General features: G+C 41.7%; 2 protein-coding genes across 2 annotated transcripts in view; both read left to right on the top strand.

The window, feature by feature from the left end:
* FAM167B (family with sequence similarity 167 member B) overlaps nucleotides 1-3,664 on the top strand; it is a 12,398-nt gene extending 8,734 nt beyond the window's left edge. The window contains exon 2 of the mRNA XM_040337043.1: nucleotides 2,980-3,664. Within this exon, the coding sequence (XP_040192977.1) occupies nucleotides 2,980-3,243 (264 nt within the window). The 3' untranslated portion in view covers nucleotides 3,244-3,664. The remainder of the gene's footprint in view (nucleotides 1-2,979) is intronic.
* Nucleotides 3,665-16,242: 12,578 nt separating this feature from the next.
* On the top strand, nucleotides 16,243-70,950 carry LCK (LCK proto-oncogene, Src family tyrosine kinase). Its single transcript, XM_040337042.1, has 13 exons — nucleotides 16,243-16,622; nucleotides 35,923-36,033; nucleotides 40,943-41,018; nucleotides 47,141-47,231; nucleotides 53,470-53,568; nucleotides 55,221-55,324; nucleotides 57,224-57,373; nucleotides 59,641-59,793; nucleotides 61,407-61,586; nucleotides 64,154-64,230; nucleotides 64,411-64,564; nucleotides 69,570-69,701; nucleotides 70,329-70,950. The coding sequence occupies exons 2-13, from the start codon at nucleotides 35,941-35,943 to the stop codon at nucleotides 70,529-70,531; spliced, it is 1,512 nt and encodes a 503-aa protein (XP_040192976.1). The 5' UTR covers nucleotides 16,243-16,622; nucleotides 35,923-35,940; the 3' UTR covers nucleotides 70,532-70,950.
* Nucleotides 70,951-72,089: the final 1,139 nt, after the last annotated feature.

Below are 72,089 nucleotides of genomic sequence, written 5' to 3'. Positions count from 1 at the left end.
TAATTGGGGAGAGGGAGCCAGGGAGATAGACTCACCAGAGTGAGTGAAGTTCTGCCTTAAATAGCAAGTACTTTTAGTTTTATACTTTTGGAGCTCACAGTTTGACAAACACTAACACAACCTACAAGCTTCAATATATTGAGTAAAATTCAGAAACGTCCAGTTTCTGGCTTTGCAACTAGTTTAAGACCCCTTCCTGCTGAATTGGTCAAAATTCCAGTCATGGGTGGTGCTGCAAGCACCACCTGGCTCTACAAAAGTGGATTTACCTGTAAAAATCGACTTAGTGGTATGGAAAATTATTATCCAAACAGATACAGAATTCTATCAGATGCAGGGATTCATACAACTGAAAGTGCCACAACTGCCTGACCACAATTAGTCAGCAGTGGAGATTCCTCCATCCAAGCTGTCTTAGTTTGGATGGGAGAATTGACTGTTTATCTTTTATTCAGTCCATGGGGCCGAACAAGAGAATATGAGCTGTGTATGGTCAGTATAATTCTGCTACCATCCGTTTTTTACCAGCAGTGTTACAAGCAATTGTAGCATCCTCTACTGTAGGGGTCAGCAACCTGTAGATCGCAATCTACCAGTAGATCGTTGACAGATGACTGGTAGAATTCGGTCTGGACTTGCTGACCTGCCATTCCAGAGCATCAAACAGAGTGCAATGCAGAGAGACTACTTATAAAGATGGAGTTGTAGAAGAGAGCAAGAGCTGCATAAGCCGATGCCTCCTCTGTAGTGCTGGCTCCTGTCCCATGCAGAGTGATACCAACTGCACTCCACCTCTTATCCTGGCTAGCAGTCTCCAGAGTGGTGCCAGCAGCAGGAAATAAGAGATCTTCAGGTCAGTGTGAAGCAATACGCTGGGCATAATAGTATAGGGCTGCTTTCACACTGATGTGCTGCGGTTTACCCACACCAGGGGTGCAGCCAGGGCTGTTTGAAGGAATTTGGGGGCCCCAAGCAAAATGGGGGCCCCCAACCCCCCCCCCCTGCATGTTAGCGCTACACTATTTTTTCTTCTATTCTTACCTCCCCTTCTTCCCTGTAGGCTGCCGCTGTAGCGTGGCCAAGCTCCTCTTCCCCCTGCCTCTTCCCCAGTCCCCTATCAGATAGTGCACTTCCTGTCAGTCCGGCCGGGAACAGGAAACTGAATCTCCTGTACCACGCGCGGTACCCGGCCGGACTGACTGGACTCCAGGTGGAAGGAAGAGGAGCTTGGCTACATCCTGGGAAGGGGAAGTTGGGGGCCCCAGGCCAGCTCGGCGCCCCAAGCAATTGTTTGTTTTGCCTGTCCTGTAGCGATGGGCCTGGGTGCAGCGCAGTGCATCTGCAACTTTCCTTAGCCATGGACTTCCATTCTATCCCCCTGTTTTACCACCTCCAACTTTACGTGTGAATGAGCCCTAAGGGTGCTGCTGCTGAATGCAACTAAGGGCTCATTCACAAGTGCAGCACAAGTGCTGCTCCTCTAAAAAGCAATTTGAGTGGGTGTTGATAGGTGGTGAGAAGGCAAGAGCCCCCAGATTTAAACCCATGATTGCCATGCCTCAATTAGAGGCCTTATGGTATGAGTTGTAACACCGGCGCAAAATGCAAAGTGAAAATTATATATATAAAGTGAAAAAATAATAGTGCTAAGTCTGCTGCAGTTATGGTTTTACCCCACCAGGTGGTGCAGTTATGTGAAATTTTATGAGTGTTCGTACATGCAACATTAAGTCAGCGCAGTAGTACATGTTGCATGTACGAACACTCATAAAATATTAGAGGCCTTAAATCAGGTGTGAGGAGGCGACACTGTGCCCGGTGATCTGTGACTTCTCCCGTGTTGTTCAGGTAGACCTTCACCTCTTTAAGATTGCCTACCCCTGCTCTAGTATGTGCTAGAAGTAGTTGTTTAGCTTTAGCTAAATTTAGCTTGGCTGAGTGCTGGGCTTGGGATGTGAGTCAAGGTTCAGTGACTCAGGGGCTGGATGACTCATCAGCAGGGCCGAAGATACCACTAAGCAAACTAAGCAGCCACCTAGGGCACACTGCTACCTAAGATGCCAGGCCACTGGTGTTTCTACTCTCTTCTCTCTGCAGCAAGCAACTATGTCTCAACATCAGCAGGCAGCCGCCGCTCTGTTCACACATAGTGTCAGAGGTGCAGCACTGTGTCTGTGTCCCAACTCCTGAATTAATTGAAACAAGCAATCATTCATTTATGGGCGCTGGTAGGCTGCATTGATGGGCGCTGGTAGGCTGCATTGATGGGCGCTGGTGAGGCTGCATTTGATGGGCACTGGTGAGGCTGCATTGATGGGCACTGGTAGGCTGCATTGATGGGCACTGGTAGGCTGCATTGATGGGCCCTGGTAGGCTGCATTGATGGGCGCTGGTAGGCTGCATTTGATGGGTGATGGTGAGGCTGCATTGATGGGCACTGGTAGGCTGCATTGATGGGCCCTGGTAGGCTGCATTGATGGGCGCTGGTAGGCTGCATTTGATGGGTGATGGTGAGGCTGCATTGATGGGTGCTTCATTAAAAAGGTGGGGTATACATGGGCAGGGCAAAGGGGAGTCAGGGGTGGAGCCGGGGGCAAAATGAGGTTTCGCCTAGGGTGTCAATAATCTTTACATCAGCCCTGTTCATCAGGCAGCTCTCTGGCACTTCTCCCTGGTTTGGAAGTTGGAAGACACTTTCAAAACTAGAGGATGGGAGTAAGGAGGGTTGTCCCTTAAGTTGTTGTTGAAGTAGATCCCATAATCTCCCATGCCTATTCAAGTTATTATCCCTCAATTAAAAACAAATATAAAAATCAGGCTGTTATCTGACTCTTGAGTGACTGTGAAAATTTGATGTGCCTGGCTGTGCAGGGTGGGGAAATCCCAGTTTACTTGCGGCTCCTTAGTGGGTGCCCTACACAATGTTATAGTAAAGACATTTGATATCATGCACTTACTGTGTTTTGTTTGTTTCAACAGCACGAAATGCAGGCAGTGGACCACCAATTAGCTCGCCAACTGATGCTGCTCAGGTCTCGAATGTCACAACTGAAAATAGAGCAAACCTGTGAGAGACATAAGGAGATGTTGGATGATGCCACATTTGACCTAGAGGGTTGTGATGAGGACTCTGACTTGCTCAGCGACATCCCTCCACGGGCTGCTTTTTCCCTTTCTACTCCCCTCAAGCACATTGGAGTCACTAAGATGAACATTAACTCTCGAAGATTCTCCCTGTGCTAAGACTGTAGAAGTTATATCTTTGGCAACCAGCAATATAGCAGCATCCTCACCAAATGAATGCCAGTAGGAATTAGCCTGCAAAACACATGCTTTTGAGCTGAGTTCCATCCCTGGGGGAGGTGGGGACAATCATGGAGCCCTTTGGATCATCCAACTGCTTTTAAATCTCTGGTTATAAGATCATTTAGTTCCATTCTTCAGCGGTAAATATAACACTACTATGTATATGTAATTTGGTGCATGATGCAAAGGTCGAAAGGCGTCGGGGCATCCACACAGCTAACATTATGTAATGTAATGCTGTATATACGGGTGTTTGCATTGTCCACTATGGAATATGTACTGTTTAACCAGAGCTCATATTTTAATTGCACATGACATTGGATATTTCTCAAAATAAAGAAATGTATATCTATATTCATCCCCTTCTCTCACTTTGTTACATTGCTGCTAAAAAAAAAACCTTGGGTGAACTTTACCATATTATTTTTTCTGGGGTGTGCAGCTTTAACATCTCTCTCATATGTGTCTTTTCACCGCTGCTACTCTCTATTCATGTGCCCGGCCCCTTGTCGGAGCACCGGGCATATGAATTACAGTGACGGGTGTGTTTTGGAAGCGCCTGATTAGAGCCATGAGCTCTAATAGGCTTCCAAAAGGGTAAACAGCGGGCACACTGCTGTCGGTTCGCTGATTACTCAGTGGTATGTTTGGGAACCGAATATATTGCTTCCCTAACACTGACCCGCCTCTCAGCCAAAAAGGTTGCTCTGGTTACCTGTGACCAGATTGGCTGAAACAACAGGAGTCGCTATTGGACGCCTGACTGGAGGAGAGGACGGGAGAAGAAGTGCAGGAGACATGAAGGACCCCGCTCGTCGTCGTCACCCGCTGCCCCACAAGACAGGGTAAGTGCCAGGCAGACGGCGAACAGGCAGGGGGCACACTCACACTGGCACACTGGCAGAATTTGGCACACTGGCAGCATTTGACACAGTGGCAGCATTTGATGGGCACACTGGCAGCGTTTGATGGGCACAGTCGCAGCATTTGATGGCGCAGTGGCAGCATTTGATGGCACAGTTGCAGCATTTGAAGGCACAGTGGCAGCATTTGATGGGCACAGTTGCAGCATTTGATGGCACAGTGGCAGTGTTTGATGGCACAGTGGCTGCAATTGATGGCACAGTGGCAGCGTTTGATGGCACAGTGGCAACATTTGATGGCACAGTGGCAACATTTGAAGGCACAGTGGCAGCATTTTATGGGCACAGTGGCTGCAATTGATGGCACAGTGGCTGCAATTGATGGCACAGTGGCAGCATTTGATGGCACAGTGGCAGCATTTGATGGCACAGTCGCTGCAATTGATGGCACAGTCGCTGCAATTGATGGCACAGTGGCTGCAATTGATGGCACAGTGGCAGCATTTGATGGCACAGTGGCTGCAATTGATGTTTTATTTTCATTTTTTTTTAGTTTGTTTGCAACCCCCCCCCCTCCCCAATTTTTTTAGCACCAGCCGCCGCTGTGTATGGGACCCCATGATTTCTAACAGCAGCCCTGGATTGCACTATACCCACTGGCTCCAAATTGTTCTTCAGTTAATGGCTGTGTCCCTCAATGAATGATAGAAAATAATCTACATCATAGCATAGCCCAGGGGTCTCCAAACATTCTAAACAAAGGGCCGGTTTATTGTCCTTCAGACTCTTGGAGGGCCGGACTTTGGCCAGCGGGAGTGGAAATTTACCTGGCATCATTGTTAGTAAACAGCTGGTATTAGGGGGAGAAATAGTGCCCCATTGCTGGTATCATAGGGGGGAATAGTGCTCTATTAGTTGTGTCAGTGGGAGAAATGGTGCTCCATTGTTGGTGTCAGATGGCAGAATAGTGTCTCGTATCAGTGGGAGGGATAGTGCCCCAAGGGCCAGATAAAGGCAAGCAAAGGGCCGCATCCGGCCCTCGGGCCGCAGTTTGGAGACCACTGGCATAGCCAGATCACCTTCCATATACTCCCTTCAGAAATCCAAGCTAAATGCAAGATTAGTATCCTCTTTCACATGTACAAAGGGGATTTAAAAAGGAATGATCACCACACCATGAATATATAAAGTTTAAGGCCCGGATTCAGAAAGGACTTATGACGACGTATCTCCAGATACGCCGTCGTAAGTCCAAATGTGCGCCGTCGTATCTATACGCTTATTCAGGAAAGCAGATACGCCTGAATTTTGGCAAGATACATCCGACGTAAGTCTCCTACGCCGTCGTATCTTGGGTGCATATTTACGCTGACCGCTAGGGGCGCTTCCGTTGATTTAGGCGTCAAATATGTAAATGAGCTAGATACGCCGATTCACGAACGTACTTGCGCCCGTCGCAGTAAGCTACGCCGTTTACGTAAGGCTTACGTCCGGCGTAAGTTTACCCCTCATAAAGCAGGGGTAAGTCATGTTAAGGTATGGACGTCGGAAACGTCGGAACAGCCGTCGTATTTTATGTCGTTTACGTAAGTCGTACGTGAATGGGGCTGGGCGTAGGTTACATTCACGTCGCATGAATGGACCCGGCGTATCTTAGGGAGTAAATTCGATGTGATTCTAAGCATGCGCGCGCATGCGCCGTTCGTTCGGCCATGCATTTACATGGGGTCACGCTTCATTATAATACAACACGCCCACTGCCTTGCTACTTTGAATTACGCGGGCTTACGCCAGCCCATTTACGTTACGCCGGCGTAAATATGAGAGCAAGTGCTTTGTGAATACTCAGCTTGCCTCTCAATGTTACGTCGGTGTAGCGCATATGAGATGCGATACGCCTATCTAAAGATGCGCCGATCTCTCTGAATCCCAGCCTAAGTGTTTATTCTATTTTTTCAAAATAAAGCATACTGGTGTAAGAAGACTGTTAATAGGAATGCAGTCTTCTGACACCAGTATGCTTTTGTTGCTTTTAAAAGATGGAATAAACATTTTGATTTTATTTATTCATGGTGTGCAGATCACCACCTTTTGAACAAATACTACATATGGACACGGGAAGGTATGATTTGTTGGAGCCACATTAAATAGTGGGTCAAGGTCTAATGCCGCGTACACACCATCACTTTATGTGATGAAAAAAAACGACACTTTCTGTGAAGTAAAAAATTACGTTTTTGAAAGTTCAATTTTCAAAGACGAAGTTGCCTACACACCATCGTTTTTCTCACAATGTTCTTGCAAAGTGAGGTTACGTTCACCACGTTTTTCCATTGAAGCTTGCTTCATAAGTAGCTTCTGGGCATGCGTGGATGAAAAAACGTCTTAGAAAACAAAGTTTTTTGCTACACACGGTCAATTTCTGTGAAGTAAAAAGTGCACTTTTGAAAAACGACACATAAAATTGAAGCATGCTTCAATTCTTTTTGGTCGTTTTTTACAAGACATAAAACGACGTTTTCCCCCACACACAGTCAATTAAAGTGACGTTTTTAAAAACGTCATTTTTTTTCATCACATAAAGTGATGGTGTGTACGCGGCATTAGGTGTAATAAATGGAGCAGTCACAGGACAAATCAAACTTAAAATTAAATGACTGAACTAAGCAAACTGTACTCAGTTATCACGCTGATAAAAGCAAGCTCAACAATAATAAAGCCATATATTATACTCGGCATCGGTAAAATAGAAATAATTTTTACAGTGGCATTATGTACAACTGCAATATTTATTAAATAATGGCCTGGATTCAAGAAGCAATTGCGCCTGTGTAACCATAGTTACACAGCACAATTGCTTACTTGCCCCGGTGGAACGAATGCTCCTGATTCAGGAACCTCGTTACGCCGACTGCAGCCTAAGATATGTGCGGCATAAGGCTCTTATGCCCGCATATCTTAGGCTGCATTCTTGCGATGGCCGCTAGGTGGCGTTCCCGTTGTGCTCAGCGTATAGTATGCAAATTGCATACTAACGCCGATTCACAACGTTACGCGAGCCCTGCGTACGCAGTTTACGTTGTTTCCGTACAGCGTTTTTCGCGTAAGGCTGCCCCTGCTATTAGCAGGGGCAGCCAATGTTACGTATACCCGTCGTTCCCGCGTCGCAAAATTTCAAATTTACGTAGTTTGCGTAAGTGATTCGTGAATGGCGCCATTCACGTTCACTTTGACGCAAATGACGTCCTTGCGACGTCATTTGCCGCAATGCACGTCGGGAAAGTTTCCCGATGGAGCATGCGCTCTACGATCGGCGCGGGAACGCGCCTAATTTAAATGTTTCCTGCCCCCTACGGGATCATTTAAATTGCGCGCGCTTACGCCGGGCATTTTGCCGGCACGCCCACGCAATTTACGGAGCTACTGCTCCGTGAATCAAGGGCAGCGCAGTAAATTTGCGGGGGCGCAGGGCAAAAACGTTGCCCTGCGCCTCCGTAAAAAAAGCGCAATTGTACCTGAATCTAGCCCAATGTTTATAACAGAAAATGTTTTAACACATTGGGCCAGATCCACGAAGCAGTTACGCTGGCGTATCTATTGATACGCCGCGTAACTTCTAGGTTGCTCTAGGTTGTATCCACAAAACAAGATACGCCTGAAGCTGGGCTAGATCTGACTGGCGTACGTCTTAGTACGCCGTCGGATCTAAGGTGCATATTTACGCTGGCCACTAGGTGGCGCTTCCGTCGATTTCCGTGTCGAGTATGCAAATTAGCTAGATACGCCAATCCACAAACGTACGTCCGGCCGGCGCATTTTTTTACGTCGTTTCCGTAAAGGCTTTTTCCGGCGTAAAGTTACCCCTGCTATATTAGGCGTAGCCAATGTTAAGTATGGACGTTGGGCCAGCGTAGAATTTTTCGTTGTTTACGTAAAACGTTCGCGAATAGGGCTTTGCGTAGAATTACGTTCACGTCGAAAGCACTGGCTTGTTGCGGGTTAATTTAGAGCATGCGCACTGGGATACCCCCACGGACGGCGCATGCGCCGTTAAAAAAAACTTCATTTCCGTGGAGTCAAGACGTATTAACATAAAACACGCCCACAACTTAGTGATTTGAATTGCGCGCCCTTACGCCGACACGTTTACACTACGCCGCCGTAACTTACGGCGCAAATTCTTTGTGGATACGGAAAATATGATGTAAGTTACGGCGGCGTAGTGTATCTGAGATACACTACGCCGGACTTACAAATGCGCCGCGCTACGTGGATCTGGGCCATTGTTTTTTAATAGAACGTCCTAGTCAGCATAAATATTTTTTCATATTTTTATTTAGCTAATGAGAATGCATTGACATTCATATAGTCACAAGTCACAACAAATGAACAAAAGAAACAACATAAATGTATAATCACAAGGCAAATGACATAGAAAGTACCACAATATTTGACCATAAGAACAGGCAACTTCTGTCCCCTGACTATATAGTAAAATCCTAGAAAGGAGCATCCAGTAGCTAGGATATCTTTTTACTGTGGGAAAACTATCCCAATAGACTTGTATGTCATCCACATACCTCTTTTCCTCACTGCGGCAAAGGGCCTCAAACAGGAGATTCATAGATGATTTGAAGTGTGAGTTACTTTTTTATATAGTTTTATATTAGCTACTCAGGCTTTGAATGTGTTAGCCTAAATCTTCCTTACAACAAGATACATATTGGGGCTGATTCATTAAAACTGTAGCAAAGAAAATTTGCCGAAAAAACTGAGTATTTACCCGTAAGGGCCAATCAGAACTGTGTCTTATACGTCCTAAAAATAAAAGAAGAAACTTTATAGGCTGTTGAAAACATCTATACCTTGGTACAATTTGTATAAGTGACCACCACCTCAAAATTTGCAGCAATTCACCAGCCCCATTGACCTCACTGCCTTAAAAGATTAAAAAGTGCTTAAGGTTTTGCTCTTCTCCCAAACCAGGGTGTCCGCACTGCCTTCGAATTAGATCAGATTTTCATCCATAAGGTCTGCAGTGTGTTCTGGACCAGTCCACCTTGCTCTCCTGCACTCCATGTCCTAGCTGTGCTTTCTGCCAACTGACTGAACAATATGGGGCAGATCCACAAAGATCTGCCCCGTGGCATCGTATCCGAGATACGCTACGCCGCCGTACCTTACCTGGCTTTAAATCGAATCCATAAAGAATTTGCGCCGTAAGTTACGGCGGCATAGTGTATCTCAAGCGGCGTAACGGCGCGGAATTCAAATCGGCGATTAGGGGGCGTGTTTCGTTCGTGGATCGTCGGAAATAGCTAATTTGCATACTCGACGCGGAAAACGACGAGAACTCCACCCAGCGGATGCCGAAGTATTGCATCTAAGATCCGAAGGCGTACGAAGCCATACGCCTGCCGGATATAACCCAGATGCCGTCGTATCTTGGTTTGAGGATTCAAACTAAAGATACGTCGCAGGAAATTTGAAAGTACGCCGGCGTATCAGTAGATACGCCGGCGTACTCGCTCTGTGGATCTGCCCCTATGTACAGTATTTCAACTTGGTATTCATTGGTTTACCTGGAGTTTGGCTTTTAAACTCTTTGTACTACGGATATGACTTCACATACAAAAGCATAAGCTTGTGTTTGTGGTTGCACCGTAAAGTGTGAAGAGCTCCACATAGCCAGGAAGTTAGGTAGCAGCGAGAAAGAGAGAAACACATAAGGGTGTAAGGATGAAAGAGACAATACATAAATAAAAAGAATACAATAAACAAACTATATTAGGGCAAAAGGTTTGTATTTATTTCCCTTTTGAGTAAACTCAGAGAACGGTGGAACATTTTCGCGGGTGCTCCACTGTTCCAGAACTGTGGATGTCCAGATTGCTTTTGTCATGTCTGACCTCTTTTCTCCACCTACCCTAAAGTGTCAAGGCAATGTTAAAGAGAAACTGCTGTCTGCTCACATAATTTGTAATAAAAACATTTTTGCCATTCTGAAGCATCCCTCCCTCCTTGCATATTATTTTATATATACTGTGATTCTTTACTTGCCAAATACGCTGCAGAAATCTCTCTCCACTGAGTCTGGCTGCATCCATTTTAACTGTGGGAAGCTGAAGCTGCTGCCTGTTCACTTCCTGGATTTACACAGACACACACCTCCAGCTCTGCAGCTATCATTGGCCCACTTATGACTCATCCCCCCTCCCTTCCAGGCAAACTCTCAGGAGAGTGAGAGAGAGTGAGCCTAGGCTTTTATCAGGCAAGAAACAGGAAGGGGGCTGTAAAAGGTATTTGCTGGCAGAAAAAAAAAAGTTTTACTATCCATCGTTTAAACAACAAGGGGACAGGAGTTAATAGATGGAAAGATGAAAAAATGACTGAAGTTCTGCTTTAAATACCACTAAAAGAAAGCTCTATTTGTGTGGGGAAAAGGGACACAAATGTCATATGGGTACACTGTAAAAAATATTGTGCTAGGTCTACTCAAAAAAATTGGGGCAACTATTTGCATCAGCTTTTTAAGTACTCTCAACTAAACTTATTTTTGTCTGACTCATTAGACTTTTCATGTTTTCAACTTTGTTGTTTTAAGTAAAGCCAACGATTTTTCTTTCAATTTATAGACCATAGTGTTTTAAGTTATGCCGCGTACACACGATCGGATTTTCCGTCGGAAAAAACTTGTACGTTTTTTCCAATGGAATTCCGCTCAAGCTTGGCTTGCATACACACAAAGGTTCTCTGAACTTTCATCCGTCAAGACGCGGTGATGTACAACACTACGACGAGCTGATTAAATGAAGTTCAATGCTTCTGAGCATGCGTCGAATTGTTTCCAAGCATGCGTCGAAATTTTGCGTGTCGGAATTGCTACAGACGATCAGATTTTCCAATAGAATTTTTTTTCGGCTGAAAATTTGAGAACCAGCTCTCAATCTTTTGTTGGCGGAAATTCCAACAGCAAAAGTCCGATGGAGCATACACACAGTCAGAATTTCCGTTCAAAAGCTCACATCGGACTTTTGCTGTCGGAATTTTATATTGTGTGTACGGGGCATTATTAATACATACCTTAACTTGTCTGGAACTATATTTTTAAAGCGGGGGTTCACCCTTAGAGGGCACTTTTCCCCCTTAGATTCCTGCTCGTTTTCTTTAGGGGAATCGGCTATTTGTTTTAAAATATGTGCAGTACTTACCCGTTTACGAGATGCATCCTCTCCGTCGCTTCCGGGTATGGGCTGCGGGAATGGGCGTTCCTTCTTGATTGACAGTCTTCCGAGAGGCTTCCGACGGTCGCATCCATCGCGTCACGATTTTCCGAAAGAAGCCGAACGTCGGTGCGCAGGCGCAGTATAGAGCCGCACCGACGTTCGGCTTCTTTCGGCTACGAGTGACGCGATGGATGCGACCGTCGGAAGCCTGTCAATCAAGAAGGAACGCCCGCTCCCGAAGACCCATACGCGGAAGCGACGGAAGAGGATGCATCTCGAAAACGGGTAAGTACTGCTCATATTTTAATACAAATAGACGATTCCCCTAGACCGAACGAGCAGGAATCTAAGGGGAGAAAAAAAAATTTTTATAAATGGGTGAACTCCCGCTTTAAGTAAAGCCAACTAAATTTTTCCAGTTTATAGAAAAGCTTAAGTAGGAGCATATACATTAACCACTTGCTTACTGGGCACATATACCCCCTTCCTGCCCAGGCGAAATTTCAGCTTTCGGCACTGCGTCGCTTTAACTGACAATTGCACGTCCGACGTGGCTCCCAAACAAAATTTAAGTCCTTTTCCCACAAATAGAGCTTTCTGTTGGTGGTATTTGATCACCTCTGCGGTTTTTATTTTTTGCGCTATAAACAAAAAAAGAGCGACATTTAAAAAAAAAACACAATATTTTTTGCTATAATAAATATCCCACATTTTTTTCTCAGTTTAGGCCGATACGTATTCTTCTACATATTTTTGGTTAAAAAAATCGCAATAAGCGTATAGTGATTGGTTTGGGCAAAAGTTATAGCGCCTACAAAATAGGGGACAGAATTATGACATTTTTTTTTTTTACTAGTAATGGCGGCGATCTGCGATTTTTATTGTGACTGCGACATTATGGCGGACTTATCGGACACTTTTGACACATGACACATTTTTGGGACCATTTACATTTATACAGCGATCAGTGCTATAAATATGCATTTTTTTATAGCTTTGTTTTTTTATGGAAACCTGACATCGGGGGAGATAAATCACCAGAACAGTGAGGCCTCGTACACACGACCAGTTTCCTCGGCAGAATTCAGCTTCCGACCGAGTTTCTGGCTGAATTCTGCCGAGAAACCCGGCCGTGTGTACACTTTCGGCCGAGGAAGCCGACGAGGAACTCGACGAGGAAATAGAGAACATGTTCTCTATTTCCTCGTTGTTCTATGGGAGCTCTCGGCCCGCCGAGCTCCTCGGCGGCTTCAGGGCTGAACTGGCCGAGGAACTCGATGTGTTTGGCACGTCGAGTTCCTCGGCCGTTTGTACGGGGCCTGAGTGTAACATTGCGATTATTTTATTGTGTGCATGGTGGTGAAGAAAAAAAAAGGAATGGCAGCTGAACCTCCGCTTTAAACTTTTTGTCTAGATTACTCAATATTATACATTATTTTCGTAAATGTAAAAGGTGTGTTTTAAGAACGAATGTAAATTAAGTAAGGTACTTAAAATATCAAAGTAAATTAATTAACATTTCTTTTTATGTTAAAAATTATACATTTTTTATGTTAAAATTACAAGTCAACAGAATTATTTTTATCAGTGTACAGTGTTGCATGAATGAGTAATTGTCATTCAAAATGTGAGATCACTGAAAACAACAAGGGCAGATGATTTAATAGATGGAAAGTTTAAAAAATGACTGAAGGTCTGCTTTAAGAGATGGTCACCATTATTAGCAGGGAGTTGTCTAGTTTTTCTTTCTTAGGCAACTGAGCAGAAAATTTGATTTCTAACAGTTAGGCCCCTTTCACACGGACGGATAGAATGGGGCTTTTAGCTGTGGATTTTCCAGTTTTCTACCGCAGCTAAAAACCCACAATGCTTTCCTATGGCCCCATTCACACACAGCGTTTAGCTGCAATTTTGTTACATGCGGTTTGGTGCGAATAGAAAAAATAGAATTGAATGCGTCCAGGAGCGATTTAGCGCAGCTATATGCACATAACCGCAGGTAATCGCAGTCTCGTGTGTCAACTGCAGATAGCAGCGTAAGAAAAAAAAAAAAAAACAGGAAGCACATCATAATCAAAAAAATAAAAAGGGTTGCTATGGGAATAACTACCGCAGCTAAACGCGGCCGCACTTAAACGTAGGTAATCGCAATGTACAAATGCAGCTAATGGCAGTGCTCGGAGCCTTGAATTTCACAGAAAATTTATTATGCTTTTAACTGCGGCAAAACAGCCGTCCGTGTGAAAGGCGCCTTAGCCTTGTGTATTAGGGAATTGCCTAACATTGTGTTCCTGTCAGCATGACTCGAGCTGGTAATTATATATAGTAACTAGGGTTGTCCCGATACCACTTTTTTAGGACCGAGTACAAGTACCGATACTTTTTTTCATGTACTCGATACCGATTACCGATACTTTTTTTAATGCCAAGTGTCAGTTCGACTGATGGGCACTCATAGGTGGCACCGACTGATGGGGACTGATAGATGGCACTGACTGATGGGCACTAATAGGTGGCACCTATGAGCACTGGTACTGACAGGTGGCACTGATGGTACTGATAGGCGGCAGTTATTGGCACTGATGGCACTGACAAGTGGCTGGCACTTATAGGAGGCAGTCATGGACACTGATAGGTGGCTGGCACTGTTAGGTGGCACTGATACTTATAGGCACTGACAGGTGGCTGGCACTTATGCAATGTGAGATATTGTGTACTGTGTACAAGTGACAGTATTCATTCAGCATTTACAAAATCTATTTTACTTGCCGAGGGCTGCCTCCTGCTATGATGTCAGTCCAGCTCTCCGCCCGTCCTGCTCTCCGCCCACCCTGCTCTCCGCCCACTCTCCACCCGTCCTGCTCTCCGCCCACTCTCCGCCCACTCTCAGCAGTTAGCACGATCTCAGCCCCCGCTCTCTGCCCCGCTCTTTGCCCCCTCTCTCCGCCCCCCCTTGGCAGAAGCATCGGGAGCATTTGCGCGAGTACAAGTACTAATAGTAACTATAGTCACTGACACATATATTCTATGTTTTTACATTTGTTAATCTAGTACATTTAAATACAATTTTAAACAAAGAAAATGGGCTAGAAAGTTTACCTACCCTAGAGCCCTCCTGCCACTTACCTACGCTTCTGCATAACAATGCATTCTGAACCTAGTGAGAGTATGTGTAATGAGTATATATAGCAGGGATATACAATTAGCAGACCTCCAGCTGTGGCAAAACTACAAGTCCCATAATGCCTCTGCCTCTGGGTGTCATAATTGTGGCTCTAATGCCCTGCTCTATGAGATGTCACTAATGTTTGGTTTGAGAAGGTGCCGAATGCTAGGTCAACTAGTAACCTGACCTCTCTCCCAAATATGAGCATATATGAGGAGTAGCCTGTGACGTCATTCTCAGTTCTGTTGTATGCATGCATGACTGGTGAGATGTCGCTGCTCCAGTATTGTGAGCATCCCAAGCATATCTAAAAGGGTGGGGTTGAATCTTTCTTATTGTGGATCGCCTTTTGGATGGTATATGGTTATTCTGGATTTCTAGATTCCTGATTAATCCATAAATATGTTATCAGTCTACTTTCAATTTCTCTATCTTGGTCAGAGAGGATGCAATGAGACAGTCCCCTTATTAGCCATAACTGATCCCACTCTTTATGGATCAAGCATGCTTCGATCTGTTGGAGAGTACGCTAGCACCAGATCTGGACATTTACCCTCCAATGCTTTTAAAGTCAGACTGCAGAAAGGGCCATGCTGATCCTTCCTCAAGTCTTTCTTTGAAAACAAGGGCAGGCCTTCGTACCTTACTTGAGAGAGGTCACAATAGTACTCAGGGACACTTGCATTTGATACTTCAATGGCTTCAGCACTGTCGCTACTCTGGCCCAATGCTCCACTCCTTGGCACAAGGCTTGTACCTGTTCTGTTATTAATTGTGTCCACTCTTTTGAGGGAGTTTAAAGTCTTCCCTGTTTACAATCCATGGGCAATACTTCAGGTTGAAGTGGAACCCAGACAGGAGCGGCCAACCATCTATCTATGCCCTGTGGCATCCAAATTGTCTGTAATATGTATATATGTGAGGGGATTGTTGTCAATTTTGATCATAGGCTCAAATTGTTTGATTTTGAGTGCAGTAAAAAAAAAAATTCTAAGGAGCAGGGTGGAAAATATTTCCCTAACAAATGAATTTTTAACAGTAAATGTGGTTTTTGTTCGGAAAAGTACATTCACTCTAAAATTAAATATTAAAAGCAAATGTATTGAAGTACTTTCGAATGACATTCATTATGTCAGACAATGTACTGATGAGAAGTCAAATATTTATTGAATAAAAGGTGTAAGTACAAGAGATTCACATAGGAGTATCAAGTACTATCGAAAATCAGTCCACATAGATATCAGAAAACAGAAATATAAAAAAAAAATGACATCCATCATGACAGAAGAAACGTGAATACAGTACGCAGAGGAGAATGATTTGACCCAGAACCATTGGTGAGAATTTTGGTATGAATGTTCGTACAAAAGTTTGTTGGAAAATCTATTGGTGTATGGCCAGCTTTAAAACAAATATGATTAAGAGTTTTGTTTTTACACTGACTTTCCTGGCCTGCATGTTTGGTCACAGTCAGTCTACTAGCATTTTCAGGAGGTTAACAAAGTAACCCTTTTCATTTCTATCAGCACAGATTTTCTTTACCATTCTTACTGAATCACATGAGTTGACGGTTGCTTTAGCATGCAATATACAATATACTATTTGTCTGGATTATGGACACATTTCAGTGTTTTTTTTTTTTTTTTTAATAATGGCATAAGTACATCTTTTATCTTTAGCTCTGTGCTGCGGATATGACTTCTGAGGCACAACTATAAGCTAGTGTTTTTGTGGTTGCACTATGTTCTGAGTTCTACTTGGGCAGGAAGTCAGGTAACAATGAGAGAGAGAGAAACAGATGCAAAGTGAACAAGAGAAAGGAATGCAGTGAAGAGAAGCCTAAAAAACAAGTGGATGACTTAAGACGGGGCTAAAAAGAATAGTGAGCAAGGTAAAATGACTCAAGAGAAAAATTGACCCAAGTTGGCTGGACCTTACAGAAAGATCAAGTATATCAAGAAAGAACGCTGAAGAAAGGAAAAGCAAATATATGAAAGGCACTGTAGGGGAAATAATGATCACAACTTAATTGGAGTATTATACACAGCATCCTACTTACAGGTAAATGTCTTGGTTCCAAAGAGGGGCCATTAGGGATGGCTATATATTTTTCAATACCAAAGTTCTGTCTGCTAATCAAAATATATGGCAAATGTGCTAACTTATAACTCAGGATTATTGAAGCTGTATTATTGAAATCATTTATAAAGAGTGTAAGTATCAGTGCAGTGCAATAGTACACATCAGATACAGCATTCTGAAGTTGACTAATTATAGCTGGTTTATGATTGGCCACTGTGTGCTATTGCACTCTGCTCTTCTTATCTTACCTTATTTATAAAACCACCTTCTTAACTTCCATATGCAAAGCTTTTGTTTTATGTTGACAGACTTAATTTTTCCTTTCTGCAAAATGCCATCTATTTAGTATGTATCCATTGACTCCTGTGCTGAATCCCAAAAGCATGTTAATACAATACATTTTTGTTCTGTATACAATTTTGTGCTTTATGTTTTTGTGAGGTTTGTAGATGAGCATATAAAAAATGTGCTTTAGAGTAATCTTTGAGGGTAGTCCAAACAGTGTGCAGGCATCATGTCAATACAACAAAGCACTTATTTTTATAATGCATTTTTTCCCTAATGTTCTCATGAAATTTTGTGACAGTCTTGCTTGCTACATGACCTATATACCATATACCATACCATATAAAATGGCGTCTAGCTCTGTCACAGTTTCCACTTGGTATTTTCATAAAATGGCTGAGCCACAAAGAACACACAGAACATATATGTCTGCAACTTCAGAACTCTCATTTATGTGCATTAATGTTAGTACAGTGTATATAGTTCCAACGGTACAATGCCAATGAATACTCTATGATATCTTTCCAGTTCATGAATTTCTGGTATTTTTGGAATTTATCAGCTCAACTATCAAATGTGTTTTGTATTGCTAACATGTCTGTAGAAGGTATTTTAATTTCTTACACAAATAATGTTTCTAGTCACTAGAAACATTATTTGTGTAAGAGATGAAAATCCAGTCTATAAACTTTTTGAGAATGAGCAACTTTACTTTTAGAAATTCTGTGTGCTTGGAGCCATAAGGACCCGGGTTACATTTACCTAAGCTGGACCCTGAAATGACTTTGTACACGGCCGACAACAATTTGGATAATTATTTCATCTGTTAGGTATAAGGAATAAACAATCAGTCAGTGTAATACTCAACCAGCAAAACAATATTTTGGATGGGTCCAAAATCTATGCTGACTTAGCACTGCCATTGGGTTGTTTAGATTTGTTAATCATGCTCCTTTCTGGGCTGAAGACAACTACAGGAGTCTACACACCTTTTTCGTTTTTACTGTGGCCTGCAAACCTTAGTTGTTTTATAGAAGAGTCTGTAAACAATGTTCACATGGTGGTCATGTGGCCCTGACCCTACCTATTATCTGGCCAGTGAAGCCACATATTATGTTTGTGGCCAATAGGAAAGTCCAGACAATATGGAAGGTGCAGGCAGCAGGCTACATGGTGACCATGCAAGATCTGGACCGTTTCTTTGATAAAGCACCACAAAACATCAGGCTTCTGGGGCACTCTGCAAATAATCCCAAAACAAATGCAACCAGTGAAAGAGCCAGATTACTATACTGAAAGCACTTGAAAAGGAAGGAATATTTGGTCAATATATTACTGCTAAAAAAGAACATTGGCTATTGTAAGTGTACCAATGGTCAATATATTGTAATGCCTCTAACACCCCTTTTACACTGAAGCATTCATTTCAGTGTGTCTTTTCACACTGAGGCGGTGCGCTTGCTGGACGTTAGGAAAAGTCTAGCAAGCAGCATCTTTGGGGTGGTTTGGGAGCACTGTATACAGCTCTCCGAAAACATTCTGCCCATTGAAATAAATGGGCAGCGCTTTCGGGAAGCGACGCAATACCCCTTCTTTGGCCAAAAAGCACCGCTTAAACAGTGCAAAAGCGTTGCTAAAAGGAGTGGCGCTTTAGCGCTAACACGGTCGCGGCCCCAGTGTGAAAGGGGTTTTATTGCAGTTTTGAGATTTCTGCAGATTTGAGATCGAATTTCTAAATCTTTTGACCACTGGTTGTTTGCTGATCTTCTTACTTTGCAAAACATCACAGGGCAAATATGATGTTCTGGTTGCATGAAATAGTTGCTTATCTCATTTTAATTTTCTATTACCTAAAATATGTGCAGTCTATAGTTTAGACCAGTGCTCCCCAATCTTCAGCACATGGCCTGCTGCAAGAACTATTTTGTCTCTCTGATTTAAAAGGGGACTTTGATGGGGCCTCTGATGTAAAGGAGGGCTCTGACGGGCTCAAGTTTATTTGGAATTTCTTTGCTTTGGTTTGTTGAAGTTTATTTTTTTCTTTTCTTTTTAATTATATCATGCTGATTACAAAAAACTCCAAGTTAAAAAGGTATTCATTTAAATTTGATTAGGTCATTTATAAAACTATGCATATAACTTTAGACTATGGATATGAATGCAAGGTTTCCCACAAATGAAAGGGAAAATAGTTTTCTGCTGCTAGCTTTAGTGATAAACATTTGCCAAACCTGAAGTTTTCGAAAGTATAATAATGAAGAGCTTTTTATGATAGTTTAAACAGAACTTGTACAGATTCTATCTGTCTTCTTCAAAGCTTGACTGAACAAGCTGAAGAAGATAGAACCAATTGGTTGCCAGATTCTTGCTGCTCCAGTTTTGATTAATTGCCCCAAGTTGAACGGATTCATATGAAGAGATTTTATTTTGTAAATAATATTTGTCTAAACAATTGGTAGGTCTGCAGATAACAGCAGATGAAATCAGATGTAAATTCTTACTTTTCCTGCAAAAGATTCGTATTTCTCTGCCAAATCATCCCTTAAAGTATAACTAAAGGAAAAAAAAATCTATTTTTTTGGGGGATAAAGTGGAGAGGGATTAGAACTCTTGTCAGTTTTTATTGTGGTCTGTGTCCCTGCTAAGGGGATTCATCCTCTCTATTTATCCATAATTTCATAACTGTCAAAAACTGCCTCCTGTCTTTATTTATTTTTTACACTTTTTTTGGTGAATGGGTAGTGGTACCATGTACCCCATACTCATTCACATAGGGGGTGCTAGGATCTGGGGGCCTCCTTGTTAAAGGGAACTTCCAGATTCCGTTAATCACCCTGCCCACATACCCCCACAACCACCGCCCAGTGTTGTTGGGAAGAGGCCCTTGCCCCCATCAGCAAGGTGCTTTGGGGAAGGGGGGGCAGAGCTTGCTTGCTCTTGTCCCCCCCTTTCCTGTCTTGCCAGGCTGCATGCTCGGATAAGGGTCTGGTATCGATTTTGGGGGCACGCCACCCCCACACGTTTTTTTTTTCACTTTTTTTCTATTGCCAGCAATGTTTATTTTTTTTCATTCAGCTATCAGCAGGGAAGTCCGTTGACAGCCTACGACTCATGTTGAGGATGCAGCGTCCAGCTTCCTGGCCTGCTCCTTAACAACCATCTATTCACTTTGCCCAATCAGGACTTAGAATGCACTGTGCAGCACGCAATGCATTGCAGGGTGTTCGGTGGGCGAGTGTTCACCCAACTCTACTGCCAGGTACCATTTGGGGAAGAAGGGTGACCTGTGACCAGTTGCAATAAAGAACTATAGAAAGCATTATGTATAAAGTGGACATATTGCTCATAGGAAAAGCAGCATGCACAGTTTATATTGTGTGGCTTCACAACATAACAATTAATAAATCAGTAAGCAATAAAGTATAGAAGTTTCAGTGTCAGTAAAATGTATAACCACATTCCTAGTGTGCTGATGAATAAAAGTACCACTTGGAACAACCACTGACTGCTAACTCACAGTGCCCGATTTCAGCAATCCTGTATGTTCCAAACAAAAAAACAAAAACTTGTATGTATCTGTTTAAAAAATGTTTTTTGTTTTTCATTTTAAGAGAGGGATATAACCCCTGTCATATATTTTTTTTCGCTATCTGTGTCCTATTGCAGAGATTTCCCTTCACTTCCTGTCCCATAGCCAAACAGGAAGTTAGAGGAAATCCCTGTAAATCAAGAGAATTCCTTGGGGATAGCCAGGTCACCAGAACTAGTGTCCCCATAGGAATATTTCCCCTCTATTACCTTTCTGGGGACATTTCTTTTACATTCAATGATAATGGTAAACAGGATGAATCTCCTTAGCGGGGACACAGACCACAATAAAAACTGACAAGAGTTCTAATCCCTCCCCACTTTATCAAAAAATAAATAAAAAACGTTTTTGTTTCTTTTAGTTATACTTTAAGGGATGATTTGGCAGAGAAAAACTCATCTTTTGCAGGAAACGTCAGAATTGACATCTGATTTAATTTGCTGTTATCTGCAGACCTACCAATTGTTTAGACAAATATTATTTACTAAATAAAATCTCTTTATATGAATCTGTTCACCTTGGAGGAATTTATCAAAACTGGAGCAGCAAGAATCTGGACCAGTTATACATGGTAACCAATTGGTTCTATCTTCAGCTTGTTCAGTCAAGCTTTGAAGAAGAAAGATAGAATCTGACTAGTTGCCATGCACAGCTGCTCCAGATCTTGGATGCTACTGTTTTGATAAAGTCTTCTTATGTTTAGTTTGACTTGTGCAGGTTTGCGACAGGTTTACTTTAGCATGTGTAAGGGGTTAGCTCGGTAGCGGGGGGTGTGTGACCCTCTGGATGGGTTCACTACACACGGAACTATACAGAAAGGCAGTCGAAGACGGTTGAAAACAAAGATTTTGGTTTATTCTACCATCTTGCTGGAAACAAGTGCAAGCATCCAAACAGCATAAACAAAATCAAACATAAAATAAACCCTGGCCACTTGGGGCGTCTACCTTCACCACACAGGAACCTATCTATGGAGTCTAGCAGAGCCTACTGCTGGGTAGACACTGCTGATCATACAGCGAAAAAACAAAAGTCTTTTTGATTTTTATCACACAGAAACATCAATAGCACCTCACCTCTTCTGAAGTATTTTTGCCCACTGCTCTCCTTCACTCAAAAAGCCTCAGGATGCAGCAATCAGTAGTAATCCTCTGGATTACTTATAGATGCCTTAATTGCCTCATTCTGAACAGCTGAATTTTTCCAACGCCCTTAAATCTTTATGGCTACTTCTGCAGCCGACACCTGATAATAATTGGTGTATTGTCTAAACAGGGCAGAAATATATCTCCCGTCTGTGACAACACCCACAGATTTACCTGACTTCCTGTCACACATGTTTCTTTCATGTTTTTGTTCCTGTCTATCTCCCCAATGTGGATATTCCCTTACTTAAAAAAAGAACAGCTTTTTCTCCCCAAAATAACAGATGCATTGTGCATGTAAATAAATCACAACCCTACTGTCAGTTTGTGTGTAACTTACCTCCTTTAGATTTATACAGCAGGTTTCTGTGTCTGTGATGTCACTCCTCCTCCTGGCTAAATTTCAAAATTCTCTGACTTCCTGTTTTCTTCCTTTTCCAGTCCTGATACTACATCATACCTCCCAACATTTTGAGATGGGAATGAGGGACACCTACTATGTAGACATAGGACATGCCCCCGTGCCACACCCACTTAAAGGTGACTTAACTGGGAAAAAAGCTTAATTAAATCCACAAGGGTTTTTTCTTTTTTTTTACCACTACTATTCTTTTATATCGGCTTTTAAAATTTCAAATGCAGCAATTTAGAATTTGGATGAAAGGTTTAGCACTTTGAAACACTTTTTGAATGATAAAATGTGCATTTTATATACAACTATATAGATCAGACCAAAATGAGGGACAAATGAGGAGGGAAGAGAGACATAGAGACTTTGTTCCAAATCAGGCACAGTCCCTCCAAATCAGGGACGTTTGAGAGCTATGCTGCGTGTCCCATGATCCTTTGAGTCTCTGTCGTTTCAGGGCGGCTATGAGAGTCACTTGTGACAGTTCTGGGAGTTGATGTGGGTGGGTCCTAGGCAGGGCAGGACTTAGGGTGGTGGGGGCCCCTGGGCTTGAGTGTTGAAGGGGCCCCCTGGAGCCGAGAATTGGGGGGGATCGAAGTTGTTGAGCGGGGGGGGGGGGGCGAATTGAAGTTGTTGAGCGGGGGGGAGCGCATTAAAGTTGTTGAGCGGGGGGGATTTTGCAGTTGTTGAGGGGGGGGAGTGCCTCTCTCACCTGTGCCAACAGCCGGGGCCACAGACTGTCACACATTAGCCCGGCTCTCGGCTTTCTTCCCTTCAGCAGCCACAGTCCTCCTCACACCACTCCGGTTCCTCCTGCTTCCGTGCTGCCTCCTCTTGCAGTGCGGGAAAATTAACCCTTTTGCGGGACTGCGGGAAGAAGCTGTCTGTGCGGGAAAGTCCCACAGAATCCGTGCGTGTTGGGAGGTATGCGCAGGGCCGCCATCAGGAATTTTGGGGCCCCTTGCACAGCTTAAGGCATGGGCCCCCTGAAGCAGAGAACCTAGGGGGGGTGGGGGTGCTGCCGCCTGAAATTGAGAAGCGTGGGGGCTGCCACAAATTGAGAAGCGGGGGGGCCTTTACAAAAAAAAGAAGAAATAAAGAAGAAAACAAATATATATAAATATATGTAGCCATCCGGGGCCCTGGGGACCTCTGGGCCTTTTAATAAAAAGAAAAAATAAACCTCTGGGCCCTTTAATAATAAAAAAAAAAAACATTTATAAAAAATACATAAAAAAAGGGAGGTTGCCAAACCCGGGGGCCCTGGGGACCTCTGGGCCCCTGGGAACCTCTGGGCCTTTTAATAAAAAATAAAAAAATAAACAAAAATAAAAAAATAAACATTTATAAAAAAAATAAAAAAGGGGGGGTTGCCACATGGGGCCCTGGGGACCTCTGAGCCCTTTAATAAAAAAATATATATATATATATAAAAAAAAATGTAATTTATTTTATAAAAAAATAAAAAAGGTGGGTTGCCATCCGGGGCCCTGGAGACCCCTGGGCCCTTTAATAATAATAATAAAATATAAATAAATATATATATATATATATATATATATATATATATATATATATATATATATATATATATATATATTTTATATAAATAAAAAATATATAAAAAAAAACATTTTTTTACAAAAAATAAATAAAAAAAAGGGGGGTTGCCGTCCGGGGCCCTGGGGACCTCCGGACCCCTAAAAAAAAAAAAAAAAAAAAAAAATTTTTTTTTTTTTTTTTTTTTTTTTTAAAGGGGGCCCCCTATTGGGTGGGGCCCCTGGGCTTGAGCCCAGTCAAGGCCAATGGTAAGTCCGGCCCTGGTCCTAGGATTACTGTGGGTGTTTCTGGGCCTTTATTTGGGTGGTGAAAGGTGTAAATGTGTCCGCTTGTGTCATTCCTTTCTTGCAGTATGCCAAAGAATAATGGCTTACTGCAAGATTACAGAGGAAGGGCTATGGGAGGTTATGATGAAGGGGTTTCCTTCATTAGTAAATAAATCACTTTACAGAGAGCAGTGCTCTGGGAGGATGGGATCTGAGGGGTGGGACTCTCCCTGTTCACACTGGTACGCATATTTAACTGGGCAGGATTGAATTCTAATTCCATCCTGCACAGCAGCAGCACAGTTTGCTTTCAGAACAGGCTGTGTATGAAGGGGTTTCCTTCTTTGCCCCCTTCCTGACCAGACCATTTTTTGTGATACGGCACTGTGTCGCTTTAACTAACAATTGCGCGGCCATGCGGAACTGTACCCAAACAAAATTGATGTTAACTTTTCCCCACAAATAGAGATTTATTTTGGTAGTATTTTATCATCTCTGCATTTTTTATATTTTGCGCTGTAAACAAAAAAAGAGCCACAATTTTGAAAAAAACATAATATTTTTTACTTTTTGCTATAATAAATATCTAATTAAAAAAAAATCCTTCATCAGTTTAGGCCGATATGTATTCTTCTTAATTTTTTTAGTAAAAAAAAAAAACGCAGTAAGCGTATATTGATTGGTTTGTGCAAAAGTTACAGGGCCAGATTCATAAAAGAGATACGACGGCGTATCTCCTGATACACCGTCGTATCTCTGAGATACGATTGTTGTATCTCTGAGATACGATTGTCGTATCTATGCGCCTGATTCATAGAATCAGGTTACGCATAGATATCCCTAAGATCCGACAGGTGTAAGTGACTTACACCGTCGGATCTTAGGCTGCAATTCTAGGCCGGCCGCTAGGTGGCGATTCCATTGCGGTCGGCGTAGAATATGCAAATGACTAGTTACGCCGATTCACGAACGTACGCTTTGCCCATCCCTGTAAATTTACGTCGTTTCCGTAGAGATACGCGGCGTAAAACTAAACCTGCCCTCTAGGTGGTCTAGCCAATGTTAAGTATGCCCGTCGTTCCCGCGTCGAAATTTGAAATTTCACGTCGTTTGCGTAAGTCGTCCGTGAATGGCGCTGGACGCCAATTACGTTAACGTCGAAACCAATGACGTCCTTGCGACGTCATTTAGCGCAATGCACGTCGGGTAATTTTAGGGACGGAGCATGCGCAGTACGTTCGGCGTGGGAACGCGCCTAATTTAAATGGTCCCCGCCCCATTTGAATTAGGCGGGCTTGCGCCGGGCGGATTTACGCTACGCCGCCGCAAGTTTACAGGCAAGTGCTTTGTGAATCAAGCACTTACGCTGAAAACTTGCGGCGGTGTAACGTAAATGGGATACGTTACGCCGCCGCAGCGTAGGGCAATTCTATGTGAATCTGGCCCATAGCGTCTACAAAATAGGGGATAGATTTATGGCATTTTAATTTTTTTTATTTTTGTTTTACTAGTAATGGCAGTGATCAGCGATTTTTATCGTGACTGCGACATTGCCGCAGACAGATCAAACACTTTTGACACTTTTTTGGGACCAGAAACATTTATACAGCGATCAGAGCTAAAAGTAGAAGTAATAAAAGTAATAATGCTGTGACCTGGGAGATTTAGACTCTTGCTGTAGGTGTGACTGGGCAGGATTAAATGCTAATTAGGATGTATTCAATCCCACCCACACATCAGAGCTGTGGAGGAAGTTTTATAATCTGGAGAGTCTGAAAGATTACAAAGGGGAGTGTTACAGACTATAGCTGCAGCAGGAAGTGGCTGTGGAAGGGACATAGTCTATCAGCAGGATATACAGAATGTCACATGTTACAAATCCACAACCAAACCCAGAATATCAGGGGATCTGCAGACAACAGAGCAACATGGTGCAGACAGGTCAAGGCCACTGTAGGACAGCACAGAGAAGGAAGGGCTGAGCCCAGCCCCGACAGGCCCACACACGATCGGAATTTCCGATGAAAAAAGTCAGATGGACATGTGTGTGTGTCATAAAACAACAGTGGTGGCTACAGAGAGGAGCATGGGGGACCTTGGCACATGCACTGAGAAGTGCAGAAGTCCTGGCGGAGATATCAGAGAATGTTCTGATACTTGGCCACTGCCTGGATTTTACAGCTGTGGCTTCAGCAGAGTAGAGAGAATTCTCTGCATAGAAAGATTGGGAAATACTTTGCAATGGGAAAAAATCACGATAACGATTCTTTAACATTTCCTTGTCAAAATATCTTTATTATGTGATTCAGAGAAAATTGTACAAGTAACATATAACAAATACAATACATAAGGGAGAAACTCCTTTGTGCATATACAAGAGTATACTAATCCAATGAAGATTTAACTGATACAATATTTGAAAAAAAAAAAAAAGTTAATAACATATATGCAAGAAGCTATAAAGCAACTCGCATTACAATAAGGTCTTGTATTAATAAATTCCTAATTTAGAATTTCGTCTAGTACAAATAAATATCATGCAAATAACGAGAGTTTCGAAAATATAATAGTGAATAAAAAAACAGAAAGAAATAAAAAAAGGGGGGGTTAAATAAAGGAGTCTGCAGGACTAGGCCGAGTTCCACTGCCACTGGCTAAAAAGTACAGTAGGTAATTGTAATGCTTAGGCTACCATGGCATAAGTACTTCATTATTAAAGGATATTGGCATTGCATATGTAATCCAAGGTTTCCATATTCTCTCAAACTTGGTGATCGTGTCCGTATCTATAGCCGTCATTTTAGCATAGGTCATAGAGTTATTCATCCTTTCTTTCACTTCGTTCACTATCAGATTAGGAGATTTCCAGGCCTTTGTTAATGTCTGCTTCGCTGCTGTGAAGAGCTGCAATAGCAGTTTAAAATGCATTTGTGTTATTTTATCAGGTTTCAAGTTGAGCAATGCTGTTTTGAGGTCTAAAGGAATTTTCTTTTTTGTCAATATACTTGCTATATTAAAAATCTCTGTCCAAAACTTCAGCGCCTTCGGACACGACCACCAAATATGATGATATGTACCTGTATCAAAACATCCCCTAAAACATTACGCAGAATAATTTTGCACATATTTTGCTACCCTAGCCGGTACTAAGTACCATCTTGTTAGCACTTTTATAATTTGCCTCCATCGCTAGTACATTTGGGGGAGGCTGTTTCTGTGTTATACCATATTTGATTCCAATCAGAGGCTTTCAATTCAGTTTCTAGATTCTCCTCCCATTTTTGGACATATGATAGTTTATCCATATTGAATTGTATTAGTGATTGAGAATATAAAGCAGATATTGTACCCCTAGCATGCGGATCTTTTTTACAAATATTTTCAAAAATAGACAAGCGGGTTAACAAAGGTGAAGAAGTTATTAGAGGCATAAAAGGTTTTTTATTTGGAGGTATCTGAATAATTCCGATTGCGGTATACCATATGATTCACATAATGTCGGGAATGGAATGAAAGATGTGGAGTCCACAAATTTGTGCATGTACAGGATATCCCTAACAGCCCATTCCTTAAATGATTTGGGAAAGACCCATGCAGGATAAAATTCCGGATTTTTATAGACTGATAACAATGGATTGTGGGGAGATTGTAGTTGTTTTTTTATTTTGAATCTATCCCATAGGGAAAGTAAATGTTTAATAATGGTGTTTTTTTATATTTCTGCACGCTTTGGGAGAGACCCATAGCACATTGGATAGTGGAATGGGATCACATTCAATTGCTTCTATTGATACCCAGAGAGGTATTTCCTGTTTTGCATGATATTTAGCAAGTGTTGCTATTTGTGCAGCTCTGGGCAAAAGTTGGGGTATCCGAGTCCCCCCTTTACTTTGGGGAGGTATAGAGTTTGTGTTTTTATTCTCGGTTTGGAAGAACCCCAGACAAAAGATGAAACTCTCTTCTGAACTATCCTCAAGTAATATGCAGGTATTGGGATGGGTAGCACTCTAAAGAGGTATAAAAGTTTTGGTAGTATCGTCATTTTGACTGCATTGATTCTTCCAAACCATGATAATGGGAGATGGGTCCATGAATTCATTAAATTTGATATTTGTTTTAGAATTGCGGGATAGTTATGTGAGAATAAATCTGATATGGATGCAGTAAGATGTATCCCTGAATAAGGGATGCATTTTTCTGGCCATTCAAATGGGAGGCCTGTTTTGGCCGCACTCAGTTCTATGTTTGAAAGGGATATATTCAGCGCTAAACATTTTTTTGGATTGATTACTAAGCCTGAAAATGTTGCAAAATGATTCAGGATTGGGATGAGATTAGGGCCTGACACTTGGGGGTATGAGAGAAATAGGAGGATATCATCAGCAAAGAGGCATATTTTGTGTTTGTGTCCTCCTAATTCTATGCCTAAAATAGTGGGGTCAGATCTGATCTTTTGCGCAAGTGGTTCAATAAGGAGGGCAAATAATAATGGGGATAGTGGGCATCCCTGTCGCATGCCTCTTTTAATGCTAAAAGAGTCTGATTTATACCCTGCATACTTAACATATGCTTTCGGATTATTGTAAAGTTCCATGACCCATTTTGTAAAATTAGGGCCAAAACCCCATTTTTGTAATGTGTATTTTAGGTATGACCATGAAATGGAGTCAAATGCTTGTTTGATGTCTAAAGAGCAGAGCTTTTTTTCTCAGAAAATAGGTGCAGGAACTCAACCACGACCCGTTTAGATTTCACCAACAGTAGAAGAGTCTTAAAGGGGCATTAAATACCAGAATTGCATTACATACAGAGTGCAGAGTTCAGGGGGGTTACACACAGAGTGCAGAGCTGTCTCTTGTAAACACAGAAACCAGACTTCTGTGATTACAAGTGATTGTGGTGAGCAGGTACCAAAGGGTCTGACCCAGAGGTGGTGGAACTGAGTTCCCCCAAGTTCCCCCTGAAAAAAAGCCCTGCTAAAGAGAGAAAACACGCTGGAATTCCTCGCTGTTTTGCTATGTGTGCTAATAGGCTCGTCCTACGTATATTGTCGCCTGCTTGTCGAGTGGGCATAAAACCAACTTGGTCTCGATGGATCAGCGTTCCAATAATTTTATTAAGACGATTTGCTAATATTTTGGCTAGTATTTTGTTATCCATATTCAACATAGAAATAGGACGATAATTTGTACTAAGGGTGTCATCCGAATGTGGTTTAGGGATCATACATATTATGGCCAACAATGATTCTTGCCTAAAGGTTTTTTGTTTTAATAAGTCATTAAATGCTTCTGCCATCCTTGGGGAGATAAGGTCCTTGAAGGTTTTATAATATCGAGCTGAGAATCCATCAGGTCCTGGCCTTTTATTTAATTTGAGTTCTTTAATGGCAGCTGCTACGTCTTCTTGTGTGATTGTTTTTTCTAGTTGTGTTTTTTGAGTTTTCTTCATTTGTGGTAATTGAATTTGTGAGAAGAAGGAGTCTGCTTCCGTGTCATTAAATGTATTAGCCTCTGAATAAAGTGTTTTCAGGTGGGAACTGAACTTCTGTACTATTTTGAGTGGGTTACTAGTAATAATGTTGTTTGCTATTTTAAGTTTGATAGGCTTGAAGGTCTTATTAATAGAGTTCAGTGCTCTTGCTAAATATGTGCCTGGTTTATTAGCGTTCTTATAGAATGTGTGTTTAGTTCTATTTAATGCTTTGTCTGCTGAATCAGTAAGGAATAAATCATACTCTAAACGCGCTTTATCGAGACGATTTTTGGCGGTGGGAGTATGATTATTTTGGAAGGCCATGAATGATAAGTTAAATTCTGTTTCTAATTGTCTTGCCATTTGTTTATGCTCTCTTTTAAGGATCCCTAATTGTCGTTGGAATGTTCCTCTTAATACTGGTTTGTGTGCTTCCCAAAGCGTGAGTGGGGATATTTCTGGGCTCATATTGTGCTTTAAATATTCTTTTAGGGCTTGTTCAATCACTAAGCCATAGGTAGGATGCTTAAGCAATATCTCTGGGAGATACCAAGTTGGATCATGATTTTTGGGTATAGCAGATGCTACTGTGGTGAACACTACATTGTGATCAGACCATGGGATGGATATGATATTAGAGTTGAGTATTTCTGGTATCATACCAATTGTTAAAAATATATGATCAATGCGACTGAATGATTGATGTGGGTTAGAGAAATAGGTATAATTACGTTTCGTTGGATTAGATTCTCTCCAGGAATCCGCTAAATTATATTTGGATAGGAGGTTAGAGAGAGACCACTTGGCTTGATATTTTGGAGGAGCATATGGGGTTTTGTCCAAAAATGGAAGAAGGACCTGATTGGAATCACCGCATATAAACAGGGAGCCCATTTTGTGAGTATTAATAATTTGGAAAAGATGTGACATAAAGGGTACTGGATTAAGGTTGGGTGCATAATAAGAGACCACTGTAATAGGGGTGTCCATGATAAAGCCCATTAGAATAAGGTATCGACCCTCTGGGTCTTTGATTTCTGATTTCAGTACAAATGGCGTAGTTCGGTGGAATGCTATTAGGGTTCCCATTTTCTTGGTAGTAGTAGATGCTGTATACACTTGTGGATAAAAGGCATTATAAAATTTAGGAGTTGTGTTTGTGGTGAAGTGCGTTTCTTGTAAACAAACAATGTGAGCTTTCTTAGCCTGAAACGATCTAAATGCTTTTGTTTGTTTCTGAGGTACATTTAGACCTTGTACATTAAGAGTCGATACATTCAATGGAGCCATGATAGCCTAACCATTAAGCTAATCTTACCATTATTCATTGTGAAGTGGCTTCTCGGCCCAGTCTGTGCAGACAAAGGAGAAAAAGAAGAAAAGGGGATCCAAAATAATCATCCTTAAAAAGAAAATGAGAGACAATACAGATTAAAGAATATCTGAATACAATTAAGCAGATAAAGTTCTTGAGGCTTACCCGTGATAAGGGATAAAGTCCCCTATCAGGGGGAAAGGGGCCCTCGTCGAATCCCCACATAATATTATGGGGATCCGAGGAGATCCTAGTGAGGCACATGTTTTTTCCGTGCACTGGAGAACCGCTTACTAAATGTAATATGCGTACCCCTTAGGGTGCAAATTTTTCGCCCTAACTAAATATAACAAAACCATGAATAAGTTATATTTGATTTCCCATACATGAAAGTGAAATTGGGGGGGGGGGGGGATGCAATAACGACTAAACTACTGGGGTAATACTGGTTATTTTTAAACTATTCCCACAATAATATGTGGGGTTATTCAAGGTTTAAAATAAGATTGAAATTTCGCCCTATTGTAACATTAAAGCGGTAGTTCCCCCTCAAAAAAATTGTTACCCCTAGATTGATGCTCATTTTGTCTAGGGGAATCGGCTAGTTGTTTTAAAATTGAAGCTGTACTTACCGTTGTAGAGAGCGATCTTCTCTGCCGCTTCCGGGTTTGGTCTTCGGGTCTAGGCGTTCCTTCTTGATTGACAGGCTTCAATCAAGAAGGCTTCCGACGGTCGCATCTATCGCGTCACGATTTTCCGAAAGTAGCCGAACGTCGGTGCGCAGGCGCCGTATAGAGCCGCGCCGACGTTCGGCTTCTTTCGGCTACTTGTTAAGCGAAGGATGCGACCGTCGGAAGCCTGTCTGAAGACTGTCAATCAAAATAGGAACGCCCAGTCCCGAAGACCATACCCGGAAGCGGCGGAGAACTAGCCGATTCCCCTAGACAAAATGAGCATCAATCTAACGGTAACATTTTTTTTGAGGGGGAACTACCGCTTTAAGCATTGTGACTATAATAGCCAGAATGTTTAACAAACAAACAAAAAAATGTAACTTTTCCTTATCTTTGTTTAAGGTGTGTTAATAACTATGCTTCACTTGTAAACAAATAACCTTAAAGTATTTTTGAAGCACAATGGGTGCAAAGCACAAGTACATTAACAAACTGGCTAAATTAATATAGGTGGTTTAAACACTACCCTGAATTTACACACAAGTAGTAGATGATAAGATAGTAATATTACTCTGTGTGTTTAAAATATACAATCAGGTCTTCAGGTATTTCATAAAAAAATTATTTAAATTGAGAGAAAAAGAAAAAGTATAAACAAAAAAAAAATGTTGAAGAGTGGAAATTAAGTGTAACACTTACTGTATTTTCTTTTGGGAAAAAAAGTCTTTACATGAGTTGTATTTTCCTTTCCCAAAAAGTGTTGTTGAAGCAAAAAAAAAAAAAAAAGGGAACTTTTGTGATGGTCAGTCAGTCCATTGTATCTTCTTGGTCCTGGGGTTGGGATGCGAATCTGCCTCGTTTATGTGAATGGTGGGTACCATTATACATCCCATGCTGAGGTAAATTGCTGTGGGAAGAAGCAGATGCTGATCTTCTGCGTGAGGTGGTTGCTGTGGCTGCTCCTTCAATTAGCTTGAGGTCAAGTAAGGCTTGTTGAAGTTGGTCAGGTGTTCTGCAAGTAATTTTGGTTCCTTGGTAGGTGAAGCGCAGGGAAAAGGGGAATCCCCATTGATATTTAATCTTGTGGTGTTGGAGTTCCAATAAAAGAGGTTTCATTGCCCGCCTCTTGGATATAGTTAGCTGGGAGATATCTGCAAATATCTGATAGTTATATCCTTGAAAGAGTAAATTGTTCTTTTCTCTGGCTGCTTCCAATATCTGCTTCTTTGTTCTGTAATAATGGAACTTGGCAATAATGGCCCAGATTCACGTAGAAGTGCGGCGGCGTAACGTATCGTAGATACGTTACACCGCCGCAAGTTTTCATCGCAAGTGCCTGATTCACCAAGCACTTGCGAGAAAACTTCTGCCGGCGGGCCTCCGGTGTAAGCCCGTGTAATTCAAGGGGGCCTGTGTTTACGACGCAAACTCCCCCCAGCGGCGGCCACGGTATTGCATCTTAAGATCCGACAGTGTAAAACAATTACACCTGTCGAATCTTAGGGCTAACTATGCGTAACTGATTCTATGAATCAGTCGCATAGTTAAGAAGACCCTAAAACAGAGATACGACGGCGTATCAGGAGATACGCCGTCGTATCTCTTTAGTGAATCTGGGCCAATGTCCCTAGGGGGACCCTCTGTCCTTTTGGGCATAAGTGCCCTGTGGACTCTGTCCATTTCCATCCGTTCCACTGCTATTCCTGGCAGTAATTACTGACATAAGGCTAGTATGGTGGCTTGGAGGTCTAAGACTGATTCAGGAATACCTCTGAATCTTAAATTGGACCTTCTGGCGTGGTTTTCATAATCCTCCAACCTATTTTGTAGTGTTATATTTTCCTCTTTAAGTGAGTTCAGTTCAGTCAGACATTCTTGGGTGAAAACTTCAATTTCTTCAACTTTAATTTCCAATGTTTCTGTCCGGTGCCCCAATTCTCTAATCTCCTTTGTGAGGTTAGAGGTGATTTGTTCTGAGGTGTGCTTTAAGGCTTTATGCAGCATTTTCTCAAATTGCTTTAATAATCCTGAGGGGACAGCTGTGTCTTGAAGTGCTGCTTGAGAAATGTCATTATCATCTTCGCTGTCAGAGTTCAAATCTCCCAGGGAGATAGTGGGTTTCATCTGCTTTGCCATACTCTTTTTCTTTTTCCCTGAGGAGAATACAGCTGAGGGGGCTGGGGCCTTTTTTGCTGTACTTTTAGTCTGCTGGCTGCCGCTATTGGGGTTTGTTTTTTACTTGTTTCGGGCACCCCCCAGCACCATTTTCCTCATAAAAGGTCCCCCTCACCTCTTAGGCAAATGAGTCCACAAATTTTACCACTTTTGATTTGACTGGCGTCCTGAGATATGCAGCTTTTCTCCCTCACGGAGCAGAGCTCTAGCCCGACATGTCCGTCCTGCTAGCCTCCACACATGCGCCTCCACGATAACGATTCTTGACGATTAATCGTGCAGCTCTGGTGTGGAGTGTGGGCACACGGCGGCAGCTCCAGCGGCTCTTCCAGTCTGGGTTCCAGGAGCTCGGTGCTGGTCCAGATCTGGGTCAGCTAGTGGTGCATCTTGTTCTTGGGGATCTGCAAGGGGCGACACTGCCCCCTAAAAAATGCCTCCCAAAGCAAACGCCTTGTTTGCCTCGTGGCAGATATACACCCCTGTTAAAACAGTGATTTGTCATAATTGTTTTGATTATGGCTTACAGCTCATGAAAACCCCATATCCACAAACTCAGAAAATTTGAATATTACATGCAATCAATAAAACAAGGATTGTACATAGAACAATATCAGACCTCTGAAAAGTATAAGCATGCATTTGTTCTCAGTACTTGGTTTGGGCCCCTTTTGCAGCAATTACTGCCTCAATGTGGCGTGGCATGGAAGCTATCAGCCTGTGGCACTGCTCAGGTGTTATGGAAGACCAGGATGCTTCAATAGCGGCCTTCAGCTCTTCTGTATTGTTCGGTCTCATGTCTCTCATCTTTCTCTTGGCAATGCCCCATAGATTCTCTATGGGGTTCAGGTCAGGCGAGTTTGCTGGCCAATCAAGCACAGTAATCCCACGGTCATTGAACCAGGTTTTGGTGCTTTTGGCAGTGTGGGCAGGTGCCAAGTCCTGCTGGAAAATGAAGTCAGCATCCCAATAGAGCTTGTCTGTGGAAGGAAGCATGAAGTGCTCCAAAATCTCCTGGTAGACGGCTGTGTTGACCCTGGACTTAATGAAGCACAATGGACCAACACCAGCAGATGACACGGCTCCCCAAATCAACACAGACTGTGGAAACTTCACACTGGACTTCAAGCATCTTGCAGTGTCTCAATTCTTCCTCCATACTCCGGCTCCTTGGTTTCCAAATCAGATGCAAAATTTGCTCTCATCACAAAAGAGTACTTTGGACCACTGAGCACTAGACGATGTGTGTTTTTCTTTAGCCCAGGTAAGAAGCTTCTGACGTTGTTTATTGTTCAGGAGTGGCTTGACAAAAGGAATACGACATTTGAAGCCCATGTCCAGGATCCGTCTGTGTGTGGTGGCTCTTGATGCACTGACTCCAGCCTCAGTCCACTTCTTGTGAAAGCCCCCAACACTTTTCAATGAACTTTTCCTGACAATACTCTCCAGGCTGCGCTCATCCCTGCTGCTTGTGCACCTTTTTCTTCCACACTTTTCCCTTCCACATAACTTTCTATTAATGTGCTTTGATACAGCACTTTGGGAACATCCAACTTCTTTTGCAATTACCTTTTGAGGCTTTCCCTCCTTGTGGAGGGTATCAATGATGATTTTCTGCACAACTGTTAGGTCAGCAGTCTTTCCCATTATTGTGATTCGTACTGAACCAGACTGAGAGACCATTTAAAGGCTTAGGAACCCTTTGCACGTGTTATGGCTTAATTAGCTGATTAAAGTGGGACACTTTGAGCCTAGAATATTGCACCTTTTCACAATATTCTAATTTTCTGAGATTGTGGATTTGGGGTTTTCATGAGCTGTAAGCCATAATCATCACAAGTATGACAAATCACGGCTTGAACTATCTTGCTTTGCATGTAATGAGTCTATATTAGTTTCACCTTTTACGTTGCATTCGTAAAATAAATAAACTTTTGCACGATATTCAAATTTTTTGAGTATCACCTGTATGTCACTTATGATTATTGGCATGTCTTGAGTGTAACTCGATGGTTTTGTTCTGCTTTAAACACACTGAAACTCTTTATTAGAACACATCTTTGACTAGCAATTCATAGAAATTTTAAGTCAATAACTGCATGGTTCAGTAATGGGGAATCACATTGTCAGGAACAAATTTTCCATATGAATGGATCAGCTACTTTTGTGAATACACAGTTATAAGTTGTTTCATTGTTTCGCTAGTGAACAATGTCTCAGAATAATTGTGCTATTTCTGTTACTTGCTTGAGTACTGGATGATAATAAAGTTTGTTTAGTGAGATTAAGTTTAACCATCTTGCTTGCTTACTTACATGCTTTCTTACTGAAAACTTGAATATCAGTCTATGTGCACAGACCTTTACTGAATGAAGACTCTTTACTTAAGGATATTTATGCAGGTACAATGGGGTGCGCCTGTAGCTCTGAATATGAAGATGACTGGATGGAAAATTTTGATATTTGTGAAAACTGCCACCTGCCACGGGAAAAGTCACACGTAAGTTTAATGCTATTTAAAGTTTATGTAAAGATTGTCAGATAACATTTTTTGCTGGGTTTTAACCTTTGATGTCAAGTTAAAGGGAAGATTTTAAAGAAATGTGAATTGGCATATTCAGCTTACTACATGCAGTAATTAACAACAGTATAAATGGTTGGTCTCAGAGCAAAACAAAGTATATAAAACCAAACATTTTTTTATTTTTTTTAGACAGAGTAGAGAATGGGTATGACTGATCAGCAGGTCCACCCTACAGGTCGCAGGCTCTAAGAAACTGCACGCAGGGTGGTTTCAAATTTTTCCCTTACTCTCTGCATATAGTTCATGCATGGCACGTTGATCTCCAAATTTGCTGTATGTAGCAACCTTTGGAAAGCAATGCACATCAATTGGTCCAGTGCTCAAGGTGAAGGACTAAGGGCAGGTGCTGTATATTATCATTCTATCTTTGTTGGTTATTACGTTGGAAGACTGAAGTCAGGAAGCACTGAGCAGCATTATAAATTCCCAAAGGGGGGCAGGGATTTCCTACCACTATTAAACCTAGCATTTCCATCATAAAAGTTGTCCCCCTTCTACCATTCTTGGTGTATAGAACAAACTTCAACATACAAAAAACTTTTATAATAAATTGATAAGCGTGAGTATATACAAAAATATATTAAACTACTTACAGATTTTTCTGTATAGACAAATTATTCTAATGTATTTTTCATTATCACTGTTAATCAGCTACATGAAGCAGATCCCTCAGCTATGATTTCTTCACCTTTTTAATATTAGGCCCATTGTGCAACTAGACCCCATTACAAGCTACTATGGCTATAGTTACACCTGTGGTAGCTGAATATATTTTATGTCGTATACACTATGTAGTCATAAACACTAGAGGCCAGAAGTTGCTTAAAAATTAATGAACAATTTGGCCAACTGTTCAAGTTCAAAGCCTATAAATGCGAGTGTGGGAAAGACCTGTAGATTAAGCAAGAAGACAACAAAATCTTTACCCCCCCCCCCCCCCGATGCCTTCTTCAGTGGCATCTGCCGGTAGCGGATAGAATAAAGATGATTAATCAATCAGAAGGAAAATGTATGGGAGACTGTCAGTCAATGCCCACATGCAATATAAAAAACATATCCAGTCCTTTCTTTTAATCCAAGTCATTGCTAGCTCACACTATCGAAATGTTACTGTTTACCTCCCTCTTGCTTCTACATGATTATACAAGAAGAGGCTGGGAAGGTAGGTGGAGCTGTCTGGACTGTCTCAAGGAGCCCTGACCAATCCACAACTAGGATTGGCAGAGGGCAGGCATCCTTGAAATACCTAGGGTCAGCCCAGCTGGGGAGGAGTTGTCTGGCGAAAGAACCAAGGATGGCGTACTAGGCTGTCGGGGCCTTTGAGGGAGCTCCCAAGTCTGAGGAGAGGGGGGTGACTTTTGGCCTGGAACTCGGTGCAGGACGCAGTCCTTCAAGAACTCATAAAGGATCCAAACAGGAGTCAGAAAGGACAGCAGAAGCTAGTACTGTCGGGCACATCTTCAGGAGGGAACCACAGGATGTAGCCAGGAGGGCTGACTGGAGAGGCATGCCAGAAGGACTGAGAGGAAAAAGTCAGAGCTGGGTGTGGAGCCAGTGAGGATTGCAATGTCATGGGCAGCAAAGTTGCGCAGCTGCAGCCAGAAGGGCTGGCAGGGCCTGAGGAGGACTGAGTGGGAGCGGTAGTCCACCAGTAGGACAGCTAGCACTATTAAGACTTTCTATATTTTCTGCTACACAAAAGGGCCATGCCTGCAAAGGGCAAGTTACTTAGGCCTGGCTAAGCCAGTGTCAGGTCTAACCACCATGTGTTAGCTGTTCCTGAAACCCCTAAATAGGAGGCTACATCAAGGAGGAATAGAGCGAACCACTACATAGGAAATGAAGAGTTGTGCTGGCAGAGTCTGGAGGAGTGTACAAAGAGTGTACATAGTTGTCCTTAGCAACTTTGCTATTATTCCACTGGGCATCCCATTATTCCCATGCTTGTATGCATGCCTGACAATGTCGGGGGATGCTCCTACTGAGAAGATGGATAGTGCCCTAGGGTATTTCCTCCCAGATCTGGACCAGGGCATCACTGAGCTCCTGAACAAACTGAGGTGCAACCTGGCGGTGTTGGATGGACCAAAACATAATGTACCAGAGGTGTTCTATTGGATTTAGGTCAGGCAAGCATGGAGGCCATTCAATGGTATCAATTCCTTCATCCTCTAGGAACGAGCTGCATACTCTTGCCACATGAGGCCAGGCATTGTTGTGCACCAGGAGGAACCCAGGACACACTGCACCATTGTAGGGTCTGACAATGGATCCAAGGATTTTATCCTAAAGCCAAACGGCAGTCAGGGAGCCATTGCCTGGCCTGTAGAGGTTTGTGTGTCCCTCCATAGATATGCCTCCCCAGACAATCACTGACCCACCATCAAACTGGTCATGTTGAACGATGTTACAGGCAACAGAACATTATTCACGGCTTCTCCCGATCCTTTCACATCACATGTGCTAAGGATGAACCTGCTCTCATCTGTGAAAAGCACAGGGCGCCGGTAGAGCACCTGACAATTCTGGTGCTCCACAATACTGATGGGTTAGGGACCTTCTACGGCCCTGTCCAGCTCCCCTAGAGGAACTGACTGTCTCCTGGAATCTCCTCCATGCTCTGGGAGACACAGCAAACCTTCTAGAAATGGCATGTATTGATGCGCCGTCCTGGAGGATTTGGACTGCCTGTGCAACCTCTATAGGTTCTAGGTATTGCCTCTTGCTACTAGTAGTGATACTGACCCTAGCCAAATGTAAAACTAGTGATAAACAGTCAGAAAAGATGAGTAGGGAAAAAAATTTCATTGGTCTCCACCTGTAAGACCATTCCTGTTTTGGAGGTTGTCTCATTGTTGCCCATCTAGTGCACCTATTTGTAATTTCATTAACACCAAAGCAGCTGATTAAGAACTCTCTCTGCTACTTAACTGACAAGTTCAATATCCCAGGAGTTTAATTGATTTGATTATTACTCTGATAAAAAGGTTTCCTTTAATTTTTTTGAGCAGTGTATTTTAGTTTTACATGTTAGAAAACAGGAGCGCTGCAAAATTATATATTTAATTTATTGTACTTTACGATTACACAAGGGTATTAGCAGCTCCATATTGGAATATTGGTAAAGTAGCGCAGGGATAGTCTTATCATTTATATTTGTTTATAAATCTTCTCCAAACCTTTTTTATAGCTGCTCTCATCTTCACTGTTTGCAACAATATCCGATTTGGGAATTACTCATATCTAAATGTCCCCCTATAGACCATAATGACAACTAAAATACAGCAGCTGCTTACTGCAGTTTTAAAAGTTGGCATGTTTAACACCTTTAACAAATCCATCATCTATATTATTAAAGTTATTGGATATAAATGAGTCTAGTTGTATTAATCAACACCATATCCCAATATAGAAAAATCATTAAAGAAGAAAACATCCCCGTTTTCTTCTATGTGGATGAATACCATCTATATTTCCTTTGTCTGTGTGTGCATGTTTTCAACAGTCTTTAAATAAGTATACATTATACCCATATACGTCAAAATGCCTTAAAGGGGAAGGTGCAGCTTACCTATTGCTCTTTGATAATAGGTCCACATGTTAAGGTGAGAGTAAATTATGAATGATGGTGGGACTCACCTGTGGTATTAATGGTGTGAGGGAGCAAGGAAGATACACTGATAACACAAGATTTGGAGACATTTTACATTTTTGTGGACATTTGTGTGCTATTCATATGTTTACTGAAATTTAAGGATTTGGACTATGGTTCACATTTTCACAATGTATGCACACTAATACACCATTTTTATCATTTGATTATTATTTTTTCCTTTGTGTCTTTTGATTTTGACTATAGTCTCTGCAACAAAGATTCATGGGTAATTCAGAAAAATTTAGTTCCGACTAATGGGATTAGCACCTCATCCCAAGCAGAATATGTGAAATTGAGAGGCAGGGGGGATTTTTACGGTGCATTACAGATAATAATGAGAAACAATTGTTTAAGAAAAAGATATAACATATTTTAATGAAAATCAAGGTTAAAAAGCATACAAATTGGGTAGCGTAATAACAAATCAGAGGCTAGATGGTCATATCAGGCAGGTATCCGGTTACACCAGTTTAGTTGACTGGTGTAACCGGATGTAACCAACAAAACTGGTTTAACCGGATACCTGCCTGATATGACCATCTAGCCTCTGATTTGTTATTACGCTACCCAATTTGTATGCTTTTTAACCTTGATTTTCATTAAAAGTTGTTATATCTTTTTCTTAAATGTTGTAAATATCCCCCCTGCCTCTCAATTTCAATTTTCAATTTCATATAATCATGGGTAAGATTGCGGAACGCAAGAGATAGGGGCTATATAACATAAATCAAAACACAGTGGTGCTGTGCAGTGCTTTTTTTTTGTCTTCATTTTATGTTGATGTGGGAAGCACATAACAGTGTGGCCAGCAACAACTGAACATAGGTCACTGCTTACTTTTTGTCTATTTAATAGGTTTGCGCAGAGAATAACTTTACCTAATATGGGCAAAGTGATGTAGCCCATAGCAATAACGCAACATTTGTTTTTGTCTTGACTGTCCTATACTACTGAAAGGTCAAATCTGTTAAGTTAAAAATTGATTACTGCACTTTAGGCTCTTCGTCATAACTGTTTGCTCCACCCTAGCTTAAAAAAATCTACTGATATTAAGCAAGTTGCTCAATAACATAACAGATATGGCCAGTGTGGCACCTCTGTGTAAATATGGATGTTCCAAGGAATGAAAATAGACTTACCAAGAGTGATATATTTCTGTTTTTCCCTCAGACGATCACACGATATGATGTACAGGATCCATTGGTTTCATATGTGCCCCAAGCCCCTCCAGGTTCTCCACTTCACGGTAGGAATGAGGCCACAGATTTATGTACACACAGCTGCTGTGCTGAGCTTTAACGTAGATGACAGAGTCAGATCCCCTTTGGTAAATTGTTCTTATACACATTCCATAATGTTGATTTTTAGGTAATGATATGACCATCTGACACATGTACAAGAAAAAAAAAAAACTTTAGTTTGTAAACACGAAAGCCAGTTTATGTTTACACTTACAATGGTAAATAACAGGATAAAGGATGAATATTTCCAAACTATAAAATTAAAAGTTCTATGGCATACCTCCCAACAGTCCCGGATTGGGCGGGACTTTGCCGCATTTACACCTCTGTCCTGCTTTACAGGGGCTTTTCTCTGCATAATTCTGTTGATTAAATGTTAACTTCTAGCTCAATAGGACCTGCAGAAGTGTGAACATCCAGCACAGTCAGGGATTGGTGAGCAAGCCAGCTGGGTGTGCACTGTGCAGCCCTAATAAGAGACTGAACCTGTCAAATTCAAGCTGTGATGTCGGTGATGGGCGGGACTGCTACCCATACCCACCCCCTTTGTAAAGCAACCAGTGCATAGGGAAAGAGGCATTCATACATTGCTGGCGGGGAAAAGGTGCCCAGGGTTTTTTCAGCTGTAGCGCCTGTGTACTTTCAGTCCAGGTGCTATCTTAAATTTAGAGGGGGATGAGAGAGTTAGTTTACTCTCATCTAACTAATTTATGTAAATTAGGCCTCTACTCTAGCTGGGCTGTACTGCCAGTTCATTCTGTGTTCCAGAGATACCTTTCCATCTCTGGGCGACAGGTGGCAGCAGTGGAGTTCAGTCTGAAGCGCCTCTTGCCAGCAGCCAATTAGAGGAGTTTCTCCCTTGCGGGCATGCTGGGGGAGGGTACTTCTAGAGCGGACGCCATTTTTTGGGGTTCGTCTTCTTCTGGTTCCGGGTGCGGCACCCACCTTCAGGCCGGGGCGCACGTGTTACGCGGTGTCCTTAGTTCCGGGACCACGATGGCCCAGAGCAACTGAAGCTGTGGCGGGGGCCCCAGTCATCTACTGGGGCCCCAAAAAATATTGAAGAAGATCCCAAGCGAGTTGTGCTGTTCGATGGGGAGTCAGTCTGAGGTGAGCCCGGAGGCAGGCGATCCAACAGGGCCTAGACAATCCATCGGGGATCGAGGTGACCGGACATTGACAGTTTGTTTGATGGCAACCTGTCAGTCGGTGACCATTTGAGAGACTACCTGAGGGAGATTCAGGCACTAATCTACCAAGGAGGATTTACCTCACTACCTATGTTCTGGAGAATGGACCTGTGGCAGAGGTCCCGTTCTGACTCGTCAGTTCTATTAAGTTTGTGGCAGAGACTTAATTTCTCCTCAAGTTCCGAGTGATACCCTGGCTGCCAGGTCGGTGTGAGAGGCCTGTCCAGGTACACTATAGGCGACGAAAGTAGAGTGTTATGCGAAGCAGGACTGCTTCTGTTCTATGCAAGCTTGAATCTGCAACTTTCTCTTCTTCACCAACCTTTCTCTATCTACCTTAAGTTCACTGTTTGCCGTGTTGGGCAAGAATAAAAGCACAGAAAATGACACCCTGCTGTTTGGACATTCCGTCATTTGCTTTCATCATCATCATCATCATCACTACCCCTAGACACATCACAGAAGGTAACACGCCGACCCAAATCTAATCAGCGGCTCCTGCGGGGGTAGCGCTACACAGCCTTCTGCAGTAATTGAAGGTAAAAGCAGAGCAGCTCCCTCGCGGCTCCTTTAACAGCCTTCTTTGCTCTGCACCACGATCCTTATCTCCCATCTGGTTGGGAACTTCAGGAGCTGAAAATGAGTGTGCACCTAGTGCACTGAAAAGGAAGCTGTGATAGAGCCAGTTACAGAAAAGTGCTTTTAGAAAGGTAATCATGTGGAGGATGGTGGAGCTTTGGGGAAGGGGGGATGGGAAGATGAGGGCAGAGGAGAAGTGTTGCAGAGGTTGTAGCAGCGGAGTAGAGGTGCAATATTGAGATGTAGATGGATGAATGGACTCTTTACCTAGTGTTCTCTTGAACCCTGTGCATAATATATTCAAGAACCCACCTTCCTTTACATAATGCACTCCAGAACCCAATACATAACATACTCCAGAACCCAGTACATAACGCACTCCAGAACCCATCTTCCTGTACATAATGCCCTTTAGAACCCAGTACATAATGCACTTCAAAACCCACCTTCCTTTACATAACGACCTCCAGAACTCAGTACATAACATACTCCAGAACCCAGTACATAACGCACTCCAGAACCCAGAACCCACCTTCCTGTACATAATGCCCTTTAGAACCCAGTACATAGCGCACTCCAGAACCCCGTACATAATGCACTCAAGAACCCACCTTCCCGTACATAACGCACTCCAGAACCCAGTACATAACGCACTCCAGAACCCAGTACATAACGCGCTCCAGAACCCACCTTTCTGTACATAATGCACCCCAGAACCCAGTACATAATGCACTCCTGAACCCACCTTCCTGAACATAATGCACTTCAGAACCCAGTACATAACGCACTCCAGACCCCACCTTTCTGTACATAACGCACTTTGGAACCCACCTTCCTGTACATAACGCACTCCAGAATCCTGCACTCTCTATCTAGCACTCTCCTGAACCCTGCACATGATGCATAATGCACTTCACAACTCTGCGCTCTGCTGTATTACAAAAAATGGCCTGGTCAGGAAGGGGCAAATCCTTCCATTCCTTAAGTAGTATAGGGGTTAATTAAAGTGATAATGAACACACGCATTATTTACATTATCCCTTCTCTTTACAGTATGTGTATGAATGATGGCACTGTATTTAAATAAACAAAAATGTAATCTAAGTAGCTTTTTCCATAATCATCATACAGCTGTCATGTGACCCAGCTATTTACCAGTCCATCTGAAGGAAAACATATCAATGGGAGAGGCTTCTAGTCCTCTGTGGCCAGACCCCCCCCCCCCCCCCAAAAAAAAAAGCCTTCAGAATACATAATTAATATAAAAAAAGTTTTAAATCACACAAATATGTATTGGAGCCTAAGTCTTTATTATTTTTGTGCAAAAATAAGGTGTGGGCTATCTAGCTTGAGGTTCTGCCAATTACAGCCATAAGGATGAGTAACGCTTAAAGCTGTATGCTGTGTTTGTTCTATACCAACCCTTGTTCTCCCTACTCAGTTTGTAGTTTTTCAAATCTCCTTATTGTTACTGTGATCACACATGACATGAGGGACAAATCTTACCAATGGGTGCAAAAAACAGCCATAAAAAACACAAAGTCTAGTCCTCCCCACTTTTTCCAAAACAATAAAATAAGCTTCATCTCGAGTTCAACTTTAAGACACCCCCATAACTACTGATTTTAGCAAGGAAAGGATGGCTAGGCATGTTTTTTCATCTGATTTATACTATCCTTACATTTTGTCATTTGCAATAGAAGACCCAAGAATAGCTTGTTCTCATGACAACCACTGGAGTTCGAATACCAAACCAAATATTTCTCATCCTGTATTTTTTCTGTACTAGCGCTATTATCTAGCAAACTACAAATATGAAATGCATTTCTAATTTATAACAAAAGAGAGGTCAACGTTGCATAATTTAGAAATGTATATAGTTGGATCCTGTCACAAGGTTGTCTGTGTTGTGTGGTTCTACTCCCATCTATAGGAAAATGGATACAGAGGCACTAAACTACAATATACTGTATCATTTCAGAGCAGGCTTCCCCATTCCTTTCTGGTGTATAACAGCACATAATGACCTTCTCACACAGCCCTTCACAAAGCCAGGTATATACCAGCATTTAAAGCTAAACACCAGCTACCTTTGTTTGATAGATGGTAGAGGCTTTTTATTGCTAACTGTACCCCCCTTTTATGAGACTTTTTCTCAGTTCCCATTCGATGGGGGTCAGACAGAACAGGACGTCTAGGGAAATCTCAGTTTTTCCAAATTTCACTAAGTGTCACACAAAACAAGAAATGAGGAAAAATCCATAAGAAAATGAATACACAGTAATAAAGATACGTTTTCTATTAGAGTGAGGAAGGTTTAGAACTCTGACAGAATTTGACGGCTGTAAGTGACCCATTGAAGAAACTTTCCTTATACAGTGAGGGCAGAACTGCAGGGATGCAGGGCGGGCACCGGGCAGTGAGAGATGTCATCTCTCTGCTCCCCCGCTTGCCGGCTCCCTGATTGGCCAGCAGCCGTTTACACACCGTCACCAAGGCGCACAGCTGCTCACCAACCGAGCCGCCCAGGCCGCACACAGAGCCACACGCTGTCTCTCACCAACAGAGCCGCCCGTGCTCTCTCAGCCGCGGAGCCACCCGTCGGCTCTCTCACCCACGGAGACGCCCTCCCACCGACTCACCCGCATTCTCGAAGGGTTGCCCATACATGGTTGTGGCTGCTGGACAGGCTGAGATTTGAACCATCTATGGCTGGCCTAAGGGTAAGGCAGGCCATAGGTTACTCAATTTTCTTTCCTTTCACCACCGGGCAAGGGTTGTGGGGATGAGGCCCCACAACCCTTGTTACACTTTAAGCATTATTAAAAATCACTGCTCCTGAAAAAAAAGTTTTTTTTAAAAAAAAATTTGCATTGATATGTGTCTCCTGGGGCAGTACCTGGGTCCCCATACACTTTTTATGGCAATAACTTGAATATAAGCCTTTAAATTAGCATTTTTTTATATTCATGTCCCTTAGATTTTAACAGTGTTCGCACAAATTTTTTGCCTGTTCGCATGTTCTGGTGCGAACCGAACCGGGGGGTGTTCAGCTCATCTCTATTAAGCAATAGCCCAAGAACATTCGGCTAGAACATCTTTAAAACAACAATTGATGACAACAGGAGTGCATAAGTAAAGTGGATGTAAACCCACAAGCGAACAGCCTCAGATGATATACAGGGATGAACCAAATATCCCTACATAGGTTTTACATGTATATCTGCTGTCTTCACATTTATATACTATTTAGAGTGTTCAGATCGTGTTAGGAGATTTTCTCTTCCTGGTTAACACAGAGTGTGATGTCTGGGCATACAGCCAAGATAGCTAACATTGCTGATTGGAGGAAAGGCACAAACCCCCTCTCCTCATAGGCAGAGACTCTCAGAGGTGTTTTGTAATAGGACCTGCTCTCTGCTAATCTATTTTAGCAACCTCCCCAGACAAAAGATTCAGGCTGCTTTTATCTAAAAGTCTGAGAATTTGTCAGGAATTATCAGGCTGATAACAGAGGAATGAGTCTGGAGAGAGCTACAGGACATAGCTCATTGAAGAGAGATAACAAAATACTGCAGATATATGTGCCCATCTCAAATTTCATGAATCGGGTTTACATCCACTTTAATGTTTTATTTGAGATAAACCAGAAAGAAACCAAGAATACTGGTATTAAATCTATGCAAATATGCAATGCTGTAAAAATTAGATCACAGGTATACAAGCACAATCAAAATTTAGAATTTTGAGTAAGTGTTTGACTCATATTTTCACTGCTGCCATTAAGAAAAGCATTGCTAAAGAAAGGAAATCACCCTGTCAGAAATTTAATGAGGTAACGTGTCATGTTACTAAATTAAAATTCCATGGGCAAAATATTTTCTTTTACCCAACTATGACCACAGATTTCAGAAAATGTAAATATTTCTGCTGCTTTCTCCTTCCTTGTGAACAAGTTACGACAACCAGGTCACTAGTCTGATTAATTTGGGGATCCTGATTCTTTAATTTTTTTATTTTTTATCCATAATGGTTTTTGTTACTTCATTCTCAATGTCTTACCTATCCATGTTGTACTCACTAATTGGATGCATTGCTATTCTTGCATGATGTTTATCACCTATCATGGTCTGTATGTAACCATTTTTGTTAACTCTTTATGGCCCCTTCCATATTTCATCCTGGTGGTATGTTTTGCTGATTTCTTTTTCTATGTGTGAAATTCCTTTTTAAGATTTATTGTTTATTACAATTATAAAAAAAAAGAATTTCAGCGACAGCTGGTATTTTTTTTTTCATGGTACATTAAAAAATGCTGCAATAATTTTGACCTTGTGCTGTGTATTTGTGTTCTACAGATAACCAGATGGTGGCTTTATATGACTATGAACCTGTTCATACTGGCGACCTTGGCTTTAAAGCTGGAGACAAGTTGCAGATTTTGGAATCGTGAGTGTGACTTAACAGTACAAATAATCAAGATATAAGACCCTCATGTTTATGAAAGTTTAGCTGTCAGCACAAGGTCATTGACACTAGTTATCAGTGCGCAGTGTTAGATGTAACTCTTTGATTGCATACCCCCCCCTGACTGTTCAGTGCTAGGTTCTACATTAAAAACTAACCTTACTTTCAATGGTGCTTCCATAGTGTGGTATGTATGCTTGCGTAGTGTGCTATTTCCTCTTTCTTTAACTTAGCTGTATGTAAATTCATTACAGTAAAAGTCGGAATAAAAATAAAATAATTATAATCATAAAATTTGGAACATTGAGCCTTTTTTTTTTAAGGTAGCTAATAAAATTGATTTCCAGCAGAAATCCAGCGGATTCTCACATTTCAGATGGAGATTTTTTCTTATTTCTTTTAATAAAAAATCAAAAAAGGATTCCCTCACATGCCCTGGCCCTTAACCTTAACAGAATGTTTATGCTGACCCTAACATTTAACCCTCCTTGTACACTAGTCATTTTATCCATATATTAAATCTTAACACTTAAAGCAGATGTAAACCCTCTCCTATACCCAGTAAAGTGAACAGCCCCAAATGATACACAGGTGTAGCACTACCCCCGGAGGAGCTGCTGGATTGTTTTGGGTGGCACATTTACCTTGTGGTGGTGCATATAGCGATAGTAAAGGAATGTCCGTAACAGGTGTCTTTTTCTGTGCTCTTTATTACCCAGCCGGGTAAAAACAATGGACTGGTGATGAAGGGATAGGGTTTGGAAGATGGAGGAGAACAGCAGATTCTGGCGTAGTATTTGGAACAGTCCAGATCCCATATGTAACACCTTCCGCACCACTCCTGACTGAGTGGGCTTAGCGTACCCGGACAGGTCTCTCTCACTGACCTGGCAGCCGGAGTATCACTCAAACCTTTTTAGGACAAAGTCTCTGCCACAGACCTTCCTTAGAATGAACTTGAACTTGAGGAAAAGTCTCTGCCACAGACCCTCCTTAGAATAAACTTCAGGGAGACACCTCTGCCACAGGCCCTCTCTGGCTGCAATGTGGAGGCAATCCTCTTTAAAGAATTACGCCTGGATCTCATTCTTAACGTCGCCCAGGTACCGACTGACAAGTGTTCAATCCTTTAGTGTCTGGCTACCTTGATCCCCGGTGGTTTGTCGAAATCATTTTGGACCGCCAGCCTCTCAATGGCGCTCCTAGGACGGACTCCCCACCGAACAGCTATACCGCTTGGGATCTCCAAAAGTGGGAACCCAGTTGATCACTGGGTCCCCGCCGTTGCTCAAACGTTCGGACCAACATGGTCCCGGAAACCAGGAACACCGCGTGGCATGCATGCCCAGGCCAGGTAGGCCATAACGCTGGGGCGCCGTGATGTGGTCACCCTAAAGGTGGGTGCCACACTGGAAGAAGACCCAGACTTAATGGCGTCTGTCCCATAAGTGCCCTCTCCCAGCATGCCCAGAGAGGACACTCCCTCCTGATTGGCTGCTGGAAAAGAACACCCAAGTCTCGGCTCTGCTGCTGTCACCTGTCGCCCTGGGGTAGGATAGCACCCCAGCAACAACAGAATGAGCCTACAGAACAGCCAAGCTGAAACAGAGACCCTATTTGAACATTGTAATTTGGATCAGAGTCATTAGCACTCTGATCACCCTCTAAATTTCAATAGCACCGGTACTTGGAAGTAACCAGGCGCTACACAGGGATGAAACAAATCTCCCTACATAAGTTTTTCATGCTGTCTGCTTTCTAGACCCTTTAGAATTCTAACATCGTGTTAGAATTTTTACTTCCTCAATTAGCAGTAGGAGTGCAGTCTTGGCATACACCGCGTGACAGCCATTTGGAGGAAATGCACACACCCCCTTCCACATAGGCAGAGGAAGGAAGGAATGTGCAGAGCTGTGCTGTGACAAGACAAGCTCTCAGCTAATCTATTTATAGCACCCACCCCGATCACAAATTTCAGGCTGGTTTTATCTCGGTTCTCTGAGAACTTGTCAGAAGTTATCATGCTAACAGAGGAGCAAAACAGTAGAAAGACATGGGACTTAAGGCTTTGGAGAGAGATAAGTAAACACTTCATATATATGTGCCCAGGTTAAATTTCATGAATTGGGTTTACATCCACCTTAAGACCCACTTGAACTTTAAGTTTAAATCAACTAAATATATTACAACCGCAAAAAAAAAGTGTGCAAAGTCTTATGCCGCGTACACACCATCACTTTATGTGATGATAAAAAACTAATTTTTTTGTGAAGTAAAAAAACGACGTTTTTGAAACTTCAATTTTCAAAAACGACGTTGCCTACACACCATCGTTTTTTCAAAATGCTCTAGCAAAGCGCGGTTATGTTCAGCACTTTTTTCCATTGAAGCTCGCTTCATAACTAGCTTCTGAGCGTCGTTTTTGCTACACACAGTGATTTTTTGTGACACAAAAAACAACGTTTTAAAAAACGACACAAAAAATTGAAGCATGCTTCAATTTTTTTTTGTCGTTTTTCACAAGACATACAACAACGTTTTCCCCCACACACGGTCATTTAAATTGACGTTTTTAAAAACGTCGTTTTTTTTATCACATAAAGTGATGGTGTGTACGCAGCATTACACTTCATTGTCTTTTAAAAATCAGCCACATCCTGTTCCTTGCTAGTATGCTGCAGAGACCATTTGCTCTCTGTGTAAGCATTGGTTTCTTTGCCGATTTCCAAATCATTCACTTCTGAGTCAGACCTATAGCTCTGCAATAAGCAAAACACATGGTCCATACTAATTGGAGAACTCTATTTTACATACTGTACCTGCAGATAAAGTCACATGGAGTAGTAAAAGCAGGAATAAGGTTAAAAAAAAAAAAAAGATAATTCTAGGGCATGCTCTAAAGGAAGAGAGGGAGATTGGAGGTAGATTTGGCTAATGCCTGGACTTACACTTTAATTTGACCTCCTCCAAACCATAATCCTAAATCTAAGTTAACCCAATAACATTCTCCCTTACACTAAAACTTAAAGCATATCTAGGCCCAAAAACAAAAAATATATTGCAGCTTACCAATCCTTTAGTCTTTAGATGTGGTGGCTACATTTGTTTTCTTTTTTTGGAGGGGGAGGGCTTTTTATATAAAATGTCACTTTATTATCCTGTCAGTTACACACTTCCTATTCTAGGGTGACAATTCTCGATCACCTTACTGTATCCATTGTCACTCAAGGCTGCTATCCTGATTTGAACTACAAATACCTCCCTCTCTCTTCATCTCTATTATATAGGAGGGGAGTTTTTTGTAGTTTACATAAGATACTTGGAAACAGTGATGACATTGTTTGAAATTTCAGTTCCATGTACATGAGGTTACAAGGATACATGATATCCGGCAGGATCAACAAGTATTTTTCTGTACCTATCTTGAAAAAATAAAACTAATCCAGCCATCACATCTAAGCAGAGTTAAAGAGTAACTCCACTTTTGTGGGGGGAAAAAATAGCAAATAAAAAAAAAATTATAATATAGCTTATACAATTGCGACACATGTCATATTGTAGTTAACCACTTAAGGACCGCCTCATGTACATATACGTCAGCAGAATGGCACAGGCAGGCACATCAACGTATATATACGTGCCCTGCTTGACGTGGGTCGGGGGTCCGATCGGGACCCCCCCGGTACATGCGGCGGTCCCCGTGGCTCCAGGAGCGATCCGGGACGACGGCGCGGCTATTCGTTTATAGCCGCTCCGTCGCGATCGCTCCCCGGAGCTGAAGAACGGGGAGAGCCGTGTGTAAACACGGCTTCCCCGTGCTTCACTGTGTCGGCGCATCGATCGTGTCATCCCATTTATAGGGAAGACACGATCGATGACGTCATTCCTACAGCCACACCCCCCTACACTAGTAAACACATACACAGTGATCCCTAAATGTTACAGCGCCCCCTGTGTTTAACTCCCAAACTGCAACTGTCATTTTCACAATAAAGAATGCAATTTAAATGCATTTTTTGCTGTGAAAATGACAATTGTCCCAAAAATGTGTCAAAATTGTCCGAAGTGTCCGCCATAATGTCGCAGTCACGAAAAAAATCGCTGATCGCCGCCATTAGTAGTAAAAAAATAAAATAAAATAAAAATGCAAAAAAACTATCCCCTATTTTGTAAACACTATAAATTTTGCGCAAACCAACCGATAAACGATTATTGCGATTTTTTTTTTACCGAAAATAGGTAGAAGAATACGTATCGGCCTAAACTGAGGAAAAAAAAATGTTATATATGTTTTTGGGGGATATTTATTATAGCAAAAAGTAAAAAATATTGTTTTTTTTTCAAAATTGTCGCTCTATTTTTGTTTATAGCGCAAAAAATAAAAACCGCAGAGGTGATCAAATACCACCAAAAGAAAGCTCTATTTGTGGGGAAAAAAAGACGCCAATTTTGTTTGGGAGCCACGTCGCACGACCGCGCAATTGTCTGTTAAAGCGACGCAGTCCCGAACTGTAAAAAACCCTTGGGTCTTTAGGCAGCATTTTGGTCCGGGGCCGACCAGCCGCCGTCATTAAACAGTGGCAGGTCAGCTCATTCCCACGGACCGTCGTAGCTGTACGTCAGTCCCTGAAAGCGGGATAGCGGGTGCATGTGCCCACTGCACAGCGGGGATGGCGATGCTTGTGATCGGCGGTCGCAATGACCGACAGCCATGAGCGATCGTAGGCATGAGAGGAAGAACAGAGGTGTGAATGTGTAAACACGCATGTAACGGTCACCACCATTTACGATATTCCCATTCCATCACCCCACAACAGCTTATCTGACACTCCAACCATCCAACAGACACGATCCATATGGATTTCCCCAGAATAAACGAGACAAGGTCCGTTCTCTGAGTCAAAATGTATGAATGCTTTTAATGGTTAGCTCTCAGGTTTATATACAGTTACAAGGCATGTTTCAGTAATCACAGGAACAATCAAACTCTCCACCCCAACATCACTCAATGGGGCTTCAATACACCTTCAGATGGGCTAATTACTAAACATTGTCCAGACAGCCTGTCTCTGCATTGGAGGGGGTAATTACTACAGCTTGACAAGTCACATTCCTTTAATAAACATAAGTGACATGCTAATTCCCTACCCCTGAAAGAAGACATCTGACCCTTAGACTGCTAACTCACAACACATATCTATCATCAATAGCATCTTCACACAATGAAAGGTCTTAGGAGCAGACGTACTTAGTTAGCTTCTCAACAGCCTAGGTTAAGCATTGAAGTAGACACTCTTATTGACCGGTTGTGGGTCAGCATGAAATCAAACTGTAATATTCCAAGATCCTGCAAAACATAAATTATCAGTAATGTCCCATCTCATGTCATTTATAATTAATATTTCTCAGTCACCCTATGCCCAAAAGGGGCACAGGGTGACCCTAGACCCAAGAGTCATTAGTGACGCTGGCACAGGAGTACCTCAAACATCTCTGTCCCGGGCCATTCTGTTACAACGCACATCCCTGTTCTGAGAGAAGAAGAGATGCAGATCATGAGTTCCTACAAGCTGGGAACCACGATCTGTCATCTTCTATAGTGAGTCCCCTCCCCCTACAGTTAGAACACACATTAGGGAACACAGTTAACCTCTTGATCGCCCCCTAGTGTTAAACCCTTTCGCTGCCAGTGGCATTTACACAGTAATCAGTGCATTTTTATAGCACTAATTGCTGTATAAATGACAATTGTCCCAAAAATGTGTAAACGGTGTCCGATATGTCCGCCATAATGTCGCAGTCCCGATAAAAATGGCAGATCGCCGCCATTACTAGTAAAAAAAAAATAATAAAAATGCCATAAATGTATTCCCTATTTTTTTAGACACTATAACTTTTGCGCAAACCAATCAATATATGCTTTTTGCATTTTTATTACCAAAAATTTGTAGAAGAATACATATCAACCTAAACTGAGGAAAAAAATAGCTTTTTTTTTAAAAAAAATTTAATTGGGGCTATTTATTACAGCAAATATACACAAAATATTGTTTTTTTTTTCAAAATTGCCGCTCTTTTTTTGTTTAAAGCGCAAAAAATAAAAACCCCCTCAAAAACTATATATATCGTAATATAAAATATTACCCTTATCTACCAAAGTGTATATTCTTGTTTACTCTAATGTTGTATTTCACAAATGTCATCTTATTTTGCCTTGTAGAAATGGTGAATGGTGGAGAGCCAGGTCATTATGCACAGGAGAGGAGGGACTGATACCATTCAACTTTGTGGCACCCGTAAGCGGAATCGCCTCAGAATCGTAAGTGTGTAGGGGAGTGCCTGAAACAAAAAGTGTACTAACATTTTTATTCTTTGCACTAATGAACAGTTTTCAAACTGTGAAAAAAATGCATAATATTTCAAGCGAGTACAGCATATGACAAATAGATAAAGACCACATTATTTTGTTAAATTGTTTCAATACTTAAAAATATTAAATTGTATCTCAAGCAAAAATCTAGTTGGAAAGGGTTAGAATTGTTATTGTTGTTTATGTTCCCTACTGACAGGGTTTACCACTTTATTAGTACTGACCATTGTCAATGAGAAAAAAAGTGAGGGGAAAGCCACAATTTAAAATTGTCACCAGAAGGAAAGATACATGAAAATCTTCCACAGCTAACACCTATTCTGTGGAAAACTCTCTGATAGGGGAATTTTCCTCATTTTGGAAAATTTCCTCTAGCTTCCTGTTGCATCTCTGGGACAGAAAGTAAAGGAAAATTGTAAGCTCTGGTCTGATGAAAGCACAGCGTGATGTGATGTACTATGGGCTGCGGTGCATAAAGATGAATGAAATGTCATTTTGTGACATTTCAATAAAGTTGAAAAAAAAAAAAGTGGGGTTGATTTACTATAACTGGAGAGTGCAAAATCTGGTGCAGCTCTGAGGAGAAACCAATCAGCTTCCAGATTTTATTGTCAAAGCTTATTTGAAGAAGCTAAAGTGAGAAGCTGATTAGCTACCATGCACAGCTGCACCAAATTCTAAATGCTCCACTTTTAGTAAATCTTCCCCACTGTGTCATTGCAGTGCATCAGCATTGCTCCCTTCACCATACACACCAGTGGCTGTGGTATAATACACCTGCTGGTGTGAAAAAGCCCTTAAAAAACCTTTGCTGGCAGCGCTAGAAGTATAGAGACAGCCAAGCCGTTTACACACTCCACTGAACACTCTAATCAACAGCTATGTTCAGTGAGGGAGAGCAATGTTGGTTAGAGTAGTGTGAGGTGGGATATGTCAGACCAATGTTGATCAAAGTACTGTTCAGTGTGGTGTAATGCAATGTTTCTTAACTCCAGTCCTCAAGTACCCCCAACAGGTCATGTTTTCATTCTTTCCATTGTTTTGCACAGGTTATTTGATCAGTTTCACTGCCTTAGTAATTACCACAGCTGTTTCATCTGAGGGAAATCCTGAAAACATGACCTGTTGGGGGGTACTTGAGGACTGGAGTCGAGGTGTAATGGATCACCGGATAGCTCCTGTGTGATAGCTATGTGGTCAGGCTTTGCTATGTGCTGGCAACACAGGTTTTTTTTAACCTTTTCTGTAGCACTTAGCAGATAACAGAAAATATACAAGAGACATATTCATTACCGTATGTGCAGTATGACTGCATTATAGTAATAAATTAGCAGGGTTCATTTGAGTTTAAATGTGTGTTGACTGGCACTGCATTATTAAAGAAAGGGGAATGTTATAAAAAAAAGTGAATGTGACAGTCACTGAACATTCACTGCATATGAAACAATCGCTGAAACACATGGGTCAGGAAGATACACCTTCAGTCAATGTTTGGTGAATGTCACATTCATTGCTTTATCCCCTCTCATATCAACCATGTACAGTATTATACACAACCATGACGCTAAAGATGTAATTCTGCCTGTTAATTTTTTTTTCAGCTGGTTCTTCAAGAACCTTGGACGGAAAGATGCAGAGCGTCAGCTTTTAGCCCCAGGAAATCAGCAAGGATCATTTCTAATAAGAGAGAGTGAGACCAGCCAAGGTATTTTACTCCACAAACTGATGAAGAAACCCAAATGTAGTTGTCCTCATAAAAAAAGAGAAATATTGGCACCCATTAACACAGTGATTATCCCTTTCTGACAACCCAACTTTCTTATAGCTCCTTTGTAAAGCCCTGCACCACCAGTTGCTTGTTTTAACTGGACCCATCACTTGCAAAGATAATTAAAAATAGCAACTCTAAATCAATTGTCCGATGGACGTGTTTTGTCAGATAATCCGACCGTCTGTATGCTCCATCGGACAATTGTTGTCGGAATTTCCAACAACAAATGTTGGCTGTGCATGCTCTCAAATGTGTTCCGTCGGATTATCCGATCGTGTGTACACAAATCGGTCAGACTAAAATCCAAAGTACAAACACGCATGCTCCGAACCAATGCTAACCATCAGACAACATTAGCAGAAGTTGTCCAAAGGGTGGCGCTCAAGAGCAGAAAAGCCATGTAGTTTTGTGAATGTTGGATGTAAAAGTTCTGCCCTCTGTATGCAGAACAATTTCACGGCCAACGCCCTTCAGACAAAAATCCACTGATTTTTCCGATGGAAGTCCGATCGCCCTTTGGACAAAAGTCCTATGCTTTGTCTGCAGAAAATCCGATAGTGTGTATGAGGCTATAGAATGGCTTCACTGTATCCATGGAGGAGCAGGTTAGCCACCCTTGGACAGCAGCATTGTCAACCTATGGAGAGTCTAAAAAAAATATTATGTGCTAGGTAATGTATGTGCCAATATTCAATTAATTCAACACTAAGTGATAATGTGAATAATCAGTAAGCACTCACAATATTGCACACACACAATATTAACAAAATGCTGCGCTGTCTATATGTGCATAATGGAATAAATTGCAAAAAAAGAAGAATTCATGCAAATATAAAGTGCAAAGGGCTTCAAATCACTGGTTTAGATAATTAAATAATAATAAGCTCCTTACCAGAAATATATGACCCTTGCAGGGTAAAAAAACGCATCAATAGATAAATATCCACAAAGGAGTGACTCTCAGCAGGCAACCACTTGAATGCATCTCCTCCTCTCCATAGCAATGTGACCCGATGGTATTCTCACAGGCATGTATGGGACACGGTACACTCAAAGAAAGGAAGGGCAAACCTCATTGCACAATGATCATTAAAAACTGTTTATTGTAAAAAGATTTATACTCACAGAAACAGTATGATTACAAGCATACAGTAAAAACAATGCCTTGTGCACCGGCAGGCGTAATGACGTCACCACTATCTCCTTCCTCCCGACATAGACAGCACAGCATTTTTAACCTATGGAGATGGTATTGTAAGATGAACTAATAGATTTAGATGGACTAACTGACTAACAAATTAAAGTCCAACTTCAGCTAACACTTTTTAAGAGGTCACAGAAAAAAATATATATATATTTGGAATAAAGGTAATAACTGAATTTTTGATGTTGTTGTTTTTTTCTTCCTTGCACCTAATTCTATCAACTTTCCCCTCATGTATGCCTTATGGGCCTCCCACAAGGAAAACTCAGGCATTTCTGGTGATATTAACTGAATTAAGAAAAGATGACCATTGTAAGCAGTGTTAAATAAGTTATCTCAACTTCTAACTTTCACTTGTACTGGACAGTTTGGTCTGGTAAAGGAAATTGTAAAACATTAGATTTATTGGCAGCATCAACATGTAATAAAACTAACTTACATGGGGGTGTGGTTCAAAAAACAAAGGCTGCTATGTTAATGCTGTTGCTAAATTGCTTCATTTATATCATTAGGTATTTTGCCCATAGTTCCATTTTAATGGGTACATACTTTAATAAAGTTGGTAAGGATTGTGTTGGAGCACTGCTTTCTTCCTACTGATTTTAATACCATCACTGATGCCTCTTCAGGTTCCTATTCCTTATCTGTGCGGGATCTTGACCAAGTTCAAGGAGAAGTAGTGAAACATTACAAGATTCGGAACATGGATAATGGAGGTTTCTACATTTCTCCAAGAATAACTTTCAAAAATCTTCGGGAACTTGTGCAACATTATTCGGGTAAGCATTTCTGCTCTCGCTGTAAGGGAAAGTACAAAACTCTTAAAACAAATACAGAAATTAACTTTCTTTAAGGGGGATATTTTTTGTATGTTATTTCTGTGGATATCCTCTTTATATGTTCATGACTTAGGCCCCTTTGACACTGATGTGCTTTTGCAATGGTCAAATGCATCTTTACATCATGACAAAAGCGCATGAAATTTATTCCCCTTTAAATCCTATGTTCACACCAGTGTACTGGGTTTCTGCTGTGTTTTAAAAAGCATCTGTGGTGCGCTCTGTAAAAAGTGCACCAAAAATGCACCTTCCCCTTCCATAGAAGTTAATGGAAATGCACCAAATGTGTTTTAGCCCAGGTTCTTGGGGGAATGAAGCCGTGCGAGTTCAACTGAACGCGCACGATTTCACTCCCGCTTCTCAGTCCCGATTTCGACCGCGATTACAGAGACATCTGTGCCGTCTCTGCTTTGACATGCGATTTGACATGTCCATGAACCAGGGCTCAATGTTATTTAAGGTCTATGTAAATTATGAAAAACTTTATGTAAATATTTAATTTTGACCATAAGCAGCAGTTGAATAACTCTATTTCATATCATTAGCTTTTAGAGGCTGATTAAAGCTGGCCATAGATTGATAGAAATTTCTCCAGTTCAGCAGGAACCAACTGAATTTCAATCCATCAATGACAGCTCCCATTCCAGAATAATGATAAACATGATAAACTTTTCTGGAACTGACCTGTTGGAAATGTTTCCTTCAGCACTGCGGCAAATTGGCTGCAGCACTAAACAGTGTATTCTGACAGCTATCAGGGAATGCCTGAAAGATTAATTTAGTCAGCTAAATTGATCGTTTTACCACAGTGCCTCCAAAACAAAAAAAATTTATAAAAACAATTCAACTGACTTATTAAATAACACGACAAGACCTAAGCGAGTAAAGAATGCAGATTATCAAAAATAATTTTATATTTATTACAATAAGTCACTTACAAACACCACTAACACTTTGATTAGGAGGGGATTAATAGGTGAACACAGACACTACAATTTACAACGAATTGCTAAAGTTTTTGTGTATCTGTTGAAATAAACAAAATGTTTCATTTCCCCAATTGTAGATATTTTCATAAAATCTAGCAGATAATAATCTACATTTGACTAACTTGCCAGGTGAAGTTAGTCTAAATTTATGCCAATTAAGATTACCAAATTTTGAGGTGTTAGGAGATCTAATGGGGAAGCAAATTAACTTTTATAAAATACTTGCACACAGAAAATGAAGTCTATATAGAAAACTATGGTTACCCGTTAAAATTGCCATTTGGCCAGACTCTCCTAGATGATGTGATGGTCTCCAGATGATGGTCCTCAAGGCGCCTCAACAGGTCATGTTTTCAGGCGTTCCATTATTTTGCATAGTTGATTTGATCAGTTTGACTGCCTTAGTAATCACCACAGCCGTTTCATCTGAGGGAAATCCTGAAAACATGACCTATTAGGGTGCCTTGAAGACTGGAGTTGAGAAACACTGCTCTAGGTGATGGGCATGTGTCTGCTGTTGATTAGTGTGTGTCTTTCTGATGAGTGTGTGCCTTTCTGATTTGCTCTCTTATAGAGTGGCCAGACAATACTGTCATAAAACTTTGCTAAAACCTGGCCCAGAAGGTGTAACCTTCTTCTATGATTGGTAGGGCAATCTAATTATCAACCCTGCGTTTACTTATGTACTAGCTTACTTGACCACCAGATGGCTTCCAAGGACAAGAATTGTCCATCCTGAATTTTCAGTGGAAAGGGATCCTATAAAATATATAGCTACCCTATGACACACATATGTTTTTAACAACCATATTCATATTGAGAAACCCTTATTCTGATAATTGGAGATATGTGTCCCAGAAGGCTGCAGGGGTAGGAGGGGGGGGGGCTAAACTTCTGGCAGACTGGATTAAATGTTAATTGCTAAAAATAGAGATTTTATATAAATAGTAAATATATATATATATATCTATAATATTTCTTTATATTACTATTATTAAATTAAATTATTAAATTATTAAATTAAATTATATTATAATAATACAAATTATATAAATTCACCTAAAGAATAAAATTGATCCAAAAACATTAACATTTTCCTTTAAAAAGAGAAGGAAATATCACACTTTAAGCAAAACTAAGCACAGGCCCTTTTATCATTCTGTAAGCATTTATATGATTTGATTTGGCAGCACATGTAAAATATTCTGTTTCATCTAGTATCCTTGGATGGACTGTGTACATTGCTAAAGGACCCATGTGAAACTAAACGTCCACAAAAACCTTGGTGGGCTGATGAATGGGAAATCCCTCGCAACAGACTGCAGTTGTCAAAAAAACTAGGAGCAGGCCAGTTTGGAGAGGTGTGGATGGGTAAGTAGATTTATTTCAAATGTAGCTAATTTGTGTTAATCTGAACTTTTTTTAATTTTTTTTTTTAATTTTTTTAATTTCAATAAATCTTTTTTTTTTTTAATTATTCAGATGAATGTAGAGTTTGCACCAAAGCACTTCCTGTGAAGTATACATAAGTATTTGGTAGTATTTTTTGTGAGACATACACTAAGGCCCCATACACACCATAGAATCTATCCGCAGATAAATCCCATCAAATGGGTTTCTGCGGATAGATCCTATGGTGTGTACACTCCGTCGGATATTTTTCCGCGGATAAATCTCCCCTGGGATGGATTTCCAGCAGATGGATATTTGCTGACATGCTCAACAAATCCATCTGCTGGAATCCATTCCAACGGATGGATCCGCTCGTCTGTACAGACTTACCGGATCCATCCGTCCAAAGAGATTCCCCGCACGCGTCGTAATGATTTGACGCATGCGTGGAATTCCTTATATGACAGCGTCGCGCCCGTCGCCGCGTCATAATAGCGGCGACGGCGCGACACGTCATCAGCAGAGGATTTCAGCGCGGATTTCAATGCGATGGTGTGTACACGCCATCGCATAGAAATCCTCTGAAATCCTCGAGAGGATTTATCCGCGGATACGGTCCGCTGGACCGTATCTGCGGATAAATCCTCTCGTGTGTATGGGGCCTATGTGAAGTATGTGATAAAACATTTCTGCATACAGGCAAGGAGGCTTGGAACCTACATTGTCACTAAATATATGAATAATATATTACATAACTGCTAACCAGAAATTTCTGTAGGGATAGCTACCTTAGAAATCAGGGCAGGTTTCCTCTCTTTAAAGGGGTTGTAAAGGTTCGTTTTTTATTTTCTAAATAGGTTCCTTTAAGCTAGTGCATTGTTGGTTCACTTACCTTTTCCTTCCATTTCCCTTCTAAATGTTTTTTTTCTTTGTTTGAATTTCTCACTTCCTGTTTCTCCTCAGTAAGCTTTCCACCATCATCCGAGCGGTGGAAAGTCATATAGAACAGCTTACTGCAGACCTCAAATTTTCCACTCGCCTACTCGCATTTTGGAAGTGGAAAATTAGGTCTGGCGAGGATCTGGGCTGCCTGGCAGTGGGGGGGCGAGAAATGCTGGCGATCGGGGTTAATCGCGAGCCGTTCTTGCAGTGATCGCCCCGATGGCATAGAGGAAGAGGAGAGCCGTGGAATAGCAGAGCGGTATAGCCCGCTGTTTCAACTTACATTGAAAGTTCCTCTGCTCTGCTCGCTCCCACAGTCCCGCCTCCTCATGACCCCGCGCCTGTAATAGACAAAACATCTAAGCATTGGACAGAACAGTTAATTTTCACCCTGGCCTCTGGGCTGTGGCAAAGACCGAGCTTTGCAGGGTCGCATCTATGAACAACCAATCCACCCTGTTAGTTCTAATTAAGTATAGAAGTGACAGTACAAACTATGGGCCATTTTCAGTTGACATATTCCACTAGATAACGGGACTTGCTGACTTTTTTTTTTATAAGCCATTGGTTATTTAAATGTATGGGCATGTGCAAATTGTATAATATTTCTTATCTTTCTGCATTACATTTTGTTTTGTCCTCTTGAACAGGGTTTTACAATGGCCATACAAAAGTTGCCATAAAGAACCTTAAACAAGGCACAATGTCAGCAGAAGCATTCCTGGCTGAGGCCAATCTAATGAAACAACTACAGCATCCGCGACTGGTCCGATTACATGCTGTGGTGACCCAGGAACCTATTTATATTGTGACAGAATATATGGAAAATGGTACGTTATATCAAAATATATATATTGTACACGTCTCTAGTAATGAGGCATAATAAACAAGTAATGCAATATCAGTGATAAATATTTATTGGCAATAAGACTTCTGATTGAGCCAGCAGTTAAACAAACATTTGTGTGAACATAGGAAATACTTTCAAAGGTGTTCTACTCTCAGAAGAATTTATTTTTATTTTGTTTTAATAAGAGTTTCATGTGCTGGCAGGGACACTGATACCTGGATCCGTATCTTGTGCGGAATACTTCCCCATTTCTACATACTGGGCTGTTCTGGTGCTATTGCTACCCACTGAATATCTACAACTTTGACCCTGCCCTGTAACCAGGTCATCTGGACTTGACTTACACACACTAACTACTGTTAGTCCAGTGTCCCTGCAGTCGTGCTCCGCTTGTGTTTTTAATTACTAACTCCCTGAGCCGCTGCTTTGGGCTACTGGATCCGTACCCACTCCGAGGGGACACCCTACCGGGCTGCATAGGGAGCAAAGGAGCCTTTCACTGAGATGGTCTAGTCTTAAATCCCCTGACGAAGCCAATGATTGGCGAAACTAGTTGGGTAGACTTGATCTGTGACCTGTATCTCTATGTATTGCTCCCACGATCTGTCTTGTTCTATTGTTACTTGAACCAGATTTTATCTTTTTGTAATTTAATAAATTTTCTTATTTTTATAAATAAATTATATGTTTGGTTTCTATCTTGGCACCGCAATAATCCCGTACCCCCCAAATCCCTTCTTTCAGCATATACATTAGATTTAAAAAAAAAATGGACAGGGGTTCCTTTTGGGGAATATTCTCATATTCAAAGGCTGGAGAACATCAGCTACATAATGTACAGTCCATGCATACTGTACTTCCCTGTTCACTAGTGGAGGTCTTTCCGCTTTCATTCATGCTAAATTGCAAATCAGCCATTTAAATTCTTCAAAGCTGCAATTGCTCTTCTCCTTCCAACATAGCACAACAACCCAATGAAACAAAGGTACGGTGGTTTTCTTTACTTTGAAAGTGGTTTACCTCTTCATTTCATATTATTTACAGCATTGTTTTTTATGTTTAAATTGATGTAACTATTAATGTATACCGTTTAGTCTTTGTTACTTTTCTGGGGAAATATTGTTTTGTATGACAAAAATGAGTGGGTTTAACTGAGATTATATGTAATTTAAATATTGAAATACAGATATGGTGAATTGGATTTGGTTGGCTCATGGTGGGACTTGGTCTGAGATTTTAAGTTTTAAGAAGTTAGGATATAGATAATCTGTAACCAATTAGAACTACATTGCTAAAGATTAATACTTACACGCTTGTGCACACACTCACATGTGTACTGCATATACAGTATTACAAGCTAATATACAGGGCTCAAGTCCTGCCGGAATGTGTGGGAACGGAGTTCCTGCACTTTTTTCACAGCAGAAACTCAGTTCCCTTTGCAGGACTAGAGCAGCTGAGAGCAGCCAAGCCGCCCGAGCCAATCCTTCACTAAGCGGCGATGCCCAGCTCGAGTCACTGTCAGGGGCAGGCGAACCTTAGTAATCCTTTATGTTACTGGCAGCTTCCTGTATATGGATTAATCGGGTAGTGTGCAGGTATTCCGTCACTTCCTCGATGCCACAATGTCTCCTGGGAGCTTTTGTCATTGTTCCCAGGAGACATTGCAGAGGTCTCCTGGGAACAATGACAAAAGCTCCCAGGAGACATTGCGGCATCGAGGAAGTGACGGAATACCCGCACACTACCCGATGAATCCATATACAGGAAGCGGCCAGTAACATAAAGGATTACTAAGGTACAGTGGATCGAAAAAAAAACATGCGGTTTAGTAATTATGTATATGAGCGTATCATTTTTTTTTTTTTTGGTGGGGGAGTAGATCTTGGGTGGGAGTTCCCACACTTTTTTCCCCAGGACTTGCCCCCTGATATAGAAGCAATATTATTTATCCCATTCTTTAACCTCTCTGATAACAGTTGCTAAAGACACCAAAGAGAAGAGGTTTTACACTAGATTCTTTGCAAAATGTACACAATCCTTTAACACAGATGACAGCACATTGAAGGTATCAAAAAAGCATGGACCCATATCAGTCCTGGATAAAGTTTTTTCACTATACTCACTTGCGGGTTATATAGACTTAGCTGCTTGGAGGCTTTGATGCCATTGCTTTTTCTGAATGGGTACCTCTTCTTCACTAAACAACTCTACATAAACAGACCAAGCAAGTTTAATTTGCTCATCATCTCATATAGCATATACAGAAACATTGGGTCAGTATCCATTACCTTATAAAAAACAAAGCAGAAAAGGTAGAGTTTCATTGAGACAGAATAGCTTTAGTGAAATAAGGAAAGGAAAGATTTTATGTTAACATATCTCTAATCTCTGAAATCAGTTGTCCCAAGAAATTTCCAACAACTTCTGTCTCTCTCCCAGACAGAGGCACAATCCTGAAAGAGTAAAGGCGTTACCTGTATTCAATCATAAAAAAAATTCTTTTGATTTTGAAATTAAGCATTAATTCCTTTCTCTTTACTCCAGGAAACTTGGTTGATTATTTGAAGACATCACAAGGCCTCAAACTAAATGTATATAAACTCATAGACATGTCAGCTCAGGTAAGAGAGCAAGCCTCAAAAGTATGAAACTTGTCATCCAAAGTAAAATAACAAAATGTATGTGATGATATTCCTTCCATCCATGTTTACAACTTTTCAGTTGACTCAGAATAGTAAATTTAATACTAATTGGGTTTTTAAATATTTTACACTTCATTTTACGATTTCCTTTATCAATAGGTGGCAGAAGGAATGTCCTTCCTGGAACGCAAAAATTACATCCACCGGGATCTGCGAGCAGCTAATATCCTGGTGTCGGACACTCTGTGCTGCAAAATAGCAGATTTTGGCTTAGCTCGTATAATAGAGGACAATGAGTATACAGCCAGAGAAGGTACATGCTTGCATTGCATTCTAAGAAACAGTACAGACAATACAGTACGAAAATGAATGAAATAACATTTTAAGAACAGCATAGCTTTCTTACAGATTTCTACATATTAGATGCAAAGTTGCATCCAGCGTGCTTGGACTCTGCTGAAATTAGTCTGGTTGATCTATGCCTTGTTGGTGGGGAGCGTCCTTGGGAGAATAGTAATTATGAAAAGGCCTACAAGCTCAAACACTGCCAGTGCCAGTTGCACCAAGCCATATTTACCTGGATGCGGAGAAAAAGAGCGAAATAAAAATGCTTGGCTAACTCCTCATTCAACGCTTTTGAGGCTCAGTGTCTGGGTTGTTTGCCAGGTTTGAGTAATATCTACTTGGTACTCCCTATGTGTATGAGACCATAATTTATACAGCTACAAACTGGAATTCTTTAACCACTTAAGGACCCCTTCACGCCGATATACGTCGTCAGAATGGCACGGCTGGGCACAATCACGTACCTGTACGTGTCTCTTTAAGCCCAGCCATGGGGTCACGAGCGTGCTGCCGGCAGCGCGCTTGCGACCTGGTCCTAAGCTCCGTGACCACGCCCACGGGATCCGCGGACCCGATCGCCGCCGGTGTCCCGCGATAGGTCACCAGAGCTGAAGAACGGGGAGAGGTGTGTGTAAACACACCTTCCATGTTCTTCACTGTGTCATTGATCGTCTGTTCCCTGATATAGGGAAAGACGATCAATGATGTCACACGTCCAGCCCGCCCCCCTACAGTTATAAACACACATGAGGTTACACTAAACCCCTACAGCGCCCCCTAGTGGTTAACTACTAAACTGCAATTGTCATTTTCATAGTAATCAGTGGCCCGGATTCAGAGAGAATTTACGCCGGCGTATCCATAGATACGCTGCGTAAATTCAAATCTGCGCCGGCGTATCTTCTTTCTGTATTCAGAAAGCAAGATACGTCGACATTAGCCTAAGATACGACTGGCATAAGTCTCTTACGCTGGCCGCTAGATGACGCTACCTTTGTTATAAGCGTAGAGTATGCAAATACCTAGTTACGCCGATTCACAAACGTACGTGTGTCGTAACGTTGCTCCTGCTATTAGGTGGCGCAGCCAATGTTTAGTATGGACGTCGTTCCCGCTTCGAAATTTGAATTGTTTGCGTTGTTTGCGTAAGTCGTTCGCGAATAGGGCTGGACGTAATTTACGTTCACGTCGAAACCAATACGTTGTTGCGGCGTACTTGAGAGCAATGCACACTGGGATATGTACACGGACGGCGCATGCGCCATTCGCAAAACACGTCAATCACATCAGGTCATAACACATTAGCATAAAACACGCCCCCCCTTCCACATTTGAATTACGCGGGCTTACGCCAGCCCCATTTACGCTACGCCGCCGCAACTTACGGAGCAAGTGCTTTGTGAATACTGCACTTTCTCCTGTAAGTTGCGTCGGCGTAGCGTAAATACAATACGCTGCGCCGCAATGTCTCCTGGGAACTTAAAGCGCAGCTACCTGAATCTACCCCAGTGCATTTTTATAGTACTTTTTGCTGTGAAAATAACAATGGTCCCAAAAATTTGTCAAAATTGTCCGATGTGTCCGCCATAATGTCGCAGTCACGAAAAAAATCACTGATCGCCGCTATTAGTAGTAAAAAAAAAAAAATATTTATAAAAATGCAATAAAACTATCCCATATTTTGTAAACGTTATAAATTTTGCACAAACCAATCGATAAACGCTTAATGCGATTTTTGTTTTACCAAAATGTAGAAGAGTACGTATCGGCCTAAACTGAGAAAAAATTTTATTTTATTTTTTTATATATTTTTGGGGGATATTTATTATAGTAAAAAGTTAAAAATATTGAATTTTTTTCAAAATTGTCGATCTATTTTTGTTTATAGCGCAAAAAATAAAAACCGCAGAGGTGAGCAAATACCACCAAAAGTAAGCTCTATTTGTGGGAAAAAATGGACGCCAATTTTGTTTGGGAGCCACGTCGCATGACCGCGCAATTGTCAGTTAAATCGGCGCAGTGCCGAATCGCAAAAAGGAGCAAGGTCCTTAACCTGCATAATGGTCCCGATCCAGTGGCGTAACGAGTTATGGGCGCTCGGGCAGAATTTTTTTTTCTCCCCTTATATAAACATCCACTCTGGTTATAAGGATAATTAAACACATGTAAAGGGCATTACATTTTTAATGTTGATAAAGAGCATTACATTTTTAATGGTGGTAAAGAGCAATACATTTTTTACGGAAAAAACACTTTTATGAAAAAACAATAGAAACATATATTATAAAGGCAACATTATACATTATAAAGGCATTGTATTTCTAGTACTTTAATACAGCCTCATATCAGTTACAGGGAACTACAAGTCTCAGTTGGACTGGCCGCTTGTAGTTCACAATTAATATAATGCCATTATAGAACATAGAATTTCTATGTTCTATAATGGCATTGTATTAATTGTGAACTACAACTGGGACTGGGCCCCTACCTTCACTAACTAAGTTAAACTAACCCACATGAGACAGCACAGCATACATATGATATCACTGACCTGACCAGGCAGTGCCACACCTGTGACTGTCACCACTGGGCGGGCCAGCTATACCCAGGAGTCAGGACACAACACAGAGCAGACAGACCCCATTCTGAAACCGCCGACTCACTGTGGGAGGAGCCTGCTGCCTGCGTGAGGGGAGCGACACTACAAGCGGCCCGGCGGCCGCACATACGCACGGGCAGTCACGGAGCAGAGAGAGTGCGAGTCTGACCGGAAGTCGGACCGCAGCAAGAGTCCGGACCGCAGCAACAGAGAGCCGCCTCATCCCGGGGCGCCCCCCCCCCCAGCTCAGCACCCGGGGCAGACACACCGGCAGCCGTCCCGATTGTTACGCCACTGTCCGGATCTTAAGTGGTTAAAAAAAAACACCTCAAGCTCCTGTGACCAGTTTGTTTCATGGAGTAGATCCAAATCACTAAAATCTCATTAATACTTTTTACAAGTTCTTGTCATTTCAAAAGTTGTTTTCAATCTTTTAAAATGCATACCATGTATTAAAAGAACATCCACTGATCCTGCCAGGCACCTCCTGTTATAGGGCATCAACTTTCTCCCAATTTTGCTCTTGCTTTGTCACTCTGCCAAAGACATGCAGTTCTGATAGAGACTACAGGCAACTGTACTAATACACATTATGTAGGCATGGTCCACCGTTGTCAGGAACCCAATCCAGAGAAATGACACTGTAGCTACTGACTTTTAATAAGGACACTTACCTGTCCAGGGAGCCTGCGATGTCGACCCCCCCCCCCAAGGCCAATCCGTTTATCGGATCGGGTGCAGGCGCCACCATTGTAACTAAGGGAAACCGGCAGTGGAGCCTTCAGGCTTCATAGCCGGTTTCCTACTGTGCATTTGCGTGTCATGTTGCGCTTTTTGAATGGTCCCATCGTCTACTGGGACACACACAGGTCCCAGAAGGCAACAGGGGGCATGAGGAAATGACCCACTTTGCCGCAGCTGAGCTAGGACGGAAGTACATTATGTACTTCAGAAAAGGTAGGAAAGAAAAAAAAATCATTATCCAAAAACGAGTGGTGGAAGGGTTGTCATTCCTTTAAGACCTAGTTCTAAAAGTTGGTGGAACTCCGCTTTAAAGAGGAAGTAAATGCCTGTGCATTATTTGTACCTATAGGTAAGCCTATAATAAGGCTTACCTATAGATACTGTAAATATCTCCTAAACATACACCGTTTAGGAGATGTTTACATTACATGCAGCTGATTACATTATCGGCGCATATGCTCTGAAGTAACAGCCACCCGTGCCATTCCTTCAGATACATGTGCCGTAAATGACTGCTCCCGTGCAAATGCGTGGGAGTGATGTCATCACGTCTCTGGCCTGTCACAGAGCCGGAGTCTGCAGGCCCGGAAGGAAGATCGAGTGAAGATGGATGCTGCCTCCAACAATTACATTGTAGGGCTTTGTTTCCAGGTAAGTTTCACATAATGTGCTAGCATGCGATGCATACTAGCACATAAAGCCTTTACCTTACTTTTTAGATAAAGTAAAGGAAGGGTTATAACCCCAGTCACATTTTCTTTCAACACCTGTGTCCCATTGTGGAAATTTCACCTCACTTCCTGTCCCATAGCCAAACAGGGATTGAGAGAAAATCCATGCAAATTAAGGGAATTCCTTGGGGACCCACATGTCCCCAGAACTAGTGTCCCCATTGGAAGATTTCCCCGATTACTTTTCTGGGGACAACCCAAAATTTGTAATTTATTCTCACTTTCACTTTAAATGGTAAACAGAACAATAGAGAGGGTTAAATCTCCCTAACGGGGGCATAGACAGCAATAAAACTGACAGGTGTTCTAATGCTTCTCCACTCTATCCAAAACTAAAAAAAAAGTTTTGCATTTAGTTATAATTTAAGCTCGCCACACAAGCTCCTTTAAATCCATCTGGTGTTTCCTGCAGTGGGTGCTAGCTGGGTAGGAGTCTGTCTAACTCCTCACATACTGTGACTGTGCATAGTGAAAGGTCTCAAACACCGCACACCTAGCAAAGCCATTAGTAAACAGGTAAAAGCAGCCTCATCCAGCTTCATCCAAAGCCACGACCCAACGCATTTCACCCTGCCCATGGGACTTAATCATGGAGGTCACCAGGTTGAGGGCATAGCTTTGGATGAAGCTGGCTGAGGCGGCTTTGACCTGTTTACTAATGGCTTACCTAGGTGTGAAATGTTATGGACCCTTCTCTATGCATATTCTCTTTAGTGGTGTTTGGTCTCTGAAGGTCGCAAGCCTAAACCATTTATTTTTTTATAAAGTACTGTCATTCATGACTGTAATGAAGATTTGTTTGTCCATGGAAATAACTAAGGGCACATTGTTAGAGCACTAATTTGTTTAATAGATCGGGTGTACTGCCTGATTTAAAAATAATTTTGTTTGATCTGCAGGTGCCAAATTTCCTATAAAGTGGACAGCTCCAGAAGCAATAAATTATGGGACATTTACCATTAAATCAGATGTATGGTCATTTGGAGTCCTTCTGAGTGAAATCATCACGTATGGGCGCATTCCATATCCTGGTAAGCTGCAAGATAAAAGATTATTTGCGTAATTGTTTCAGGGCAACTTTACAGTATACTAGTCTGTATGCTGCCTTTATATTATTTAGATTGTCCACAAAAGACCTTGAGGGCAATGAAGACCCAAGTGCTTTCCTGCTCTGACAGTGAAAGTTCTCAGCAGCTACTTGGAAGGTGCTCCATTCACAGCTAATGTGAATGTAAGTTATTAGAGTAGGGCACAACGTGTATGTCAGAACAGGTCCAGAGTTTAGTGGAACAAAAATGCTATTCTTTGCACCAGTGCTGACATGCAGTATGCCTTGCAGTCTTCCTCTATCAAAAATGAATGTATGTCTGTCAGGACAGGAGATTGGGAACCAGTATCCCCTCAACCAACTTATACCTCGTACACACGATCGGAATTTCCGATGGAAAAAGTCAGATGGACTTTTTCCATTGGAATTTCCGACCGTGTGTATGCCCATCTGAGTTTTTCCATTGGATATTCCGAGGAATTCCGTCGGAGTTTGGTCGGGCTAAAGCCTGATCCTGTGTACGGGGCATAAGGTGTTACTTTTACGTTTATTTCAGCATTACAGTAGTAATTTAACTGAGTGTTTGAGTATCCATTCCTTTTTTTTATAGGTATGACTAATCCTGAAGTGATAGATTATCTTGAACGTGGATATCGAATGCCACAGCCTGAAAATTGCCCAAAGGAACTTTATGAATTAATGCTTCGGTGCTGGAATGACCATCCAGAAGAAAGGCCTACCTTTGAATTTCTTCGTTCTTACCTTGAAGACTTCTTCACAGCTACAGAGGGCCAGTATCAAGCACAGCCTTAACAAAGCTTCCTTTAACAAGTAGAAACAAGCACTGAAGAATATCTATGATTTCAAGGACACTCATAGCAAGAAAGCTTTGACGGATATGGCCACTGATAAAGTGAATCTGTGCATTTTAAATAATGTTTTAGGCTGGGTTCACACTATTGTGGGGCATTAATGCATGCCTGTTAACATGCATTGCATTAAGGCAGCTTGCTCATTTGAATGTGCTGTGTAATGCACTAAAAAAGGTACAGTAATACCTCGAATTGCGAGTAACGCAGTTAACGTGCGCTTCGCACGAACTATTATTTAAAAAAAATCCTGACTCGGTTTGCAAGTGTTTTCTCACGAAATGAGAAGGATTCAAAGCTCTGCGGTGTGCAGTACCGCATTTGGCGAGAGGTGGGGTACGCCGGTGACACACATTCAGAGATGCTCGGATGCACTCGGAAACACATTGTTCCTGGGTGGTTTCAAGCCTCTCTGAGGGTTTCCGAGTGCATCCGAGCGGCTTTGAGCGGTCTCCTAGTCTTTTTCAGCACCCCCCACCTCTGGCCACATGCTGTACTGCATACAATAGAAGTCAATGTGGAACGAATTATCTTTGTTTTCATTGACTTCTATGGGGAAACTTGCTTTGATATGCAAGTGCTTTGGATCACAAGCATTCTCCTGGAACGGATTATGCTCGTAATTCAAGGTTCCACTGTACTTGCATTATTTTTTGTAGCACAGTGCACCACAACACACAACATTAGGGAGCTGCAGTGCGATGGCAAGGTGTATTGAGGGAGCACTAAGAATGATTGGTACCGCAGAGCACAAACATGTATATAATTATATATTTATGCATTGTAGTAACACATACGTTAATGCGCATAGTACCGCAGCACATTGGTGTGAACCCATACTTTCAGCATTTCTGTAAATTCCTTCTTATGCCACGTACACACGATCAGAAATTGCGACACGAAAAGTCTGATGTGAGCTTTTGGATGGAAATTCCGACCGTGTGTATGCTCCATCTGACTTTTTCTGTCGGAATTTCCGCAAACAAAATATTGAGAGCAGGTCCCTATTTTTCCGACAGAAAAAGTTCCAATCGGAAAATCCGCTCGTCTGTATGCAATTCCGACGCGCAAAAAAAACATGCATGCTCAGAATCAAGCAGAAGAGCCAAACTGCCTATAGAACTTCATTGATCTCGGCTCGTTGTACGTCTTGTACGTCACCACGTTCTTGACTGTCGGAATTTCTGACAAGATTTGTGTATGCAACACAAGAACCAACATTCCGTCAGAAAAAATCCACGGTTTTCTTGTCGAAATTTCCGATCGTGTGTGTACGCGGCATAAGAGTTCTGCTGGAGTCTCCAAACCAAGTTGGCTTCCAGGGTACAGGAAGAGAAAGTATTTTGATTTTTCTCCTTTTAAAAAGGCAATGCTTGATGCATAGGAAAATAATGACTTTAAGAAAGTATTTACTTGCATTGGGATTTTCTGGACCTTTCGTGGCATTTCAGAGAAAAGCTTATTAATATTTCCTTCATGGTACTTTTTATTCAGCCTTACAT

This window comes from Rana temporaria, chromosome 2, assembly GCF_905171775.1.
Source record: "Rana temporaria chromosome 2, aRanTem1.1, whole genome shotgun sequence".
Taxonomy (NCBI): Eukaryota; Metazoa; Chordata; class Amphibia; order Anura; family Ranidae; genus Rana; species Rana temporaria.
The sequence above is the reverse complement of the archived record's forward strand: the minus strand, read 5'-3'. Positions and strand labels throughout refer to the sequence as shown.

Excerpts from the sequence above, each read along its gene's own strand:
- LCK (XM_040337042.1), top strand. The coding sequence starts at position 35,941 with ATGGGGTGCGCCTGTAGCTCTGAATATGAAGATGACTGGATGGAAAAT. Across the intron at positions 47,232-53,469 it reads AAGTTGCAGATTTTGGAATC|AAATGGTGAATGGTGGAGAG; the intron begins GTGAGTGTGACT and ends TTTGCCTTGTAG. Across the intron at positions 69,702-70,328 it reads TGGGCGCATTCCATATCCTG|GTATGACTAATCCTGAAGTG; the intron begins GTAAGCTGCAAG and ends TTTTTTTTATAG.